At 36.8% G+C, this 72,089-nt stretch overlaps 2 long non-coding RNA genes across 3 annotated transcripts; one reads left to right on the top strand and one right to left on the bottom strand.

Annotated features, from left to right (window-relative positions):
• Window positions 1-21,220: 21,220 nt before the first annotated feature.
• On the top strand, window positions 21,221-45,218 carry LOC136388996 (uncharacterized). The gene is made up of 5 exons (XR_010748231.1): window positions 21,221-21,378; window positions 25,634-25,715; window positions 40,542-40,650; window positions 40,781-40,880; window positions 44,599-45,218. It is a non-coding gene; the product is annotated as an uncharacterized lncRNA (long non-coding RNA).
• On the bottom strand, window positions 31,578-56,860 carry LOC136388997 (uncharacterized). Of its 2 annotated transcripts, none has more exons than XR_010748232.1 (3): window positions 56,737-56,860; window positions 41,306-41,408; window positions 31,578-31,779 (listed from the first exon to the last, which is right to left on the bottom strand). It is a non-coding gene; the product is annotated as an uncharacterized lncRNA (long non-coding RNA). The 2 variants fall into 2 exon arrangements; XR_010748233.1 differs by lacking the exon at window positions 56,737-56,860 and adding an exon at window positions 56,597-56,679.
• Between the last annotated feature and the right edge of the window lie 15,229 nt (window positions 56,861-72,089).

The following is a 72,089-nucleotide window of genomic DNA, read 5'->3' as shown; positions in this document are numbered from 1 at the left end:
CAGGGTAAAACTCACTGTGCTAGGAGAAGGATGTCAGGGTGAGTAAGAAAAAATTTTCTGTTCTCAAAAAGCTATTAGTTTACCATGCACCAATGAAGGTAATATTTTTCATGCACAGATAAAGAAAATAGGTGTAAAATCCAAAGTGGAATTAAAATAATTACTAAAGAGCCTGACCTGGCAGTCGCACAGTGAATAGAGCATTGGACTGAGAAGCAGAGGATCCAGGCTCAAAATCCTAAGGTTGCTGGCTTGAGCACAGGCTCACCAACTTGAGCGTGCGGTTGCTGGCTTGAGCATGGGATCATAGACACGACCACATGGTTGCTAGCTTGAGCCCAAAGGTCACTGGCTTGAACCCCAACATCGCTGGTTTGAGCCCAAAGTCACTGGCTTGAGCAAAGGGTCACTTGCTTCTGCTTTAGCCCCCCTCCCCCCCCCCCCCCGTCAAGGCAATCTATGAGAAAGCAATCAATGAACAACTAAGGTGCCACAATAAAGAATTGATGCTTCTCATCTCTCTCCCTTCCTGTCTGTCTGTCACTATCTGTCCCTCTCTCTGTCAAAAAGAAAAAGAAAAAGAAATAATTTCTAAAGATAAGTACAAAGGATTAAAAAGCCTCAAGGGTGGGTGGGATATGTTAATTCAGCTTTGTCATCCCTATGAATACAATAGACATAATTTAACCATGACCTAGCAAGGTGCTTAAAGTGCAATCTTATTAAATGAATATATTTGTTTTCTATATGCATAGAGTGCCATTCACAAAACACTTTTCTTAGTAGGTATTATCATCACTATAATAACACTTCCTATACATGGAATGTACCAGTGTATATCAGGCATTTTATTTTTTATCAGGCGATCTAATATTCATGAATAAGTGAAGTACTGTAAGTGGAACACCAACCAAGAAACTGGCAGATCCCAAAGCCCTCGTTCTTTTCATCACAACATGCTACCCTTTTAAACAGCAGCCGCAACCTTGACTGAACAATGGAATTTCCTAGGGAGACAGAAAAAGTACTTAGGTCTCGGTACTACATCCTCAAATGCTGATTGAAGTGATCTGGGCTATAGCCTGGGCATCAGAATTATTCAAAGCCCCTCAGGTGATTTCAATGTTCAGTCAAGGTTGAGAATCATTGTTGTAAACATATTCTTTTAAGATAAAATATAGGCACTCTTGTTGGCTAGAAAAAACTTTAGCAATTTAAACAAGAAATGCTTTACCACATATATACAGTGTGTCCGTAAAGTCATAGTGCACTTTTGACCGGTCACAGGAAAGCAACAAAAGACGATAGAAATGTGAAATTTGCACCAAATAAAAGGAAAACCCCCCAGTTTCTGTAGGATGATGTGGCAGCATGTGAGCATGTGCAGATGATGGCGTAACACTGTGTATACAGCGGAGCAGCCCACGGCCATGCCAGTCGAGATGTGGATGGTATAGAGGAAAGTTCAGTGTGTTCTGTGGTTTGCTAAATTTGAATCTGTGACCAAAGTGCAACATGAATATCAGCGTATTTATAATGAAGCGTCACCACATAGGAATAACATTACTTGGTGGGATAAGCAGTTGAAGGAAACCGGCAGTTTGGTGGAGAAACCCCGTTTTGGTAGGCCATCAGTCAGTGATGAGCCTGTAGAGGCTACACAGGGGGCCAGTTCACTGTCCCTCAGACCATTGGAGGGCCGGACTATAAAAAAAACTATGAACAAATCCCTATGCACACTGCACATATCTTATTTTAAAGTAAAAAAACAAAACGGGAACAAATGTAACATTTAAAATAAAGAACAAGTAAATTTAAATCAACAAACTGACCAGTATTTCAATGGGAACTATGCTCCTCTCACTGACCACCAATGAAAGAGGTGCCCCTTCCGGAAGTGCAGTGGGGGCCGGATAAATGGCCTCAGGGGGCCACATGTGGCCCACGGGCCGTAGTTTGGGGACCCCTGATATACGGGATAGCTACCTAAGGAGCCCTAAAGAATCTGTGCGTGAGCCCACATCGAACAGCACTGAATAGGTATGAAACTGGGAGAGCTTTCCTTTTATTTAGTGCAGATTTCACATTTCTATCTTCTTTTGTTGCTTTCCTGTGACCAGTCAAAAGTGCACCATGACTTTACAGACACACAGTATATAAAGAAAACTGTTATGTTGTATATATATTTAAGAAAATTATTTAATGTTAAAAAGGCAGCAGTTACTAACTATAATTACTTTAGGTGGCTTCCTCTATGAAAATGTGTGCTGTAATTAAGCACAAGGAGGGCTTTCTGTTTGTTTTAAGGACTTTCCAAATGTCTTAAGCAATGTATTTGTCAGATCGAAAAAGTTTCAGCTAAATTTTAGGGTCCCTCTATTCATACCGGAGTCTGATCTAGAAGTTCCTTTCAGACCTCTCCACAGTTACTCCCTTTTATCCACTGCAGCACGTTTGGATCAAATGTGTAGTAACTTCATACTAGTAAATTTATTGTCCAATCCACAAAAAAGCCACATGAAAGGAGAGAAATATGAGATCTGTAATGTGGTCACTGCTAACTCAGCCAAAACTAACTCTTTGATATCTTTATGTTCTTAACATCTGCATTTTGCTCCTTCTTCAGGATAGTAGGAGAGGTAATAGAGGAGACGGATAAAAAAAAAAAGGAGGAAAAACAGCTCTCCAAAAACAGTATAATAAATTATTATAATGTATCTTCATTAATCATGCTCAGCTATGGTTTCAATTATTTATTTTTCAGTGAAGGTTTCAGGGTGAGTGAGTGAGACTTTCTTTCAAGCTGCTTTATGATTCTTTAAAAATCCAGAATGGAAAAAATTCTCAGGCCTTAGTCCTGAGATCCTAATTGAAGCCTCATTCCTACAGAAACCAAGAGGACACAGCATAGAAGGATGGCCTCTTGGAACCCATAAATCCCTCTTAATTGGTACAAAGGACCGAGTCATCATCTCCCATCAACATAGTAACTTGGCTCTGTTTTTTTCTCACATTTTAAAAAGTGGTATTTTTTCTAAGCAATAAAACAGCTTAACGAAACTCTTCCATAGAATTATATTTCAGCAGTAGAAATATTACCTTCCTAGACTGTCTACACAGTAAAGTGAAGCTGCTTATTCCAGGATCAGGGCAAATTATCTCTTTGGTTTTCACGGTTCCGTACCAGACTTCAACTTCTAGTCACAACATGACTTGAATAGTTTGAACACGAGCCCTCTCACTCCTGCCAGCTGAGGGTGGCCTTCTCTGGAAGCCCACAAGAGATGGAATGTCTGAGATCCTGAACGTTTCTCTCTGGAGTTTTAAGACCGTCCACACTTCCTCAAAGATAGTGCCAAATTCACCAAACTTTTCATAAGTCTGACCCAAATTGTAGACTGTGCACAGGGCCAATCACCAAGCCAAACTCATCTGGTTCAAATGTATAATTTCATTTGAAAAAACTGGTTGCACCTGGCAGAGGGAACGGCAGAGCTGGCCACCAGTACACAGCCTGTGGGACCAGCGGCTGGGGACAGGCGCAGGCCTAGCAGAAAGTGAGTGGGCCTGGACCTCCAGCATGGCTTCGGGGAGAGTAATCAAGAAGTAGCTGGTGCAGCTAATAAGTATTTTCACTGCATTGTCTATCTCCTTCAAGTGTGAGAAAGCTGAACAAATAACCAACAATGTTAGCATCCCAAATACTTCAGCACTTTTGTAAACCGGAGCTCCGTTTCAAGTGGCTGAGATCGAAAAGGAAAAATATATGGCCATGAGTCTGAAGACATGGCCCTGGAAATGAGGTATGATGTAAGTGTCCCTGCTTAATCTCTGGGTGGGGGTGGGGGTAACATGCAAAAAGGACACAGTGGTTTAGGACAGATGACAGGTTCAAACATTGAAAGCAGTGAGACCATAGGATTCTATCTCATCACACCACATCTGGTGACCACATGTTCCCCCTCAGACATTGGGATACAGGAGCAAGAACTTTACCTCTACTTAATGAATATCTTCAGTGTCTCTAAAATTCACATTCCTCATGACAATGTCCACAGGAGAATGAAAAGAACTATTCCTTGAAACATGCTATCACTAAGGTTAACCCCTCTTCTTCCTTCTCTTTTTCCTCCTCCTCATCCTCTTAGCCATTGGCTGAATGCGGGGAAGTGTTGAGTCAGGGAGCTAAGAAGTACGGGACAAGGTTTTAAAATTAAATAACATCAATCATCAAGGCAAAAAATCAGGAATCAATGGAAAATATCAACATAAGAAATGGTCAGAATTAATAAGCAACAATACCCTTAAAACTTGGTATAGGCCAAAATCATATGTAAGTCAAATTAAAAAATCAATAAAATGTCATAGTAAATGTGACAAAAAATAAGAAAGACAATAACCCTGATGAATGATGTGAAGGGCAATAAAAGCTTTTATTCAAAAAAATATTGTTGAGACTGTAGTTCCTACCTTTGAGGCAATATAAATTAGTTGTATTGTTGAGATAAATAAAAGGAACAACTTCACCAATAGTAGAAACCCCCCCCCTAACAATACAAGCAATAAAAGAAATGCTGAGACCCTGGCTGTTTGGTTCAGTGGTAGAGCATTGGCCTGGCGTGTGGATATTCCAGGTTTGATTTCTGATCAGGGCACACAGGAGAAGTGCCCATCTGTTTCTCCACCCTTCCCCCTCTTGCTTCTCTCTCTCTCTCTCTCTCTCTCTTCTGCAGCCATGGCTCGATGGAAGCAAGTTGGCCCTGGGCACTGAAGATGTCTCCATGGACCTCCACCTCAGGTGCTAAGAAGAGCTTGTTTGCTGAGCAATGGAGCAATGCCGCAGATAGGCAGAGTATCTGTCTCTAGTGGGTTTGCAGGTGGATCCCGATTGGGGTGCATGTGGGAGTTTGTCTCTGCCTCTCCTCCTCTCACTGAATTAAAAAAAAATGTTGAGCACACACACTATGATAGATAGATATTAAATACAAGTGGAAGAAAGAGGTTTATTATTGACAGAATAGACAGGGAAAATTCTATGGAGGTTGTAGGTTTAGATTTCACCATAAATGTTAATTGGATTGCCTAAGATAGAAAGGGGAAGGGTTGTTTGACCTCAGGATAATGATCTGAGCAGTGAAAGAGCAGTGGAAATTCACATGGAGCTTTTGAAGAATGTCAAGCAGACCATTGTGACTAAACAGTAAAAGATATATGTAGAGGCACTAAGAATAGTGTTGGAAAGAAATATAGGGAAACAGGTTGGGAGGGACCTACGCACCATGCCAAGGGATTTGGACACATGTAATAGGTGAGAAAAATCCCTTGGAAAATTTAGAGTAACTTAAATAGAGCATTGTTTTAGGAAAACTAACTTGACATTAAAGTATAAACTAGAATAAAGAAAGAAAAACAGGGAGCAGCCGTGAGGACATTACTCAGTGAATATTTTTTGAGTGCTGCCTCCAGGCAAGAAATAGTAAAAGATATTACAGATACATAGATGAATAAAACATGGTCATTTCCCAGAAAGACCCTGCAATCTGATGGAGGCAATATACCAGTGAATTTTTAAATTACAGCTATGAAAAGAAAGTTGTAGAACCATAGTAGGGAAGGCACTTCATCTGAGTTTGAAAGGTCAACAGGTATTTCCTAGAAGTCAGAACGAGAAAGGCCAGGCGAGAGCATGAATGACCATGCGGAGATAGACAAGAACATGGTGGGATTGTGAGTAGTTTTTAGTTTGGGGTACATGATGTATTGAAGAGGCAGGGGTAATAAGGCTGGGGAAGCAAATAAAATGTAAATGTGGCAAGTAGTTCAAACTGTACTGCAAGCAATAAAGACCCAGAAAAGAATTTTTCAAAGAGTAACATAACATAATAAGCAACTTAGAAAGATAACTCAACCAAGCAGCGTGAACTGGTCTCCTCAGATGTGCATACATTGATGGAGGCTGGTTAGCAGATTATTAAAATAATTCAGGTAAGAAATAGTAATAAAACTAAGGCAGTTGCATGGGGATGAAAATAAAGAGTGGATTCAATCCGTATCTAGGAGATAGAAACAACAGAATTCAGTGACTGATGAGGTGTGGCTAAAAAGAGGAAAAAGAACAGGAGATAATGACTTCAAGATTCCTGGCGTGAGTGACTGGGTGGATGGTGGAGGGAAGACGGCCGTGAGAAATGGGGTGGGGAACTGAAAAGTGAATTCAATTTGGGCCATGTTATGTTTCAGGTATCTGTGAGTCAACCAAGTGAAGAAGACTATTAGGCAGTTGTAATGCAGTCTGGAGTCCAGGAGAGAGGCTTGGACAGGCTCTGTGAGTCACCGGCATGTAGATGATCACGGCAACTGGGAAATAAATGAGTTCATCCATGGAAAGAATAAAGAATGAGAAGAAAAACCTGATGAGCACTTAATCCTAGGGAGGACAGCACTTAAAGACCTAAAGTCAGAAAGCAACCAGAAGAACAGTCTAAAAAAAAAAAATTTTTTTTAAAAAGGAGTAAGAAGAACAAGAAAAAGGGATAATGAAGACAATTGAGAAATTCTTCAGGATGGGCTGGTGTTAGGGGAGAATCAAGTGTCAATAGCTGGCAAAATTACAAATACAACTGATGGCCAAGTGTATGCAAAAAAAGTGTGGGAGAGCGGACGATTTCTGAAGACCGTGCAAAGGCAGTTGTAGTGTTGTGGTAGAGACAGTGCCTATTCTTTCAAAAATGGGCAAGCAGACTGGAAATGAAACAGCGGCAATAAATATTCTTTGGTCTATTCTCGTAAGGATGCTATTTGGGGAGGAATAGGAAGCAATCAGTGAAGGAGAATAAGGAGGGAGAATTATTTTTAAAAAGAATTGATTTATAAATGGGTGGAAAAGCCAGTAGAGAGGCAGTGGGAGTAAGGATATGCAGCAGGATTAGTACTAGATAGTGAGAAAGAACTCTTGTTTTGAGATTGTCGAGAATTCTGTGTAGTAGAACTTCTTAGGGCTAAAAAGAAATGTAGAGGATTCTTACCTAATAAGCTGTCTTTCTGTAAAAGCGAAGAACCAAGCTACTTCCTGAGAGTAAGGACGGTGTGAGTCAGATAGAAGGTTGGTGAATGTAGATGGAATGGCCGATGTTGGAAATGGAGGGACAGTTAGATCTAAGATTTGTGAGTACTAGAGTTCCTAAATGATCTTAGAAAACATAAATTTGTAATTGAGCAAAATTCCATATATTTCTCCCAAGCACTTGGCAGGTTCAGTGTAGCAGTGAAGAAGGCAGATATAATGATTGATTCAGGTGTGATGACTACCAGAGGAGGGAGAATAAAGAGACAAAGGAAGTCAGAATTCTGGCAAAAAATGGAGATGAGAATACTGTAGTATCTGAATAGTCTCAGCTAAGGAATTCTTAGGCAAGAGACAGAACTATGAGAAACAGATATTGAGCTAGGTGAAGGTACAAAACCTCTGCTCATTTCTAACCTTTAACTCAAAGAAATGCTTTTTCTCTCATTTCCTCATCTTCAACCCAACAGTTCTGCTCTTAACAGTGTATCTAACAATATTGCCATACAAATGCAAAGTACATTTACTGTGGCATTGTCTGTATTAACAAAAGACTGGAAACGACATGAATTTCCATCAATATAGATTTGGTAAATACATTAGGAAGGCGTGAGATAACAGAATACTACCCAACAATTAAATAGAGTGAGGCAGGTCTGTCTACATAGATTAATGCACAGCAACTCTAAGATGTGTTAAGTGAAAATGCAAGAGGCAAAAAAGTGTGTATTACATGCCACTGTTTGTATAGATTTAAAGCAATATATGTGCATGCACATGTGTATATACCCACAATTGTGCATAATATACCTGGAAGGATAGAAAAAGTAGGGTATGGCAATTACTTCTGGAGATGGTATTATGTGGATGCGGTAGAGATGGGGAAAAAAGGACCTACTCTCACCTTACCTTATATAGTTTATTTTTTTCAACCTTTTATTACATATACATATAATTAACATGGACAAAAAAATTTTTTTTAAATTAATCTGCCATCATTATACTGTCTCCATTAGCGGTGAGGGCTAGTAAAGCAACATACTTAAGCACATTTGTGCTTGCATTTATCTGAGTCCTTCTGGACTAGTAGATGTTTAGTTACAATAGATAGAATCAGATTGCTCAGTATATGCAACATTTTTTTTTTATAATAATTTTATTTTTTTAATGGGGTGACATCAATAAATCAGGATACATATATTCAAAGATAACAAGTCCAGGTTATCTTGTCGTTCAATTATGTTGCATACCCACCACCCAAAGTCAGATTGTCCTCTGTCACCTTCTATCTTGTTTTCTTTGTGCCCCTCCCCACCCCCTTTCCCTCTCCCATTCCCCCCTCCCCCCCGTAACCACCACACTCTTATCAATGTCTCTTAGTTTCACTATTATGTCCCACCTACGTATGGAATAATACAGTTCCTGATTTTTTCTGATTTACTTATTTCGCTTCGTATCATGTTATCAAGATCCCACCATTTTGCTGTAAATGTTCCGATGTCATCATTTCTTATGGCTGAGTAGTATTCCATAGTGTATATGTGCCACATCTTCTTTATCCAGTCATCTATTGATGGGCTTTTTGGTTGTTTCCATGTCCTGGCCACTGTGAACAATGCTGCAATAAACATGGGGCTGCATGTGTCTTTACGTATTAATGTTTCTGAGTTTTTGGGATATATACCCAGTAGAGGGATTGCTGGGTCATAAGGTAGTTCTATTTTCAGTTTTTTGAGGAACCACCATACTTTCTTCCATAATGGTTGTACTACTTTACATTCCCACCAACAGTGTATGAGGGTTCCTTTTTCTCCACAGCCTCTCCAACATTTGCTATTACCTGTCTTGCTAATAACAGCTAATCGAACAGGTGTGAGGTGGTATCTCATTGCCGTTTTGATTTGCATTTCTCTAATAGCTAAAGAAGATGAGCATCTTTTCATATATCTGTTGGCCATTTGTATTTCTTCCTGGGAGAAGTGTCTATTCATATCTTCTTCCCATTTTTTTATTGGATTGTTTGTTTGTTTGTTGTTGAGTTTTATGAGTTCTTTGTATATTTTGGATATTAGGCCCTTATCTGAGCTGTTGTTTGAAAATATCATTTCCCATTTAGTTGGCTTTCTGTTTATTTTGTTATCAGTTTCTCTTGCTGAGCAAAAACTTCTTAGTCTGATGTAGTCCCATTCATTAATTTTTGCCTTCACTTCTCTTGCCTGTGGAGTCAAATTCATAAAATGCTCTTTAAAACCCAGGTCCATGAGTTGAGTACCTATGTCTTCTTCTATGTACTTAATTGTTTCAGGTCTTATGTTTAGATCTTTGATCCATTTTGAGTTAATTTTTGTTCAGGGGGAGAGACTGTAGTCCAGTTTCATTCTTTTGCATGTGGCTTTCCAGTTTTCCCAGCACCATTTATTGAAGAGGCTTTCTTTTCTCCATTGTGTGTTGTTGGCCCCTTTATCAAAAATTATTTGACTATATATATGTGGTTTTATTTCTGGACTTTCTATTCTGTTCCATTGGTCTGACTGTCTATTTTTCTGCCAATACCATGCTGTTTTGATTGTCGTGGCCCTATAATATAGTTTGAAGTCAGGTATTGTAATGCCCCCAGCTTCATTCTTTTTCTTTAGGATTGCTTTGGCTATTCGGGGTTTTTTATAGTTCCATATAAATCTGATGATTTTTTGCTCTATTTCTTTAAAAAATGTCATTGGAAGTTTGATGGGAATTGCATTAAATTTGTATATTGCTTTGGGTAATATAGCCATCTTGATTATATTTATTCTTCCTAGCCAAGAACAAGGTATATTCTTCCATCTCATTATATCTTTTTCGATTTCCCTTAACAATGGTTTATAGTTTTCATTATATAAGTCCTTTACATTCTTTGTTATGTTTATTTCTAAGTATTTTATTTTTTTTGTTGCAATTGTGAAGGGGATTATTCTTTTGAGTTCCTTCTCAGTTGTTTCATTGTTGGCATATAGAAAGGCTATTGACTTCTGTATGTTAATTTTGTATCCTGCGACCTTACTGTATTGGCTTATTGTTTCTAGTAGTCTTTTTGTGGATTCTTTGGGGTTTTCGATGTATAGGATCATATCATCTGCAAAAAGTGATACCTTTACTTCTTCTTTTCCGATATAGATGCCTTTTATTTCTTTGTCTTGTCTGATTGCTCTGGCTAGAACTTCTAGTACCACATTAAATAAGAGTGGAGAGAGTGGACAACCCTGTCTTGTTCCTGATTTAAGGGGGAAAGCCTTCAGTTTAGTGCCATTTAATATGATGTTAGCTGATGGTTTATCATATATGGCCTTTATCATGTTGAGATATTTTCCTTCTATACCCATTTTGTTGAGAGTCTTAAACATAAAATTGTGTTGTATTTTATCGAAAGCCTTTTCTGCGTCTATTGATAAGATCATGTGGTTTTTGTTCTTTGTTTTGTTGATATGGTGTATTACGTTAACCGTTTTACGTATGTTGAACCATCCTTGAGATTCTGGGATGAATCCCACTTGATCATGATGTATTATTTTTTTAATATGTTGTTGTATTCGATTTGCTAGTATTTTGTTTAGTATTTTAGCATCTGTATTCATTAGAGATATTGGTCTGTAGTTTTCTTTTTTTGTGCCATCCTTGCCTGGTTTTGGTATGAGGATTATGTTGGCCTCATAAAATGTGTTTGGAAGTATTGCTTCTTCTTCAATTTTTTGGAAGACTTTGAGTAGAATAGGAACCAAGTCTTCTTTGAATGTTTGATAAAATTCTCTTGTATAGCCATCAGGGCCTGGACTTTTATTTTTGGGGAGGTTTTTAATGGTTTTTTCTATTTCTTCTTTACTGATAGGTAAAGAAGAAATAGGCTTCTGCTTAGGCTTTCTGCTTCTTCTTGACTCAGTCTAGGAAGGTTGTATTGTTCTAGGAATTTATCCATTTCTTCTAGGTTGTTGAATTTAGTGGCATAAAGTTTTTCATAGTATTCTACAATAATTCTTTGTATATCTACGGTGTCCGTGGTGATTTCTCCTCTTTCATTTTGGATTTTGTTTATATGAGTTCTTTCTCTTTTTTCCTTGGTAAGTCTTGCCAAGGGTTTGTCAATTTTGTTGATCTTTTCAAAGAACCAGCTCATTGTTCTATTAATTTTTTCTATTGTTTTTCTGTTCTCTAATTCATTTATTTCTGCTCTGATTTTTATTATCTCCTTTCTTCGGCTGGTTTTGGGTTGTCTTTGTTCTTCTTTTTCTAGTTCCTTAAGGTGGGAAGTTAAGTGGTTCACTTGGGCTCTCTCTTGTTTGTTCATATATGCCTGAAGTGATATGAACTTCCCTCTTATTACTGCCTTTGCTGCATCCCATAGATTCTGATATGTCGTATTGTCATTTTCATTAGTCTGTATATATCTTTTGATCTCTGCACTTATTTCTTCTTTGACCCATTCATTTTTTAAAAGTATGTTGTTTAGTTTCCACATTTTTGTGGGATTTTTTCCCTCTTTTTTGCAGTTGAATTCTAGTTTCAAGGCTTTATGATCAGAAAATATGCTTGGTACAACTTCAATTTTTCTGAATTTGCTGATGTTGTTTTTGTGTCCCAACATATGGTCAATTTTTGAGAATGATCCATGTACACTGGAGAAAAATGTATACTCAGTCACTTTGGGATGAAATGTCCTGTAGATGTCTATCATATCCAGGTGCTCTAGTGTTTTGTTTAAGGCCACTATGTCTTTGTTGATTCTCTGTTTGGATGACCGATCTAGAGCCGTCAGCGGTGTATTGAGGTCTCCAAGTATGATTGTATTTTTGTCAGTTTTTGTTTTAAGATCAATAAGTAGCTGTCTTATATATTTTGGTGCTCCTGGTTTGGTGCATATATATTAAGAATTGTTATGTCTTCTTGATTCAGTGTCCCCTTAGCCATTATGAAATGGCCATTTTTGTCTTTGAGTACTTTTCCTGTCTTGTAGTCAGCATTATCCGATATGAGTATTGCTACACCTGCTTTTTTTTGGATGTTATTTGCTTGGAGTATTGTTTTCCAGCCTTTCACTTTGAATTTGTTTTTATCCTTGTTACTTAGATGAGTTTCCTGTAGGCAGCATACAGTTGGATTTTCTTTTTTAATCCATTCTGCTACTCTGTGCCTTTTTATTGGTGAGTTTAACCCGTTTACATTTAGTGTAATTATTGATACTTGTGAGTTCCCTATTGCCATTTTATATCTTGCTTTCTATTAGTTTTGTGTCTTGTTTGATCCTTCTCTTTTGTTTTTCTATCTTTTGTTTTTATTTGGTTGTATTCCATACATCTTTCCTCTGTTGCTATCTTTTTTATCTCATGTGCTTCTGTGGTGGTTTTTTCAATGGTGGTTACCTTTGAGTAATGAAAAGGGTCCCTACCCTGTTCATTGTAGCGAACTATTTTGTGAGTACTTTTGCACTCCATCGTCCTTTGCTACTGTTAATCTCCATCTTCTCCCCCTCTTTCTTTTTGTTGTTGTCACAGTTTAAATTTGGTTTTATTGTGTTCTTCTTGGAGCTTTTACTTATGGCTCTGTTTTTTTTTTTTCTTTGTATCTGATTGGAGAACCCCCTTTAGTATTTCCTGGAGTGGGGGCTTTCTGATGATAAATTCCCTCATCTTTTCTGTATCTGTGAATGTTTTTATTTCTCCTTCATATTTGAAGGATAGCTTTGATGGGTATAGTATTCATGGCTGAAAGTTCCTCTCTTTCAGGACTTTAAATATTGGGGTCCATTCTCTTCTAGCTTGTAGAGTTTCTGCTGAGAAATCTGATGATAATCTAATGGGCCTTCCTTTATATGTTGTATTCTTCTTTCCCTGGCTGCCTTGAGAATTTTTTCTTTGCTGTTGGTTTGTGTCAATTTCATTAGCAACATTTTTTATGCCCTGAACCAGTAAGACCTTCCGCTGAGGTTTTCAGAAAAGGGGGCTATTTCTGATAACAATGGCATGTAGAAGACATTCAAGTTGAATTGTCCTACTGTAAAATGCTAAGCTGAAAGAACATACTGTAGGAGCACGCATTCACCATTTTCAGAGCTTAAGGAATAAAATGATTTTATAAATGTTCAGGTATAAATCTACTGAAAGTTCAATATAATATTTTACGTAATAAACATTTCCTGCTTATTAGGATTTTTTTTTTTTTTTTTTTTTTTTAGGCACAAAGTACAGCATAGGGCCGTGATGGCGAACCTTTTTATAAAAACCGCCCACTTTTGCAGTGCCAGTCAACCTGGTCCCTCCTGCCCACTAGTGGGCATTCAGCTTTCATAGTGGGCGGTAGTGGAACAATGAAACGATGTTGCGATTGGCCCACCATGAAAGCTGGAACACCCACTAGTGGGCGGGAGGGACCAGGTTGACCAGCATTGCAAAAGTAGGTGGTTTTTATAAAAAGGTTCGCCATCACGGGCATAGGGAATATAGTCAATGGCATTCTAATAACTATGTATGGTGCCAGATGGGCATGATCTGTTGGGATAGTCAGTGAGTTATCTAATGTCTAATCACTGGGGTATATATACCTCAAACTAATATAATATTGTATGTCAACTGTAATTTAAAAATAAAAAAAATATTTAAATTAAAATTAAAAGAAAAAACTTTTTATTTAAACATCTTTAGGGCTATACTTACCTAGGAGAGCCTTTACCACATAAGTTGTGAAAATTGTTAGTACTTTTCAAGCAAAGAAGAGACAGTTTTCAACTGTAATATATACAGACGGCACCTACATTTCAGCTTTATTTCTAAAATGATATATGTAAGATGCTGTAACCCATGCCATGCTAAATGTTCGTACAGAATCCAGAGTCATATTATTTGGTGAGATAGCCCAAAAGTTCCATGCAAAGCTGTATGGTATAGGCCGTAAGATGGAGAAAACCCAAATATACTTGGAGAAATCCTGAAAAAAGTATAATGTACCACACAAGCAGCTTTTGTAATGCCCAAGTCTGGTATGTATTCATCATTCAAAACTAACAGCGACTACTGCCAAAGCCCACATTGTTTTCAGTACTGATTTATACTGTGGTTGGTTTGGGGGTGAAGGGAGGAGAAAGAGACAGAGCGAAAACTAGAAAGCAAGAGAGAGACTAAACTTTTATACCAAATACTGGTCTCAAGTGTTCACTTCTCTGCCTTCATGACATCAGATTATTTTGAACCAATTCAGCAGGATCTACAGCGAGTCTGACCATTGGACACACATGTGCTTGGTCAGTCAGCTTAGAAGGTGAGCCACAGGTTCAAGGAGAAATGCAAACACTACTTCTCCTGTTTATAATAAGTGCTCTTGTGCCTCTAAATCCTGAGACTACTACTCACTGGAATGTCATTGGTCCCTTTATACTTGGAGAGTTATACATTCCTTCCAAATTTGGTTTAAATGTTCTTTCTCCCTATTTCTTCACATTGTTCTTAGTGCTACTACAACTCTGTGTTCACACACATCTATTAAAGCACTTCTGACAGATTTCTATCATGATTAATATGGGTCGAGGCCTATAATGATGGCTATCTGCTTCCCCATTGGTCTATAAGGCCCATGGGGGCAGAGGCCTTGTCTTTTCATCTTTGACCCCCCAACAGACAGCAGTGACTTGGTGGGGGGCACATCTCCCACAGCTTCAGTTTCCTCCCATTAATGCAGAAAAAATAATTTCAGTCTTGAATGGTTGCTTTAAAGATTAAAAATAATAGCAGCACAGTGTCAAGGAAAGAAGGAAACCAAGAGGAACTCAAGACCAAGAACACACTGAGCAGCCATATTCTCCTCTGGGTGGTCATATGTTATGACAGGCCTGGCTTATGCTTCAGGAGCAGACTGAGCAGGTCCGCAGAGAGAAGAATGAACCAGACCGCCAGTGACATGGACTGAGTCATGCATGGGTCTCCCTACAGCTTCCCAATTCCAAGTCCAGTCCACCTGCATTCTTCACCACTAAAGCAAATGATCTTAAAGCACAACATGATTGAGAAAGAAGAGTTATTATTATTTGCTAACTGACAGATAGCTTCCAAAGAAGAGAGCAGAAACACAAGTAGCAAACTGGGAGGAGCTTATATCCCTGATGTTTATACGGTACCTTTTGAACATCTGGGGTGATTTGTTATCAGACATGCAAGGAGGTTTCCTTGGCACATATCCAAACATAAAACATGCTGTTTCTGTCCACAGTTTAGATTATACATTATGACTTTTTGTATTTGGTATATAAATACACACTGACTTGCCAACCAGAATACAGGCTCCAAGAGAGATAAAAATTTATCTTCTTTCCTTATAGTCCCCATAGAATCAAGCCCACTACTGAACACATAATTGATTCTTAGTAACTTTATCCATATTTTTAAATGAATAAATCCAACTTTAATTAAGCCCTAATGCATGCATGAAATTCTTATATGAGGTAACAAGGGGAGTAGAGAGGCCAAGGGATCAAAGATGGGCATTCATGTCTCTTCTCAATCTATATACTCCCTCTGAATGATTTAATACACACCCAAAGTTTCAACCACTACATCCGTACTGATGGTGTTCATACCTTCATCTCTAACTCAGGGCTTTACTTTGTTCTCCAAACTCTATTCCTGTCCAGGTAGTTGCTGGACCTAATGACCCTATCTCAACATCTCAAACACTGATTTTCAAGTGTCTTTAAATATTGTTTTCTCCTCCAAACTTGCCCCTCTCCCTGCATTCTTGATCTCAGAGTATGAGCACCACCACTTGCCATCCAGCCTACCGCACTAGAAAACTGTGAGTCATTCCTAAATCTGTCTTTCTCCCTTCACTTAGGAGAGCAGTGTGATATATAAAAGGACACAGGATTAAAAGTCTGACAGGCCTGGCCCTGGCTGGTTGGCTCAGTGGTAGAGCATCGTCCCAGTGTGTGGAAGTCCCGGGTTCAATTCCCAGCCAGGGAACACAGGAGAAGCACTCATCTGCTTCTCTACCCTTTCCCCTCTACTTTCTCTCTGTCTCTCTCTTCCCTCCCACAGCCAAGGCTCCATTGGCAAAGTTGGCCCGGGCACTGAGGATGGCTCCATGACCTCCACCTCAGGCACTAGAATTGCTCTGGCTGCAACGAAGCAATGCCCTAGATGGGCAGAGCATTGCTCCCTAGTGGGCATGCTGGGTGGATCCCAGTGGAGCGCATGCGGGAGTCTGTCTCTCTGCCTCCCTGCATCTCACTTCAGAAAAATACAAAAAAAGTCTGACAGGCCTGATTTTGAGTTTACCACTTATTAGTTGTGTGGCCTTGAAAACAATAATGCCCTGTAATCTGTTATCTTTATTTGTAAAGTAGGACTGTTAATGCCTATCTTAGAAGAATGTTTAACAACTAGATATAACATATACAGTTGCAGACTCCAACCCTGTTTTTCTCCCCCTTAACTGTGTTGTATGCCTTTATTGTGTCATAGAGCATATGGTAGTTGGTTTATTTAAAAGTCCTAACAAAACTCTAAGCAAATTGAGAAGGGGACTCTAATACCTCCAATACTTTGAATTGAAGGAATAGCAGCATAGTTTTCCCTAAAAGCTTTGAAACTACATGTAAAAAAAAAAAAAAAAAAAAGAAAGAAAAGCATGACAAAAGACATAGGAAACAGTGACAGAGTAAATAAAAATATATCTTGTTAGACTTCATCTATATAGTTTGTATATATTTGGTGTATGTAAAGTACCTATTTTTCAAAAGCATTTGCAAAAAGGTAAGGAACATTGTAAGAATGGAATAATATGCCATACTTTTCAGAGTGGGAGAAGACTAAAAAATATCTTGCTAGACAATCTAAATTAGACAGAAATCCCTTAGACAATCAAAACGACGTTGACCATGGAATGTTTGGACTGGCTAGCAGGGGGACACGATGGTACAGGAAGGCACGGCCAAGAATTGCCTTTCTGTGACTCACCATGCCTACAAAAATGGTGGCTTCTGAGAAATACAATTTAGAAAAAAATACCTATAATAAAATGTGTGGTGTCACATTAAAGATATTATTCACTTAGATGAGGAAGCCTTCAATTATTTTCACTTAGAAAGCAGAACTTTGAAATCAGTAAGAATCAACCTGAAGATCTCAGGGCGTTTATGGGAGCGCATTTGCTTATTTATTGGTTTATTCATTTCTCATTCACCAAATATTTATTAAGGGCCAACTACAAGCCAAGGCTGTGATAGGTATGGTGGGAAACAAAGCAGGCACAGTTCCTATAATGAGAGATATTACAATTTTAAAAGGAAAGACAGGTAAACAATCAAGAACAATAAATGCCATATATTCTCTATTGGACATTACTCTAGAATGCTATAAAAACAGATAGGAAGAATACTTAACCAATCTGGGATTAGAAGGGAACACTTTCTTCAAGATATAGGAATAGAAGAATTATAGGCAGGAGGGCATAGAATATGCAAAAACTTGCAGGTGGGAAATTTCTCAAGTGGGAGAAAACTTGAACTTCAAAATGAAACATCTAAAGATTAGATTATGATATATTATGATTCGTTTATCCAGTCACTTACTAAGGTCCATCATTTTTTGGGTTGTTTCCAGTTTTGGGTCACTGTAAGTTTTCATTTCTTGAGTAAATACTTAAGATTTGCAAGATCATATAATAAGTATTCTCAACTTTATAAGAAATTAGCAAACTGTTCCCAAAAGTTGTCATGCCATCTTTTAGCTCACCATGAAGTAGGAGAGTTCTTATTTCTTTCTCAGTGTTCTTGTCAATATTTTATATTACTACTTTTTAAAATTTTAGTCATTCTATAGGTCTGAAGTATATTTCATTATAATTTAAATTTGTATTTCCTTGATGACTTGTGATGTTAACATCTTTTTATATGGTTACTAGCCATTTGTATTTTATCCTTTGTAAAATTTCTTTATTTAATTTGCCACTTTGAAAAGTTGTGTTAATTATTTTATTATTGAATTCTAAGAGTTCTTTATTACTGATTCAAGAGCTTTGCTAGTTATATGTGTTATAAATAATTTCTTTTAGTAGTATGTAGCCTGCCATTTCATTAAGTTTCTTCTTTGAAAAACATATATTTAAATTTTTGAGGAATCCCAATTTATCAATATATTCTGTTATGGTACTGCTTTTTTCCTTTTTCCTAGGTTTGTTTCTAGAAGATATATGGTCATAATCTTTATATTTAGGTATATACTCCATCTTGAATTAAGTTTGTAAATGGTGTGAGGTAAGAGTTGCAGTTCATTGTTTTGGATATGAAGATTACATTCCAATTGTTTCAATACCATTTATTGAAAATACTATCATTTCCATATTGAATTACCCTGTAGAAAATCAATTCCATTTCTATTGATTTTTTTTTTACTTGACTATGCATTACATATTTTTCTTTTTTTATTGTATACTACATATTTTGGACAATACAATTGTAGAGAATTAAGACTGCTCTCTTTTGCTTTTTTTTTTAACAAAAAATTACTGGCTAATCTCACAGAATTTGTGTGGGCTTGACTTTATACTTTATTAGTTATGAACTATGGAAAACCCCAAGGTATTTTGCCAAGGTATTATGGTTTCTTAGGGCAATTTTATAGTAGGTCTAACTCTATAGCATGATCTTGACTCTTCAGACACGGCCTTTCTGTTGGCTCAGTTGGATGCCAGCGGTGTTAAACAGACCGTAGAGAAACCTCTCTACACTGGCAAGACTGGCAGTGTCTGTAAGTACTGCTTAATCTCCAATATCTTTGTTCAGCTCTTAACCCAATCGCAGCTGCTAGCCATTAGCCTCTGGCAATTTTCCTTGAGTGTATGCAGCTCACCCTCAGCCACGGACATAGGTTGTCCATCACAAAGATATCTGGGACAGCTCCCTTCTCTGTGATGTCCTATCCATCACACTGCAGCGACTTTAGTAGTCCAGAACTTCTGCCTCTGCAGCCTCAGCTCAGTGGGACTATCCACCCTGCTTAGACTCTACCTCTGTGTGCTCTAGTTGGAAAACTGTTCTGAGACAGAGAACTGGTGATCTTCGGCTCACTTCATGAGTTTCCCTCCTCAAAGGTCACAGGCTTAAACTGGCTACTGTCCATTGCTTGAAAAACTGTTGCCTGATATATTTTGTTCAGTTTAAGAAATGCTTATGGCAAAAAGCCTGGCGTGGTACCATTTACTCCATGACAGCTGGAAGCTGAAAATCTTTCTGCTTAGGTATTTAAGCAGAGAAGTAAAATATCCTATTTGTACTTTAGAGGTTTTTTTCTGGTTATAATAGCAAGTGAATTGGAAGGAAATGAGATTAGAGGCCTAAACATAACATTTGGCAGTAATCCTAGAAAAAACTTACTTTTTTTCTTTAGGTGAGAGGAGGGGAGATAGTGAGGCAGACTCCCACATGCACCCCAAATGGGATCCACCCAGCAACCCTGTCTGGGACCGAGGACTCGAATCAGCGAAGCTATCCTAAACACCGGAGGCTGTTGTGCTCGGACCAACTGAGCAATCCTTGGAGCCCAGGGCGATACTCGAACCAATCGATCTACTGATTGTAGGAGGAGAAGATGAAGAGAAGGGGAAGGGGAAGGTGACGGGGGTGGGGGTGGGGGAGAAGCAGATGGTTGCTTCTCCTTTGTGCCCTGAATGGAAATCAAATGCAGGACGTCGTCTATATGCTGGACCACTGAGCCACTGGCTAGGGTCAAATTGCACACTTAATAAATACATATTTCATACTCATCACATTCCAGTCATAGTTCTCATTTTAGTATGAACTCATGTATAGTATTTTCCCATGTATAAGATGCACCAGTTTTTTTAAAAAATTAGGGGTCTGATACAGTTGTTATAGGTTTTTTATGTGCATTTCCCACTTTTTCATGTGGATGAAGAGTTGTATGAATTTTATGATGAATAAAACTTGAGTTCAATAACTTTATATAATACATTTTTTTCAAATTTCGGGCCTTCAAATTTATATGTGTTTTATATATGGGAACATCTTTTAAATGAGGAAATATGGTAATCATCAAAAGGGGAAATATGGTAGTCATCAAAATCCTATGGTATAAGTGCTATTGGTATCTCCATTTTACAGGTTGGAAAACTGAGGTACACAGAGGCTAAGTAACTTGACCAAGGTCAGAAATGGAGCTAGAGTTGAACTCAGGCTGCCTGAGCCCAGAGCCCATGATCGTTAGCACCGTGCAATGCTGTGGAATAGGAGCCCAGACTAAAGTAATGAGAATGAGCCACCTTCATGTGCATGGATAGGATGCGCTGCCCTTCCTGGACACTATTATCAGCAAATGTTCTGTGTTCCCAGAGTGAGCAGACAAAAACCAGGCATCTTGGGGGATACAGAAAGGAATTCAAAGCAGAAAAGATTTGCTGCCTACAGTTCAGCTAAAGAATGTCAAAAGATGGCATGAAATCATGCAATAAGTAATCGCAAACAAATATACTACAGACTAATTCCTGAAGGGCTATGCTGATGCTAAGGGAAGAGACAATGGCAAGGATGAGAAAGACCATCTGTAAGTTATAAGGCTAGAGTCTATTGTTAGGAAGCTTACTTGTGACAGGAAAATGTCAGCCACCTCCCTGAGAGCAAAGGACAGCATGTCTCTGTTGAGAACGTGTCTTATAACCTTAAAAAGGCAATTGTCTCTGAGCCTAAAATGATAACATTGGAAAGGATACATGACTGAATTAATTTTTATTTAAAAAAAAGTCCATGAAATTTTCTGTAAAAATAAGCTTTGGTGCAATTGCTGGGGGGAAGAGCAATATTAGAGGGAATAATGAACCTAGAATATGAAAAAAATGATGAAAATTTGCCATTCTTGGAGCAAAGAGTAAAACAAAATCTCTGTCATTATGAAAAGCCCCATTTGCGAGGTCAGGGAAAGTAGCAGCTGAGGCTACACTCAGAATCTCCAGGAAGGTTAGGAGCTCAGAACATCTGGGTCGAGGTCACCATGTCATGTGTACCAAGTTAAGGGTGTCTTCTGAATTTTAGTGATAAACAGCCATTAATATTAAAACATGCCATAAAAATCATGCTTTTAAAGAGCACTGTTTCAATCATCTGTGGAAAACTGTGTTCTGCTGATAACCTAAATACATGACTGAAGCTATTTGCCGCTCATGCCGACATGAAGAAGAATGACGCCAGAGCCGCCTCCAGCAGTGAGTGAGTTTGCTGGGAACCTGCTGCTCGTTGTTGGTGCTTTCACATGACTGCTACAGGCATGTTCTCTGCAGGAGTCCCGCAGGTGCCTTTCCTGGGGGAGGTGGGTTTACCTGACGGAGGTCTAGGGAGGTAATGGCACAGGCCAGTATGAAAACAGGACAGAGTTCACCGTGTGATAAATGGTTGACTCAACTCAAGGTACACATGCAAGTCAGAAAGCTTTACTTAACACACAGTCTGATAGAAATACCACCAATTTTGGTGGGTAATTACTCCAGATTCAAATTCTGTTTAATCAACCTTGTCCAAGTTATGTGAGTTCTCTTAACCTTGCATTCTTCATCCATTAAAAAAAAAAAAACACAAAAAAAACTTAAATCACTGTAATGGGCTGAATGGTAGGCCAAACACGTCCAAGTCCTAACCCAGGACCTGTGAATGCGACCTCATTTGGAAAAGTTAAAGATCTTGAGACATGATCAATTAGGTTTGACACACGTTCACAAGAGACTCAGCGCGGAGAGGCACACAGGAAGAAGAGCAGGCCATATGAAGGCAAAGGCAGAGACGAATTATTCAGCTGCAAGACAAGAAATGCCTAAGTCGCTGGAAGGTGGAAAGGCAAGAAAAAGTCTCCCTTAGAGCCACTGGTGAGAGCATGGCCTGCAGGTATCTTGATTTCCAACGTCTGCCCTCCAGAACTAGGAAAAAATAAGTTGTTTTAAGCCACCTAGTTCATGGTATTTTTTTTTTTTTTACAGTAGGAAAGAAATATAAAAACTTCAAAGGATTCTTGTAGGAAAAAATGATAGGGCAGTACGTAACCCAAGTAAATATTTAATCAGGTTAGGTACTTTTGTGATAGTACATGATACTTCAAACACAAAGCAATGTCTCTGAAGTTACAAAATTTGCCACAAAGACCATATTTCTGATAGTTTATCTTGAAATGTTGGAGGTATACAGTGTCACAAGATACTTCATGGCACCAAAGGTCAAGGGTCTCACTCTGACATGAAAGTATATAAGGCTGGGCGTTCAGGTTACTTCTAAGAATATTCAAAGTACGCTAAGGAATCTTAAAGCATATGGATATCAAAAAATTTTAATTTTCTTGACAATGGCTGGGAAATTCATTTGTAAGAAAAAGGCTACTTTTATTGAAGACAGTATTAAAAAGTATATTTCTGAGAAGCTGAACCCCCAGGGGCTGAACAGGAATATATGTGATTCACTTAAGACAAGATAAAACACTTATTGGTGACTCCAGGAAAATGAAGAAATTAAAAGGTAGAGAGGGCTTTAAGCTCCAAAATCTAACCCCTTCTACCTAAACCATCTTTAAGATAGCTACAGATATGACAAAATATGACTTCAGATAAAGAATTCCTTCCTTTCCTCTCTCCCTCTCTCCCTACTTTCTTTCCTTCTTTTATCTGTTGCTTTTTGTTTAAAAAAAATGCAGAGAAACTGGTCTTCAAATTTTGAGTAACATAAAACTGAGAGAGTGTTAGAGTGAGAATGCAAAGGCAAAATGATACAGGTGTTAGTTAGTCTCTACTCAGATCTAGTCCTCAACTCAGAGTCAAGTTAAGGTACAAGGGAAGATCTGGGCAAAGAATTGTCAAAGATTAGGCGATAGTCTTGGTGCTCCTTTTCTTTCTGCAAAACACACTCACCAGATACACAGTTCAACAACTTAAAACATTTCATCCATGAATTTCAAGAATTCTGGAATGAAAATACTTTTCTCAGATGGAAAACTAACTTCTATGATGAAAACATTTTTTCAGATTCAAAAATGTAAGCACCAAATGTATTTTTTTTTATTATTCATTAGAGAGAGAGAGAGAGAGAGAGAGAGAGAGAGAGAAGAGGGGAGGAGCAGGAAGCATCAACTCCCCATATGTGCCTTGACCAGGCAAGCCCAGGGTTTTGAACTGGCAACCTCAGCGTTTCCAGGTTGACGCTTTATCCACTACGCCACCACAGGTCAGGCAACACCAAATGTATTTTTAAAGGGCAACATATATATCTTGAAGAATGGTTATTTTTTACTCAGATTACCCCAATCTGAGGTAACAGGTTACAATCAGTTGCAATAAAACTAATTGATCCACTTTATGTATGTCTAATAAAGGATGGAATTATCAGCAAAGTTACACACTATATGTGTATGGCCAGAGGCCGCCGCCATCGTGGCCATGCACATGCAGGTTCATATTGGATTCGGGCAGACATTAAAGAAATAGTGGAGCCCAAAAATGGTGGGCCACTCCTTTATTAAAGTCTCGCACTGGCCAAGAAGCAAATACACAGGGAAAACACTTTCTTTTCATTCAGAGCTCCCAAAGCCCTGATGCATTCTCCGGTTCCATAACCAGGAGAATCTTCTCTGGTTTCTCCTAGAATCAAAGGCCCCCACAAACCTCAGTAGGGCTCCCAAAGTCCCTCAGCTCTGGTTCCCCATCTGCACATCTTCTCTTTCCCTGCCAACACGGCTTCTCTAGCACTCTGCAAAAACTACCTGGGCCCACAAAGACCCCTCCTCCAGCAAACATTAGCAAAACAATAACTCCTCCTAAACCGGAATGCAATCCGCAATTTGCAATCAACTTCCCTGCTCCGAGGGCAAGCACACATGTGGCTGCCCAGCGCTATTTTGTAACAATAAAAGTGAGCAAACTCAAAAAATACAAATTTTACAAACTCATTTGCCCAACAATATGTAATATGCCACCTTTTAAAATGTTTTTTTGATTAATCTAGGGGGATTGGTCATGTTAAATACATATATTTTTAGGAAAAAATTATGTGCTAAAGTATCTGAATCTATTGTAAATAAAATACGAATTCAGATAATGTAGAGTTAAACAGAGACTTGAATAATTAGGAAAAGCTTAGGCAGAGTGTAAGGTCGGTGGATGGAGGGATGGTCACATAGGAACTCAGACCCACCCACTTTGGCTAGGACCGCCCACAATCAAGCCCGCCAAAGGAAGCTTCCCAGGAACCATTTGGAAAGAAGCGATTGTCTGCCAGCCAGTGAAATTTTACCACGTCATAGTAGCTCCACTTCCCTAGAGGGACCCTTTAAATATCTCCCACGCGGTTTAATCTTTGCAACTTCTCTGGCCTCCATCTTTCCTCGGGGCCAGGGAACCTTGCCGGGTGGGGTGTGCGCTCTGTACCCAATAAAGCCGTCTGCTATTGGAAGATTTGAATCAAACATAAAAGAAGAATCAAAGGCCATCAGCACTTAAACACCATAAAAGCAAGCCAACTAAACTCCCAGGATTCTAAAGGTGAAGGCAGGAGAGAAGAAAGGAGCATTAACATTCTGTCACCTCCCTGAGGACCAAATCGGGATGAGAATTTAAATGTCAGAATACAGTAATTAGGCCTGACCTGTGGTGGCGCAGTGGATAAAGTGTCGACCTGGAAATGCTGAGGTTGCCAGTTCGAAACCCTGGGCTTGCCCGGTCAAGGCACATATGGGAGTTGATGCTTCCAGCTCCTCCCCCCTTCTCTCTCTCTGTCTCTCCTTCTCTCCTCTCTCTCTCAGTGTCTCTCCCTCTCCTCTTTAAAATGAATAAATTAAAAAAATTTAAAAAAAAAGAATACAGTAATTATAGTCAGCATCACTGATATGGGGGAAATGATAAATGGGTAAATGAAAGCCCTGGAAGTCCAGGGTGATGGAAAAGAATAGGCGGTGTATACTCTGATGCACTTAGGCTCACAAAGAAAGGGCTAACCTGCAGTGGCATACTGAGAAACTGGAAAACATTTTAAAATTAAAATGTAGCTTCCTTAGGTTGAAATTTTTGCTCAAGTGGGTAGATTGGGTAGTTTGGACCCTTTGGAGACTTTTAAGCATTCCAAAATGCCTCCAATGGGTTTAGAATGCCAAGAATGTGCACAAATTGGGTATTTAAAATCCTAGACTTGAATTTGCTAATCCAATTAAGCCTGGCTTTGCCAGACACAGAGGCTGGTCTCCACTTCAAATCAGGCAGCTGAAACAGAAAGACTCAAAGAATCTGTGGGAAGAAAAACCAACAGGCCATGATACCTGTTTCTAAAATGACAGTAAATACTTAAAGTTATTAGTATTTCTTTGAAATGATTATTGCTACAATCTCCAAAATCACCACCCCCAAAATTACATAAAATGGAAAAAATGGGTATGAAATTGTTAGTGTTGCAAATGTACTTTATTTTGAAAGCTGTTTTATGTTAAACAAAGTCATGTCTTGACTCAGAAGTTCCCATTCTTCTCAGAAGCACCTATCTTATCTATTCCACTTAATTAAATAACCCTTTTTTTTTTTCAGGTCCATTTCTAGTGTTTCTTGTGTTTCTGATGAAGTCTTGAACTCTCTGACATGAATAAATGTGGACACCCTTACAAGTTTGGTAAGCTTCTTGAAAAAAGAGATCAGATCATACACTTCTTGTGTATTCTCCTGGTGCCTTGTACTATCACAATAGACCAGGACTAAAATATGTTGATTTCACTTCCATTAATTCAATTCCTATTATCACTTTTATATTAGCAAATGGTACTTTGCACTTTAGAGAATATCACCCCCCAAAAAAGAAAAATTATTTAAGCAAGACAAATAATCATAGTATACAGCATGATCAACATGCATGACTATAAAAATATAAACATTGACCCATTCAAAAAGTATATGAGAAAGAAGGTGGAGAGAAAATGAGAACACACACGTGGTTGGTAGGAAAGAACATGACGGAGCTGTATTCTTCAGTAGGAAATAAACAGATAATATCTAAAACCGAGAAAACAATCCAGAAATGTCAGTGTAAACACATTATTTAAGAATACATAAAAATAAATTAGAAAGTTTAAAATGGTTAGCACTGGAGAGTAGGAGTCAGTTAGGAAAGAAAGAGAAAAGGAACATCATTTTTTAAAATAAACATTCAGCCATATTTGTCTTTTGAGCTATGTATATGAATTACTTTGCACAATAAAAGTTATGTTACAAAACAGTAAAATCAAAGCAAAAGGCAAAAGAAAAGCAGGACAAAATTCAGAAATGAGTATATAAAATTTTGAAATCTCCAAATATGAGCATGCTATGATTTGAATTCGATAGTTCGTAGTTAAATAATCAGCAGGTCAAGTGGGTCCTTTTAAAAGGAAGGGGATTTTTACTGATTTTATAAAGAATTTCCATATTTCTGGTTTTTCCAGAGAAGGGTACCATGATAATCAAAGTTTTAATTTAACACATAAATCAGATGATACGATGTTCAAATCTTCCAGTCCAATGGTTTTCTGTCTTACACAGAGACAACATTCTTTAGAACAACACTCATGAAGATCTACACTCCAACCTCCCTGACCTCAGTTCGTAACCCTGTCCTGGCTCATTTCACTCTAGCTCTGGGGTCCTCCTAGTTTCTTGACCATACCAAGTACATTCTGCATAAGGGTCTTTATAGTTTCTATTCCCTCTGCTTAGAGTTATCTTCTCTCAGATATCTCTAAACACTTTTTCCAGATCTCTGATCAAATGTCACTCTATGACAGAATCCCCTGACCACTGAATGTAAAGTAATATACCCTCCTACACAAGTACATGACTCTCTTTAGTAGTGCTTGATTTTTTTCATAGTCTTTTCATCACCAATTGGACTGATAAGAATTTCTGGAGGTTTGGAATAAGAGAGAGAAAGAGAGGGAGAGAGAGATGAACTCCAGAAAAAGCAAAGGAAAGCAGTTGAAGAGGTAAGCATATACATGAAATATTTAAGAGACCAAGTAGACTCATCTGACTGATGCTGAGATTACATTTGAGAGGTGAAGATGAGACAAATTGGAAGACAGTTTGTGTTCATATTATGAAAAATTGTTATTTCCTAAATAATAGGATATTTTTTGAAGTTTTCAATCAGGATTTTCTATGATAACATTTTAGAAATAAGAGCTCATAGTAATAAACAGGACAGCTTAGGGAAGGAAGAGGTTAGAAGACCAGAAACTGGTTATGAGGCAATTGCTAAGGTAGAAGTTTTGTCAAATATAACAGAAAGGACAAAAAGAATCAGAAGGGCTTCGTGATTCACTACAAAAGAAGAAAAAGAAAAGGGATTAATCGAGGAACCCTGAGGTTTAAATTTTAGTTACATTAAGAGAATAATGATGCAAACACTGGATGAAGTAAATCAAAACATGACGTTATTTTTGATAATAAAGTTGAAAGTATGGTTCTGGTGCAACTCTATTTTGTGATGACATTGAGGCTTTTTAGAGGAAATTAATAGCTGACAAATACATATACAGAAAAACATCAAGGCTATATATACAGATAAGGAAATTCATCTGCTTAGACCTGATAATTGTAGTGAAAGAGTAAGACATCTGAGAAAGGCTGTAAAGAAAACTGTCAGATTGCTCCTTGGAAAGTCACCTTGGGGAGTTGGAGAGAGAGAAGAGTCAACAAGGCAGAGAAGAAATTGTTGGAAAAGTTAATGGGAAAATAGGCCATTATAATGTTATGGAAACTAGAAAAAAAGGATATTTCTTTAATAAATTTCTATTGCTGCACAAAAGTTAAAGAAAATGATTGGAAGTATCTTTGGAGAAATCAAAGTTTTAGATCTTGAAAAAAAGGGGGAAAAAAAGCCAATCTGAATTGTAGCATAACCTTAACATAGTCTAAGACGTCAATCCCCAAGTTTCCACTATAACAATAAAAATTGGGGATTTTGATGTCTACTTGATAGAGTTGTTACAAGAATTAAGTAATTTACTATATTAAAATATAGGTGGCAAATATGTGTTGAGATCAGATTCTGGACAAATGAATAGAAACAATCATTAGAGAAATGTTCTGGTTATTTACTGTTGCGTAAAAATTCTTCAAAACTCAGTAACATAAAACAACCACAATTGTTTCATGGTATTATCTCTCATGAGTCTAGCTCAGCTAGTCAGTATCTTGTATGGTTGTAGTTAGATTATGGCTGGGACTAGAATTATCTCACATGTCTGGCAGTTAATGCTGGCCTTTGGCTGAGACCTCGGTTGGTTGTTGGCCAGAGCACCTACGCATGCACTTTCCATGTGGCCTGGGTTTCCTCAGAGCATGGTGGTTGGGTTCCATGAGAAAGCATCCCAAGAGAAAAACAGATAGAAGCCATATCACCTTATATCAGGGGTCCCCAAACTATGGCCCGCGGGCCGCATGCGGCCCCCTGAGGCCATTTATCCAGCCCCCACTGCACTTCCAGAAGGGGCACCTCTTTCATTGGTGGTCAGTGAGAGGAGCATAGTTCCCATTGAAATACTGGTCAGTTTGTTGATTTAAATTTACTTGTTCTTTATTTTAAATATTGTATTTGTTCTCATTTTGTCTTTTTACTTTAAAATAAGATATGTGCAGTGTGCATAGGGATTTGTTCATAGTTTTTTTTTATAGTCTGGCCCTCCAGTGGTCTGAGGGACAGTGAACTGGCCCCCTGTTTAAAAAGTTTGGGGACCCCTGCCTTATATGATCTGGCCTTGAGTATTTTTTAGTGTAATTTCTATTTTATATTTATTAAATAGTATAATCATCAAGGCTAGCTCTTATTCATGAGAAGAGAAATTATATTCCACCTCTTGATGAGGAGGGTAGAAAAGAATTTGCAGACATGTTTAAAACTACCATAGTAAGTAGTTAGAGCTCTCTTCCTGGTAATGTCCTCCCATGACCTTTCTTGATATGTGCAGAGAGGGAGAGAGAGAGAGAGAAAGAGAGAGATCCCATGTCTCCTCCCTCTTTTTATAAATCCACTGATCCTATTCTGGGGGCCTCATCCTTATTACTTATTATAACTTTAATTACCTCCCTAAAGCTCCACTTCCAAATATTATCTCATGGGGGGTTAAGTTTCCAAGATATGAATTTTAGGGAGACACAAATATTCAGTCCTTAGAAGTTCTGCTTCTCTGGAGGATGCAATCTAACATAAGGGAAATTTTTTTTCTACTATGACAACCAATAAAGATTTGGCAACAGTCATAGTGGTAGTATTTTCAGAATAGACTCCTCATTGGGTGCTAAGCTTTGCTGCAGAAAAGAATGTTAGCATAATCTTGGAATACTTTCTACCACCCCCAAATACCTGAGGAATTATCAAAGGGAGAAAAATGGTGACTTTACAGTGCAGTAATCTGGAACACAATAACAAAACTGGTGCTCCAGATTAACCTCACTGGCAGAGGAATGGATAGACATTGTACACAGCCCCAATGTCATGCATTGAGAAGAGCACAGCATCACTTCTATAGTATTCCTGACAGGAAAGCACGACCTGACACTGGTCCAAAGGGAACATCAGATGGGCCCATCTTGAGGAGCACTCTTCAGAATAGAAGGCCTTAATATTTTAAAACTCAAGGTCATAAAAACCAGATCTTGCAATTATTCCAGGTTGAAGAGCCTAAAGAGATATGACAACTAAATGTAACTCTTGATCTGAATTGGTTGTTAGATCAGAAAGCAAAAGGAGACACAACTGGTTCAGCTGAAACATAAGTAGGGTCTGTGGATTGATTAGTGGTGCTGTATGACTAGTGATTTATTCAGATGTCTACATTTAGTTAAGTAGGAGAAAGTTCTTATGTTTTGAAAAATACTCATTGAAGAGTTAAGGGTAAAGAGAAAGAACAAATATGGTTAAATGTTAACATTTAGAGAAGTTGGGTGAGAGAATGTGGAATTTTTGTTGTATGTATAGCTATTGTAATGCTTTTCCAAGTTTGAAATTATTTGAAAATAAAGCATATAAAAAGAATTTCTTAGAAATGTATATCTCCTACCAAAGTTTCTTGATTTGTCACCAAATTAATCTATATCCCCATTTATTCCCATTTTCTCTTCTCCTTATTCCACCATTAAATCACCCATGCTTTTACCCACAATTTCCATATATCTCTTTCAAGAAAGTCCTGAGATTCATTAAACCAGAAACAGAAAAAAAGATGCAGTCTAATTTTTAGTAAATTGCATAGCCTCCCTTGTCCCCTTCTTAACCTTGAGAGTAGTGCCTGAATCTAAGCAGAGACTGTAATACATCTGCATTCAATTTCTTATTTTCAGTAATTACACAGGCCAGATTCATTATACACATTTAAATCAGGGAGCTCCCAAATAGTAAGGGCTGAAGTCTGACCAAGTATATCTATAATCACACTAAACAAAAGAATCCTTCCAGTACGAGATCATGCCCCTGACTCAAGGAACTAGGCTTCAAAAAGAAACTAAAATATGGAAAAATAACACATTCTTCTCAGATGCCCCTTAAGTCTAAAACTGGTGATGTCCAGTGGCATTTGCTGTGACCACAAAAAATGTTCCTGCCTTCCAGAAATGCACATTCATTTGATCCTTATGAAACTGCAACTCTCCAATCCAAATCAGAACCCAGACCGTGGGCTTAGGAGACTGTTTTGATAACAACCAAAAAATTCAGAATGTTTTACAGACACCAGACTGGGAAGGATCCAGCAAAGAAAATAATTTTACTCAACAGAAGATCCCCCAGGGGGACCTGTATGATGATTTAGTCAACACTAATCAAGTGAGGTTCTTTGCCCAGAAGCCAAGTGTCATGTAGGTAAAAAAAAAAAAAAAAAAAAAAAAAGTTAAAACAGATTAGAAGCTAGACAAATTCACAATTATATTTTGTCACTGGATCTTAATCTACCTAAGGCTGCACCAAATATTTTTAATTCCTAATACTAAAAAAAAAAAGAAAAGAAAAGAAAAGAAAAAAAAAGTAAGAAAGTAGAAGAAGAAAGAGACATTGGCATAGAATATAAAGCATTCTTTCTCTAAGCAAATGGTGCACATTTTCTTCATATTTTCTCTAACATTTTTACAATTGGGAAAATACCCCAGCAGGCTACAAGTATTTAGGTATAGTATAACCTCTTCAAGTGCTTTCCTATTCCCATGCCTGATGCTTCAAAGACATGGTGAGTTGGTGGTGACTATCTGATGACCCTTTTACAAAAGTAAGTAGCAAACATCCCTGGTGGGATAGCTGTAAATGGTGTGTGTATTTCTACCTTTCTTACAGCATATTACCACAAGAAAAAACAAAAGGCAAAAAAATAAAAATAAAAAGAAGAACAAAAAGGATTATATCTACCTTTAAGCATAATAGTTGACAAAGCATAAGACCATGTGGCATCTGACTTTAGCTCGAACTTCAGGTCTTCTAGATACATGACGTTTTGTTCGTAAGGCACTGGCTCTGTTCTCTGTATGGGCCCTAGGGATCAGAGTGAAAGCATTCCAGTCTCAGAGGCAGTATCTCCTTTTAACCAGTTAGAATGTCAGGTGGCAGAAGACATATGCCAAGGCTGGTTCACCCAGAAGCGTTCCTAAAAGTGGTAGGAACTCACTTCTTTTTGTGCATAGAGTAATTCAGTCATTGTAGCTGAAACTGTTGGGTAAACCTAAAAATGGGGTACGACAGGGAACAAGATAAGAATAAGGGAAGATTGAATATGCATGTAAGTCATCACTGATGATTCAAACAATGACTAATGAAAGTTTCTAGTTTTTACTTGGCTTATGCCAGTAAATACAACCCTTGCTTATCCCTCTTGGTGACAGTGGGAGCAACTGCTACTCCTGCTGAAAGGAACCTGGGTCACCAAGAAAAGTAGTATCATAGCAACCATGATGCTGGCACAGGTTGATATAGAGTATAATATCCAGCAGAAACTACAATGTCAGGCAGAAAAATAGAAACTCATTGCTAGCTCTCCTCAGCTTTGCAGAAAGACTAGGCACTTGCAGAAAAGTGAACTTTATTTGGAGCTCATTTTTTATGACCAGAGGAAAGATCATGAAAGTTTACTTTGAGAATCTCTATCAGCTGGCTTAACCTAGACTACTTCTTCAGAAAAATGCAAAAAGTAAAACGACAATGAAATGTCACTTCACACCTGTCAAAACAGCTATCCTCAATAAAGCAACAAAGAACAAGTGTTGATGAGGGTGTGGAGAAAAAGAACCGTCTTGCACTGTTGGTAGGAATGCATATTGGTACCACTTGTGTAGGAAAAAATATGGAGTTACCTCAAAAATTTTTAAATGGAACTGCCTGATGACCCAGAGATTCCACTTCTGCGGATATATCCAGAGAAACCTGAAACACTAATTCCAAATAATATACACACCCCGACGTTCAGTACAGCATTATTTACAATAGTCAAGATTTGGAAGCAGCCCAAGTGCCCATCAGTACATGAGTGTATAAAAAAAGCTGTAGAGCTGACGGAAGACAATTGGACTTTGGGTGATGGGTATGCAATATAATCAAATGTCAAAATAACCTGGAGATGTTTTCTCTGAACGTATGTACCCTGATTTATCAATGTCACCCCATTAAAATTAATAATAATAATAAATCAATCTAAAAAACCCTGTAATACATTTACAAAATGGAATGCAACTCAGCCATAAAAAAAAAATAAGACAAAGAAAAAGGAAATCTTACTCTTTGTGACAACATGAATGGACTTAGAGAGTATTATGCTAAGTGAAATAAGCCAGTCAGAGAAAGAAAAATACCATATGATTTCACTGATATGTGGAATCTAACAAACAAAATAACATAACAAACAAAATAGAAACAGACTCATAGATAAAGAGAAGACACTGACAGCTGTCAGAGGGGAGTGGGGTTGGGGAGCTGAGTGAGAAAAGTGAAGGGATTAAGCCCCCCAAAAGAAAAACTCATAGAGACAGATAACAGTATGGTGACTGCCTGAGGGTGAGGAGGTAAAAGGAGGTAAAGGGGAATAATTGGTGATGGAAGGAGACTTAATTTTGGCGTGGTGAACACACAATACAATTACAAAGAAGAGAGTTTATTTTGAGAATCTCAGCCAGCCAACCTAATTAGCTTCACCTTCCCACCACCACACCAGCGAGCTGTGATGGGCACCCTAACAATAGCCATAAACTCTATACAATTATCCAAATCCTTTGGTGGAGCCTGGATCAACATGAATTTTTAAAATAAACTTCTAGGCATAAATGAGCAACTATTTTCCCCTATTGCATTCCTTTATTCATCGTCATAAAAAAATCAGTATCCTTATAGCATTGAGTTGTCAGTTCCTAACTACACAGGGCTCTCAGCTGTGTGCAGAATTATGAAGTCAGTTTCTGACCTTTAGGAGTTTCAAATCTAAAAACATTTTTTTAAAGTGTCAACCAGAATCTATATTGAGAACACTAACCACAGGAATAAACAGGAGGCTACCCACAATCTCTATGAAGCTGTCCTCATGGAGGATCAGAATTTATACTACCTCTTACAACATAGGCGGGATTTAAATAGTGGGGTAGAAGAGGTAAGGATGAGAAGTAGGGGAGATAGTCTAGGTAGGGGGAATGAAAACATACCAGTGAGAAAGTGAAAACATTGTTTGGGCAACAGTGAAAAGGGCTGATTGATCAGAGCAGGGGTTCTTGTAGGTAAGTAAGAAAAAGAAATCAAAAGAAGGGTGGAGGAGGACACTGAATACAAGTTTAAGAGTTTGAACTTTATCCTTTGCTGGTGAGTGTCACCAAAAGAGACGTTTCATCAACAATTGAGGAAAACCACATGCCCCGATGAATTTACCAAGGCTAGTGGAATACTGATGACCCGGGCCACCTTTTTTATGGGCTATAAATAGCACTAGCTCTCCTAATAGTCATTGAATCCTGTTCTGTTTTTACAACTGGGTGTTGATAGAATGGCCATTTGTGGCAAGGTCTCTTGGGCATGCCTTGGAGCCCTCAAGTTGGTAATCTCTGAGCAGACATTCCAGACACTTAGAAGAAAACCAAAGTAGTCGTAAATAGCATCAGTTCCATTTGCATGGCCCCTCTTCTCCAAAATGCTCTAAGTGCTAGGAGCGGCTGGCTCTTACAACAGGGCCATGCCAAAACGCACTAAACAAACTGCTTGTCTAAAAGGGGTAAAATCCTTGAGCACACGCATCTGTAACCTCTCTATCACCTCATTATGGCTTGCACAGGTTAATGTCATAGATCTAGAAAGTGGCCAGAAGCAGAGTATTTCCAACGCCTAAGTGGAAGCAGAAAGGCTGTCTGTGGCAAGTGCTGCTCTCGAGGTTTCCATAGCACTTCCCTCGCTGGGGAATGCATACCATTCACCCTTGGCTGGCATCTCTGGCCCAAAGAAATAAACCACTATTTTTGACTTCTGCCTTTCTACATACCCCCGATAGACTTAGTTTCGGTCAGTTTTTTTTTTCCTGAAAAATCAGTAGTTTATAATACTCTTCAGTATTTTTACTATGCTTGAAAAACTGAGTTCAGACACATTAAGCAGATGTTTGAGAACTGAAGTCTTTCCTGACTACTCACTATTTTCTCTAATTCCACTTTCCCTCTGCTCTACACAGGACTCTCTCCTGTCCTTAATCATACTATATTCATTCTCACCCAAATGTGCTTACTAATGGTAGATGTCTTAACTAAAACATCCATCTGGATGACCTTTAAAACCTCCACAAAGCCGTCCATGTCTTTATTAATTTATTCCTGATTTATGACTTATAACAGCATTTATAATTCATAAATATTATTCCAGGACTTAATTCTGTACTGTCTTATAATATTACTTAATTTCTTTTTGTTAAATTACATTATAAACTTGACCAAAAGCAAAAAGTTATTTTTGGTATATTCTTTCATGTTGCCTAAATGCCTATCAAAATATAAAATAAAATTAGGTATTAATTAAAGACCAATTAAATCAAATTACCATCAACATCCTTTGGTCATTGGTCTATGAAATTAATTGTCAGAAAGGCAACATATTGTAGTGTTAATAGTACAGGCTTTAGACTCCTAAAGAGCAGATTTCAAATCCCAGCTCTCAACTTATTAGCTGGGGACACTGAAATTGTCCTCTGTTTGCTGTAGTCTCCTTAGATATAAAATGGGGATACCTCACAAGACTATTATAACAATTGAATTAGAGAGCCTTGTATTTTATTGCACGTAGTAAGTATTCAATAAGTTGTAGTTCTTTACTGAGTACTCATGCAAATCTAATTATTGTGATTATAAAGTAAAGAAGAGACAGAGCTGTCATTTTGGTAGGCCAATTGGCTGTTCTGGCATGAAAAAGGAGTCTCAGTAAGAATGACAGCTAACATCAGAAACCACAGAGGACAGAAAGCAGTGGGATATTAAATGTGCAGAAAAAAGGTCAACCAAGAATTTTACATCAAGTGAAATGATCATTCAAAAAAGAAAGCAAAATAAAGGCACTCCTAGATAAAATAAAAACAGATAATTTGATGTTAGCAGACTCATTCTACAAGAAATACTGAAGGAAGTTCTTCAGGCTAAAAGAAGGCAACCCCAGATGATAATTTAATGTTATATAGAAAAACAAAGAGTGCCAGTAAAGGTAATGTTGTAATTATAAAAGAAAGTATAAATGCATAGTTTCCCCTTTGTAACTAATTTAAAAAGAAACTTTACACACTAATATGCATATTGTTGAGTCTATAACATAAAGTGTAATTTTTTTGTTTTGGGGTTTTTTTTTTGTATTTTTCTGAAGCTGGAAACGGGGAGGCAGTCAGACAGACTCCCATATGTGCCCAACCGGGATCCACCCGGCACGCCTACCAGGGGGTGATGCTCTGCCCATCTGGGGTGTCGCTCTGTTGTGACCAGAGCCACTCTAGTGCCTGAGGCAGAGGCCATGGAGCCATCCTCAGCACCCGGGCCATCTTTGCTCCAATGGAGCCTTGGCTGCGGGAGGGGAAGAGAGAGACAGAGAGGAAGAAGAGGGGAAGGGGTGGAGAAGCAGATGGGTGCTTCTCCTGTGTGCCTTGGCTGGGAATCAAACCCAGGACTTTCGCACGCCAGGCCGACGCTCTACCACTGAACCAACTGGCCAGGGCCAGTGTAATTTTTAACAATAACAACAGAAAGGAGTAGATGGGAACAAAGCTGTATTAGAGTAAGTAAATGACACCAAATGGTAATGTGAATTCATAGGAACAAATGAAGAAAAACACAAATGGTAAATAAAAAAGTTAACATAACAAACTCTATAAATATATACTCTCTTTTCCTTTTTTAGCTTCTCTAATGGACATACTTAGACAAAGTAATAATCATAGGAAAAGATTATAGGGTTTGTAACATATATAGATATAATATGTATAACAATAATGGCACAAAAAAGGAAAAAGGGAATAATAGATCAAGAGACAAGCAATGTTTCTACACCCCATTGGAATTAAGTTAGTATAACTTTGAAGTAGATTTGATAAGTTAAGATGTGTATGGCAAACATTAAAAGAATTATTTTTTTAAAAACTCTAAAATATAGTAAAAATAATTAAAGGAATTAAAACAGAGCCAAAGCAAACATTTATTTAAAAAAGGAAAACAGTAAAGGAAGAGTAGAGAAACAAAATATAAATCAGACATTTTAAAAAAAGTGTCAAACATAAACACAACTAAATCAATAGCATTAAGCGTGAACTGATAAAATACTTCAATCAAAATGCATAGATAATCAGATTGATAAACAAACAAGACCCAAATATATGCTGTCTATACTTTAGATTAAAAGATATAGTACGTTGAAAGTAAAAAGGTGAGAAAAAATATATCATGCTAATAGGAACCACAGAAAACTGGTATTATATACTAATATCATAAAAAGACTTTAAAATAAAAAATGTTGTTTGACCGGGTGGTGATGCAGTTAATAGAGTGTCGGACTGGGATGCGGAAGACCCAGGTTTGAGACCCCAAGGTCACCAGCTTGAGCACGGGCTCATCTGGTTTGAGCAAAAGCTCACCCAAGTTGCTGGCTCGAGCAAGGGGTTACTTGGTCTGCTGAAGGCCCACATTCAAGGCACATATGAGAAAGCAATCAATGAACAACTAAGGTGTTGCAATGCGTAACGAAAAACTAATGATTGATGCTTCTCATCTCTCCGTTCCTGCCTGTCTGTCCCTGTTTATCCCTCTCTCTGACTCTCTCTGTCTTTAAAAAAAAAAAAATGCTGCTCTAGAGAAGGGAATATTTTGTAATAATAAAGGAAGTCAATTATTTCAGGATTAGATAATAATTATAAACATATAATCCAATATGCATCATATCTGCACAATGGATTCCTAAAATACATGAAGCAAAAATAAACAAAATTGAAGGAAAGAGCAGAAAATTCAACAATAGTTGGGTATTTCAATATTCAATGATCAATAAGAGATAGAACAACTAGATAGATAACCAACAAGAAAATAGAAGATTTGAACAACTAAAATTAATAGGTATCCGTAGAATATTCTACCAAACAGCAGTAGAATAAACATTCTTGAGTACATGTGGAACATTATCAAGGGTATAACATATACTACCCCACAAAATATGCCTCAATACATTTTAAAAGAATTAAAATGGTTGAAATCATAAAACATATTTTCTCTAACCATAGAAGGGTAAAATTAGAAATGAGAAGCAGAAAGAAATTCAGAAGTTTACAAATATGTGCAAATTAAACAACATACTCCTAAATAACAAATAGGTAAAAGAAGAAATTGCAATAGAAATTTAAAAGTACTTTGCAATAAATGAAAATGATAAGATATACCAAAATTCAGGAGATGTAGCTAAACAATGCTTGCAGGGAAATTTTTATTGGTAAATGTATATATTTAAAAGAAGATATAAATTGTCATATAGCATATATTCTCAACCAAGACACTGGTAAAATGAGAGCAAACTAAACTTAAAACAAAAGGAAGAAAGGAAATAATAAAGATTAGAGTAAATAAATGAAATACACAACAGAAAAACAGTAGAGAAAATCAACAAAATCAAAAGTTGAATTTTTTGGAAAGAGAAAATAAAATTGAAAAATCTTTAGCTAAACTGACCAAGAAGAAAAAAGAATAAAATGATAAAATCAGGTATCAAAGAGAAGACATTACCACTAACTCTGCAGAAAAAAAGAAAAAGATTATCAAAAAGAACTACTATTAACAATTATTATATATGCCAACCAATTAGATGACTTAGGTAAAGTGGGAAAATTCCTAGAAATACATAAACTACTAAAATTCACTCTAGAAGAAAAAGAAAATTCTAAATACATCTAGAACAATTAACGGGACTGAATTAACATTTTAAAAATCTAACACAGAGAAATGCCCAGGCCCAGATGGCTTCGCTGGTGAATTCTACCAAACATTTAAAGAATAATTAATAACAATTTTCCAGACCTGGCCCATAAAAACCTTCACACAAGATTCTCTTTGATCTTTTTCTTTTCTTACTGTGTGGGATGAAGACATCCTCCTGGGTAGTCTTGGGAGACCTATTTTGAATTTTGCAGAGTCACAGGATGGAAGAAACAGCCGAAAGGAAACCAGGGAACCATTACCCCTCAATCATCATTTAGAGGTAAACTGTCCAAGATGAGGAAAAACCACACTTTGGTGATAAACCATTGAGATTTGGAGATTTATTTGTATGTAACAGCATGATCTACCTTAGTAATATTGACAATTTCTATTCCAGTTAGTGTAAGATAAGGGTTTTTGTTTTTTTAACACCTGGTTCATGTCTCTATTGCCTACTCTCTGAAGGGAGTGTCTTAATTGCTCTGTAGGGTCTGATGAAGATATTATTTTATTCACCTATCCCTGGTCAGCTTCAGTATCAAGGTCAATGGGATAAGAAAGAAATCTGAGTTAATGACTACACATTCGAAGTGTTCTTTCGTGCAAGGATTCATGGTGTTGTTTGTTACTGTCTAATTGCATTAGAAAACTTTGTTCCAGATTATTTTATTAATTCACAATTATTCATTGAATTGATAGGGATGTATGACTATTTCTATCTGCTACATTGGACAGATAATTTGGCCTGAAAGAGACAGCATTCACAGGGAAACCCGAGATGAGTCTAATAGATCAAGCTGTATTAAATACATGCAAACCCAGGAAGTGAGGGGGAAAGTTACACATTTTAAGTCTCCTAACATTTCTGGAATGTCCTAGCTTTTGGCTCAGTATTCTCCTTTCACTCCATCTCCTCTTCCCTTCAACGTTCTCTTCACAGAAAGTGTAATTTAAGAACATGTTGGAAACTAGCATATTAAAATAGCTCCAACAATGTTTTTTCCCTTTAATGATAGCACTTTGGGGGAAAGAATTAAAGTTATCCTGAAGACTTCCCTCCTGGGAGCACTCTGCGTTCCGGACTAGTTAACTAAGCCTTTGGTCATGGACTGAGAGCCTCCCATCTCTGGGCCAGCTTTTCAACTCTTGGGGCTGTTTTTCTTGCCTCAACCAACATTTACCGAGAAACTGATTCAAGCTGCATGTTAGGTGCTACCCTAAGAATTTTCTATACTAGGAACAGACGTGTGTGCAGAATTCTACAAGAGTACAAAAGGAGAATAAATTCTGTGAAGATGAAGCATTTGAATAAGGGTAGATAAGACTCTACAATGAAGGAGATATCTGAGCTTGTCCTTAAAGACCTTTATGGGATCTTGCTAAGCAGAGGCGGGATGGCGGGGGCGGGGAGGAGGCTTCTGGGTAGAGGCTGTAGTCTCTACAAAGGCCCCAGAGATAGAAACAGAACAAAAGGTGTTTGAGGCATAGTGAGAAGTCAGCATGATTACAGTACATGACTGAAGTAGAGGAACAGAAAGAGACACGCTAGAGATAGCATTTAAAAAGTAGAAACAAACCAGCCAAAAACATCTTGGATATAACTTGTATCAGGGGAAAAACACAATTTATGATCCCTCACTGCTTTCTGAGGAGGGTGGAATCAGCAATAAAAGGGTCTTTATTGTTCTGTTGGATGAGGTGGTGTGGCTATGCATGTTGGATATATCTGCTCCAATACAATATATATAAGAAAGGGAATGGGTAGAGAGAGTTATAAGTACAAAAGAGAGGAACTGGAAAGATTTAGGGCCTTTATGCTGGAAGGGTTAGATAAAAAGCTCATGAATGCTCATACAGCTGAAAAATACTGGAAGAAAATGGAAATTGTGACGAAGGATTTATTGAGCTGTTTGTGACCTCTGCCTCACCAAGGAAATTATAGGTCTCTTCTACATTGCTTGTTAATACTGGGGGGGGGGCAGGATTATTTACTGAAGAAATCAAAGAAGTGCTGGGTTTACCTATTTTTCAGGGTTGGTGCGTCATGAAAACAGAAACTGTCTATATGGAAATCACATACATATGTATGCTAAATGATGTTGACCTGTAGGCAACCAGGACCATAAATTTCAAGCAGACAGGTAACATCACACTGGATTTTTAAGACTAGTACCTCTAGATTAAAGCATGCTAAACAAGTGATGGTGTAGCAGAGATTATAAACTGCTCATTATAATCAATGTTCTCGATTTTTTTTCCCCGTCCCTACAGCTAAACTTACATTTTCTAGGCTTTTTTTGCATCTAGATGTCACCATATGATTGAATCCAACCCAACAGAATGTGGCAGAAATGATGGACAGCTCCACAAGGTATAGTCTATTAAAAATATCCTTTCTAGCTGGATGGAATAGAGATGGCCCATGGGCCATGTTGAAAGATTCGTGTAGAAAACAAAAAAGCCTCCATTTATACTAGTGTAGTAATGTGAGCAAGAAGAATACTTGTGTTGTGTTTGAAACACTATAAATATTGGACAAATTTTTAATAGCTACTGGGTTACCCTAACTAATACAGATGTGAAAAAATAGGAAGCTTTAAAAACTATCCAAGGAGGCAAGATGGAAACATGCACTGAGGCAGCAACAGTGGAAACAGAAAGGAAGAGTCTAGCAGTTCATAACCTAACCATTCCTCACAATATGCATTAGTCAGCTATTGCTGCAGTAATGCCAAGTAACAGAGAACCTCCAAATGCAATGGATTATATCAACAGATATTTATATTTCTTACTCACAAGTTGGTTGATCAGTTGTCTGATGGGCTCAGGTAGGTTTGTCTTCAGGTTGCCAGGTGGCTCATGTCTGTCCTAGATGCTTCCATCAGGGGACTTCAGTGAACTGGGGCAGAAGCACAAAAGAATAAAAAGAAACACATGACTTCGCTTAAGGTCTAATTCAGAAGTAGCACTCAATCACTTCTGCACACATTTCATAGCAAAAGCAAGTCACATGACCAAGCCCAACATCAATGACACATGTAAGTATAATCTTGCCATAGAGGAGGGCAGGATTAATGGCAAGGGGAAGGAAGGCAGGGCGAATTGTGAACAAAAGATACAAAGTACCCCAAAGTGTATCTCAAAATTGCTCTACTTTGTGGAGCTTTTCACAATTAGTTCAACCTTTAGTGCTCCTTTTATATTTATTGTCAGTTATCACATTGCTCAGTTCATTTTAGATAAAGGAATTTGCTTCATTCTATTGACTGAAATGATGAAGAAGACTGCCATATAATTAAACATAGAAATGATTAGCTGAAGCCTTGAGGTGAACACTTCTAACATATTATCAAAACACTGCTACTTGTTTTGTGTGGCTACGTTCGTCAAGGGAGGTGGTGATGGGCCAGCTGAGCTCAACAAATATGTGATGAACAAACATGTGAAGTACGTAAATGATAAAACCAGGGTGGGTTCAGCTGGTACTACTCTTGGAAAAGGGAAGCTAATATTAGATTAGGTGCATGAAGGAAGTTATCAGCAGATGTTCTGTAACTATCATATAAAGAAAATCTGATTCTAAAAAGTGAGTGTGTAACTATGAATGTTGTGATTTAAAGACAACAAGTTTAGAGTGTATACCTGCCAAGGTAGAAAGACAGTGGCGCTCTTTGCTGGGAGCATGAAGGGGAAAACTTGATGTCATTTGATAAGTTGGGCCATAACAGAGAAGGAACAACGAAGCCTCACCACCTATACTCAGCCTCATATAACTGTAAATGGCACTGTTTGAGAAAGAAAGACAATAAAAGCAGATGCAAATATTACTGCCAAGAATAACAGAACCCAAGAGAGGTCCCAATCTGGAACCCACACAGCGAGGCCACGTGATCAGGATCTCCCATAAATCTAAAACAAGAAGCATATGTCTAGATTCTTAGCAAAAGTAATCATAATAGTTTCTTTTAGATAGTAAAGCTTCTGTGAGTCTTCATCCTACAGAATAGGTTTAATCCATGTTGTAACATATTAATACAATAAAATTAATTAATTCAAAAACATCTTCTTAGCCCTACAAGCAGCTATCTCAATACTTCATTACCACCTAATTTTAAAAATTTCCAGTTACATTGCCCAACTATAATATTGATCTTATTCTCAATATTAGTATTAAATTCCTTTTTGTTGTTTCCTTTAATATGAAATCTACCTGTTTAAAGGATCCAAAAAAGTATTTGATAATAGTAAAATAAGATTAACATAATTATTTAAAATTAATTTAATATTAATCATTAACAAATATTATAAAAAGGTAAATAAAATTAGGAAAAGTAGTTATAATGCAGGTATACTTTGCAAACTATGTATTCTTTGTATATTATGTGTATTTTGTATATGTATACTAGCTTTTACATCTAAAATCTTCCTATAAATAAAGAAAAAAGAGAATATCAGTAGAAACATGGGTAAAGATGCTAATAGGCAACTGATGAAAGAAATAAAAGGAAAATATAAGTGTAACCCCATTAGTAATAAAAGAAAATGGTTTTAAAAGTTAAATAACATTTTTTACTTTATAAATTGAAAAACAATTTTAAAATAACATTAAATTCAGCAAGAGTTTTGGAAATCAGGAACACATGCTGAGGTGGTGAATGTGCATCCTCTGGTTAGCCAATTTTACTTTTAGTAAGTCAGTTTCAGGAAGTCATTTTGGATGGAAATGAAGATTTAGCTATAAGCATGTTCCTCGTAGTGCTAATTTATTTTTAAACAGGAAAAAAATGTACAACATGTGTCCAACAATAAATAGTTAATTAGATGGGTACATTTTATTCATGGAAAGAGATTCACACAACATTTTTGAATGAAATGATTTCAAAACAAAATGATAATATAATCCTATTTAAAAATGACTTTTTCTTAAAAAGTAGATGAGAAATTTAAATGTTAAAAGTTATAATTTATAGAAGATGGAAATATAGATGGTTCAAATTTTCTTTTTTATTTTGGCTTATCTATGTTTCAAATATTCTATAATGTATTTATATTTTTGTACCACTAGAAATATGTGAAATGTCATTTTTAAATAAAAACTTTCAAAAAGATGACTTCACAAATTACTTTGAAAAGTGAAATAAGGGTAAAACCTCTTAAAAATCATTATCTTAAAAGAAAACCTCTATTTAAAAGCATAAAGTTCTGAGATGATAAATAAGATTATATAACTTGAGAATCAAAATTTCTGTTTGTCTATCTTATTAAAAACTGGATATTGATGAGGTGCAGTAGTTTCCTTGCTAAGGAAAAGAAAAAACACACTGGTTATTATGTCAGAAAAAATAGCTTAGAAAGCAGGGTATTCCCAGAAACATGTTTATATTTAAAATTACATAATTCTTGCCTGAATGTGTCTATTAAGTTTGGTCCCTGTTGTCCATCTCTGGAAAAAATGGCAAAGTCTGCCAAAATCAGGTTAGCATTGTTTTGTTCAAACATGGATTAAATAATGCTTGCATATGCTGATTATGCCGTATATCTGCATCATGCTTTACAAATTATAAAGCGCTTTTATAGACATTTCATATCCCCAAAGCACTTTTAATTTTAAGCCTGAAAGTATAAGAAAAAAATAACAAATTTCAACCAGTGCTTATCTTCAATATCACAAGCATCTATAAGTGATTATTGACTATTTTCTGTAAATAAGATAAACTTTCAAAGAAATTATTTCTCTTCCTTCCCCCCATCCTCCTCCTCCTCCTCCTCTTCCTTCCCTTCTTCTTCTTCTTCTTCTTCTTCTTCTTCCTCCTCCTCCTCCTCCTCCTCCTCCTCCTCCTCCTCCCCCTCCTCCTCCTCCTCCTCCTCCTCCTCCTCCTCCTCCTCCTCCTCCTCCTCTTCTTCTTCTTCTTCTTCTTCTTCTTCTTCTTCTTCTTCTTCTTCTTCTTCTTCTTCTTCTTCCTTAGCAAGAGAGATACAGACACAGAGAGGGAAAGACAGGCAGGAAGGGAGAGAGATGAGAAGCATTAATTCTTTGTTGGGGCACCTTAGTTGTTCATTAATTGCTTTCTCATAAGTGCCTTGACCAGGGGGTTGCCGTAAAGCCAGTGACTCTTTGCTCAAGCCAATGACCTTGGACTTCAAGCCAGCGACCTTTGGGCTGAAGCAAGCGACAATGGGGTCATGTCTATGATTCCACATTCAAGCCAGTGACCCCACGCTCAAGCTGGTGACCTCGGAGTTTCTAACCTGGGTCCTCTGTGTCCCAGTCTGATGCTCTATCCACTGCACCACTGCCTGGTCTGGCTAAACTGATTCTTCTGTGTGAAATAAAACTCAACCTTTAGTCTTCTGGGCAAGGCTTCCTCACTGTATCTTATTATAATTATTTTCTACAGGGATTGGCAAAAGTTGTTTGTATGGAAAAAGAATAACTTTTTTCCATAAAAGTTTTTTGTATGGCAAAAGTTGTTTGTATAGAAAATAATACAGTAATTAGAAAATAATACATGAATAAACTGTTTTGTGACTCACAACTGTAAAACCCACTATTGCCCTACCTCTGAATTTCTTCTCCTGGAGTATGAGCTCAGTAAATCTTATTCATGTTTGTTTCTTAACACTTAGCAGAGTACCTGGCCCATACAGTAAGCACAAAATCAATGGTTTCCTGAATGATGAAGGAATAACACTTGTTTTGAAAAGTTAAATCAATGTTTTTATGTAGTATGTCAATTATATCTCAATAAAGCTGGAAAAAATCAGTGTTTTAGCAAATGGTATTAAATTGATTGAGTAATTAATTGTTACTTCTTTTCTACTAATTTGAAACATGTTCCAAATACTAGCTAATATGTGACAACAGAGGTCAGCAGAAAAGCTTCTAATAACATAAATGCAGAGATGTTTTAATAAGATCTTTCTTTCTGTTTCATAAGATTTGTTTTTTCCAGGCCTAAAAGCATGGAAAATTGTTTCAACTCTGTGACCTTCTGATCCTTCAGAGATGGGCTGTGTTTTCTCTCCGGTATTGAATTTCAGCTCTGAACACCCTTTCTAAGCTACTCATTACAAGATGTCTCCATAGGTTCATTTGCCAAAATAGTCAGTCAAAGTTGTTCTCATCAACTCTATGAGCTCCTTTTTCTTAATCATCTCTTGCCTAAAGAAGGATTATTGCCCAAATAAGCTGCCATATTCACATGAGAATCCCATTTTTTGAGAATTATGTGGAATTATGGATAAATCTTAAACATTACAAATTTGGAGGCATAATTATCAGCTAAGGGAGACTGTAGGCACTTCTCTCATGTACAGATTTTACTTCAGTTTAAACTAAAGATGTTGATTCTTTTTCAAGTAAAACTTCTTTAGCCATTAGCAATCATTTGGGTTTCAGTTTGTTGAATGACTTTCATATCCTTCTGAGGAACAATTTTTATTTTTTTAAAGATTTTATTTATTCATTTTAAGGGGGTTGGGTAGAGAGAAAGAGAGAGAAGCTGAGGAGGAGCAGAAATCATCAGCTCTCATATGTGTCTTGACCAGGCAAGCCCAGGCTTTTGAACTGGCGACTTCAGCGTTCCAGATCGACACTTTATCCACTGTGCCACCACAGGTGAGAAGGAACAATTTTTAATAAAGAAATGACTGGACTCTAATTATTCAACCTATGGAAAATATGAAAGGAAATGCCCACATAATCAAATTTGTAGGTGTGTCCAGGACAGGTTAAATTTCTTTAATGTCAGATAGTCATGTTTTAATCATTTGTAATTGAGTCTTTACTAATCTCCATCTCACATAACGAGAGGAACAAATTCTTCTCATCCTTTGGTAGGAAACTCAGGTACAATCCACAATATTCAAGATATTTCTCTATAGAAATAAAGTTTTCAATTTGAAAAAAATCCATGGTGGCCAGCCTGTCCTGATCAAAATCAAGCGAGAACTTCTGACACTCTCCAGTGACTCTACCGACACCAAGGGGAATGAACACAGAACTTCAGTTATCTGCAGAAAGGTTTATTGGATCTCTAATTGACCTTATCTATTCCTAGGGGACAGAGGATTCACTTCCCCTGCCAATAGCATGGAAAGCCAGTTCTTCCTCTTTACAAGATGGGATCCTTGTATCTGAAGTAAATATGAATTCAGATTGTAATCTAATTGCACAAAATAAATAAAATCTGTTAGAATGGTTTTGATACAGAAAATGTATTCCTGTTCTGACTTCATATGCATACTCCAGAAATAAGACTTCTTTTAAAAAAGCAAATGAACTACTTGCTACAATAGTTCAATCTTAAATGGAATGTGTTATGTTGAAAACTGCTGCTTTCCTGCTTGGTGCAGTTTAGCATAAAAAAGGGGATGTCAAGTATGATCTTTTCCATGAAGTACTTTACTGTGGACCATGGCTGTCATCCAAATTATTTAAGGAAAAAAAAAAAAAAAAAGAACCTTAACGAGCTAACACTGAGGGAAGGATGTTTCCATGGCAATTGAACTATCAGAAAACCCAAAGCACAGAGATTCTTTCTCCTGCTCGTTTACGTAGTTCCATTTTTAACTCCTTGCTGCTGGCAGTCAGAATCACAGGAGCTTAAGCTATCCAAGGAAATGTTTACTTTCCAAACACCAAGAAATAAATCATGATCCAGTTATTATTTCTTGAAAAGATGACCATTACCCCCTGAGAGAGGGAAGGAAAAAGAAGAGATGAGAGAGATGTTTATGGAGAGCTTGGGTGGAGGGCAATAAAAATTAGAGAAGACACACATGACTCCTCAGTTGTGTTTAACAAACATGTCCTGACTGTCAACTATTTAGGGAACACCAAGATGAGAAGAGAGCTGGTCTTGACCTCAAGAAATTCAGAGCCTTACCACAGGAGGCCATCAAGTAAAGAGAAAATTCCTATACACTCTTGTAAAACCTACCATAGTGATGTAATCAGGGTACTGGGGAGCATTGAAGAGGGGCACTGATCCCTCCTGGGATGGGGCTGGGAGTTGCCAGAGAGTAAAGCCTAGGCAGGTTTTAAAGGATGGGTCAGAGCTGGATAAGTCACTAAGAACAGAAAGGGCACTGTAGGGATCAGGATAGATATGAGCAAAGGGGATGCGGAGTGGTTGGGATGGGGAAGAACTCCAAGCAGTTGGTTTCCACTAAAGCAGTCAGTCATTCCTGTATCGGGTCTGAAAAAGCAGCCAGAGATGAGACTGAACAGAAAATGAAAGAGAAGGGGATCTGTGACTTTGGATTTTATCTACATGAGGGCCTACACAGGGTTTTCTTACCTTTCTTGGTAATGGTAATAACAACATAAGAAATGACAGTGATAATTATAGCTGCCTTTTATTAAGTACTTCTTATTTAATAGGTACAGAATTAGCATTTTTATAATAGTATCTAATTTAATATTTATCTAACCTCTGAGGTAGATTTTAATATTCTCCTTTGTAACATAAATATTTGATTTACCAACTTTTGAACTCCCATTGGAAGAACTAACTGCTTGCTTTCCCAAACACCTTGGGTAGGGGTGGTCATATGACAGACACGATTCTGATCAATGAGGTGGACATAGAGATCTGGGTTCCAAGAGAAGATTCAGCTTTTCTAATCACAAAAGACAAGAGAAAAAGAGCAGTGAGTATCACCACTTCCATCTTTCTCCTGCCTTAAATACAATGAAATGTCTGGAGTCACGGCCACAAACTCCTTACCCTGAAGTGAAAGAACAGAGCAAGTGCTTAGAGAATGGCGGGAAAGCTGGATGTAATTGCCACGTGCCTGCTCCCAAATCAGCTGCTGCTTACCATTGGACTTCTTGATGGGTGGGAATCAGCCCAGTGACAGTCGGGAATTTTGTCACATACAGCTACAGGTGTTCCCATTTGATATACCTATCTTATAGAAAAGGAAAATAAGGTCCCAAGTCATTGGTAACCTGCCCAAGGTCATGCTTTTAGCAAATGGTCGATTCAGAAGTCTAAATTAAGGTTGACTTTTAAGCTTGGGCTCTTAAACATTTCAATATATAAGCACTTTTTCCTCACTTTTTTTGCTAGAAAGAGGGCAAGGTAGAAGGTAAGTTCAATCCTAGGTGAGAGAAAAATAGTTTTTATGGCAAAGAAAGGGAAATTTCAGGAATACAAAAACTGAGCATTCACTTTAATAACCCAATCTTGTTTTGACCTCAATAAAAGGAAAAATAAGACAAAACTGAATAGAGGAATATCTCCCCTACTCTGGAATGTCCTCTCTAAAAAATCTGAAGACTTTTCCACCAAGTTTCTCTCCATTGTTCTCTCAATGAGAAATGTATGATTGCTAGTTTAAGGTACTGTGCCTCTCTGGGAAATAAGAATTTAATGAGCATGTTGGTAATGTCTTATACTCAGGATATAAAACACCACCTTGATGCTGAAGTTATTTATTCATTCAAACATTTATTCTTATTTTAAACATGAATTCTTATTTTATTTTTACAGTGATAAAGGAAGGAGAACTAAGGAGTTTGGTGAAGGAGCAGAAGAACTTTGTATCATATTACATTATTTTATATACCTATAGTATATACATCGTTATTAACATTACAACTCCTTTGGTAAATTGACTATAGATGCTGGGCCAACTACTCCATGCCATGCACTGAGTTCTAAGGCATGATATACATGCAAAAAAATTTGATATAAATGAAGTAGAGGATGGTGGTTAAGAATTCAGGCATTAGTGTCAGACTGTCTGGATTGAAATCTCAACAACTTACAAATGATGTAACTTGGGGAAAGTGACTTAATCTCTCTGGGTTTCAGCTGCCACCTCTTTCAGATAGAAGGTAAGAACAGTACCTACCCCAAAGTGTTGTTGGGGTGGGGTAAAGATGATAACCCATCTAAAGAGCTTAGAAATTCCTGGAATATAAAAGACACTCAAGAAACATTAGCTAATATCATTTTATTTGTCTTTGGAACATCCAGCTATTCTTTATCACATCTTCCAAATCCTCTCCCGCTTCATGGGTCTGGTAGTCACGTGATTTATCCTTCTTGCCAATCTCTATCAAGAAAACTTGCTTTTATAATGAATTCACAGCTCAATGTATTAAATATATAATGCCATAATGCCTCCTCTAGGGGCATATTAAGTATAAAATGTTTTACCTAGGGATATTTGTACTTTAAACTTCATCGCTAATTGTAGAATGAGTTGTATACCTATATATACCAATAAATAGCTAAACTATAATATATATATTATATATATTGCTATATATATAACTATATATATATATATTGCTTGGCAGGAAGTTCTTTGTAGCACTTTTAAAATCACAATAGGTAGACAGTTTTCTAATTAGGGGTAAGCAAAGTTCCAGTTTGAATCATCATTTGAGTCTACGGCCATACCATCCTAAATGTACCTGATCTCGTCTGAATCATCATTTGAGAATCAGTAGAGTATTTCATATTCAGTATAAGAGATTACTATACTATGACATCATCTCTGTGATTCCAACATGGCTACCAACAGTTTAATTTTGGAAGATATGCCTTGTCCTACTTGTTCATAGATTTTTTCCTTTACTTAATAGTATTTCCAGAGTAACAGAAAGAGTCAAAAGGTTAGCAGCTATGACACCTGCCTTGCGTTTGTAAATTCCAATAACAGCAAAAGACAGTGTCTCACTCTTCAACATACTTGGCAATGCCTGAGCAAATACCAGGAATGTTTTCACACACGTATTCCCTGGGTTTCCAGCACCCGGCTCTACCTCACTACAAGGAAAACCCTATTCTACAGGAGAAAGGTACCCACCACATCTTGAAGGAATATGTAAACATTTTTTTGAACCACCAAGTTAAATTTAACCTACGTAACATACACAGATGACACACTTACTTTTCACATGGGCTGCCAACTGTTATTTCAATTTAAGTCTTTTCAGAAATATTATTGGAAGGAATCCAAATATATTTTATTAGAAAAGTATACAAAAATTAAATTTAAAAAGTCAGTCTTCCAAAGAGAAAAATTATCATATAAATAGTAAAGACCATACCTCTTTTGAAAAAAGAATTAATGTAATTATAGCTTAATAAAACCTCACAACTTTTCTCACTAGCATTAGGTCTAACAAACACAACTCCCTTTTGAGAATAAAGTTCTGTTGTAGCTTGGCTAGCTAGCTTCAATTTCAATACTGGCTTAAATATTCACTTAAGAGCAATATACAATATTACAGAGAATTCACTTAATGAGAAGAAAAAAATAATTCTCAACATCAATAAAAGAATGACCTTATACAAAAAGGAAGGTGAGCAAAGTTATTGTTCTAAGAAAAGTAAGATTTGCTTTTCAAAATCCTCTTGAGAGTCTTATAACCATAAATTTTATTATGATGATTTTTTAAGTTCACCTAAATAGTCCTGCATGAATAAAACCTACAGAACAAAACCACAGTCCTCTGTGCGGCATATAGAAACCTTCACAGTGTACTCACTACTTGCCTCTCAAGTCACTCTTTCCCCATTCTCCTCTGCCTTCTTGCACGTAAAACTTCTGACATGCTGATCAACTTGCAGTTCCCCAAACAGGCCATATCTCAGGGTTTCTTATTCAGGATTTTTTCTCTGCCCAGAAGTCTTATCCTCACATTGACTATCTGGTGAATTTGTATTCACCTCATATTTCAATTAAAATATTATCTCCTCAGTGTAAAGACTCTCCAGGGGATTAGGCTACTCTTACTCCTTAAGGTCTGGTTCTGATACTATCCTGTAATTGTTTCTCTATATGTTTTGCAACTAGACTATAAGTGACCTGAGGACAGAGGCCATGTCCTTTCCTCTTTATAGTCTCTAATACCTGATACCATAGCTCATACCTACTGAGCACATGGCTGATATTTGTTAAATGAATGAAACTTTAGAGTTCTTATCAACCAGTTTTGTTTATATATTAGATGTGTTTATCATATACATTTGTCAAGAATCATGAACTGTCTGAAATTTTACCCTTCTTATAAGGTGATAAGTTCACCCATCAGTCTCACAGATGCTGGTGGAAGAAAATAAAACCCCAAGACAGAGAACAAGGACAGATTATTAATCACAAAATTGGCAGTAGCCAGAAGGCCAGCATTTTTGCAACAGTTTCCCTTCCTTCAATTCCCACAAAGGCAACACAAATAGGCCCAGGTGTATGTCCATGGACTGCAATAGAGAATGGAACCCTGACCATTCGGGAACCCAAGTCTTTCATATTGGAAAGTACACATACCCGCCTGCCCTTTGCACCAGAGTATGACACATCTTTCCAAGGCTATTCACTACACAAACACCTTTGGGAGAGATAGTCTAGAATAGTGGTCCCCAACCCCCGGGCTGTGGACTGGTACCGGTCCGTGGGCCATTTGGTACCGGTCCGCAGAGAAAGAATAAATAACTTACATTATTTCCGTTTTATTTATATTTAAGTCTGAACGATGTTTTATTTTTTTTAAATGACCAGATTCCCTCTGTTACATCCGTCTAAGACTCACTCTTGACACTTGTCTCGGTCATGTGATACATTTATCCGTCCCACCCTAAAGGCTGGTCCGTGAAAATATTTTCTGATATTAAACCGGTCCATCGCCCAAAAAAGGTTGGGGACCACTGGTCTAGAACAAAAGAAGTTAGTTCTTCTACTTGCAAGATGTGCAGAAGCATAAGAAATCCAAGGAGAATTGTCTCCCAGCAACGTTCATGAGATAGATAGATGTACTTCTAGAAACAGGATTCATCTAATGTCACTTAAATATTCAGAGGACCTCCTACCACATTCCAAGAATGTTGAAACTTAAAAATAAATTCCTTGATTTACATAACTTTTTATATCTCTTAAAATCTTGGGCGAGTCTAGATTCTATTATAACTGTGGGAGAAATAATTACAGCTCACTTAATTTCTATGATCTTCCCATATTTCCCTGTACGATTGCAATTAGATGGGGAATCTTCTTTTACACTTTACCACTTCAAAGAGAGAACAAACAAGGGAGGGCACGAATTCTTCATTCCCTCACTTTATCTGATGTAGGAAGTATGGAGACACTGAGAAGCTAGTGTCTGTTAGCTTGGGACTCTGAGTGACTACGTGGATCAGAGTTCCTTTGCCAATCAGTGCTAGACACATACTTGAATGAGAAATAAAACTGTATTGTGTTAAACCACTGAGACTTCAATGTTCATCTGTTTTCACAGCATAGCAGTGTATCTCAAATAATACAGTAGCTCTTTATCTTATCTTATAATGGTGCACGTATTTGAAGAACAAAGATTTTATTTTGAATTCTAATAAGCTCTCCACTGCTAAAATTAAATAAGCTTCCACTGAGCTATGAAAATTCTGATGAAATAAATTAATTTGTGGGGGGAAGGGAGTAAAGAGGGACAAATAAACAGTGACAGAAGGTGATTTGGCTTTGAGTGATGAGCATTCAACACAATCAACAGTTCAGGTGTTGTGGAGATATTCACCTGAAACTTATGTACTCTTGTTGATCAATGTCACCCCATTATATTTGATTTTTAAATAAAAAAATAAATTAATTTTTTTAAAAAATATAACTACTTCTTTCACAGACATCTGCCTTCAATAAGAAGCTATAAGCATGAGTTCACAGGAGCTGAGCAGGGCTGTCAAGGACAGGACATTGTGGACGCCTCTCATTCATAGGGCTGCCAGGAGTCAGCGCTGACTCAGTGGCACATAAAAACAACCTGAATAGGTTTTAACTGTGTAAAAGATGTGGAAATGCCTTAAAAAAAGGTTTCTGTATACTACAAGCATTCTAATGTGAAATAATGAGCAGTTTTCTTTTCCATGTGATTCATAAACTTCACAGATAAAGGTCTCTGTTCTCAATGTATTCATCAATATTCCACTCAATTTTCATTCATTCACTCAGCCCCTTCAATTAAGAAATTATACTGTGTGTTTACAGAAAAAGGACCTATTAATTTTACCAGGAATGGATGTTGGAACTTGTAAAATGCATTTTCTGCATTTATTTAGATGATCATATGATTTTTAATTTAATTTTAAAGATTTTATTTATTGATTTTAGAAAGAGGAGGAAGAGAGAGAAAGAGGTAGAGGTAGTAGGAGCAGGAAGCAGCAACTTGTAGTAGTTGCTTCTCATATGTGCTTTGACCAAGCAAGCCTGGGTTTTGAACTGGTGACCTCAGCATTCCAGGTCAACACTTTATTCACTGTACCAGCAAAGGTCAGGTTGATTTAAAATTTTTTAATGTTCTAATGAGCTGTTTAAAATGTTAATATCATAAATTATATTTCCTGATTTTCTGAAATCTTGCATTTTGAAATCAACCTCTCTTGATTATAATGTATTAACTTTTCAATATATTGTTGGGTTCCATTTGTTAAAACTTAAAAAACATTGCATTTATGTTAATGAGAGATATTGGTCTGAAGTTTTCTCAAGATACTTTTGATGTTGATCCACTGATTTCTGGCTTGCATTGTTTCCCATGTGAAATCTGCTGTTATTTTCATCTGTGTTCCTTAGTATATAATGTGTCTCTTTTCCTTTGGCTGTTTTTAAGATTTTCTTTTTATCTCTGGCTGTAAGCAATTCGATGATAATATCCTGTTTTTTTTCTACTTGGATTTTTTTTTAGTTTGTTTCTGTGGCTTTACAGTTTGTATCAAATATGGAAAGATTTCCTCCATGATTTCTTTAAATATTTTTTCTGTCATCCTTCTCACTCATCTTCTAGGACTCAAATTGTACATACTCAGCAAAAGGGAAAATGGACTTGGGGTACACAGAAATCTGTCATGAATATTCTATATCAACAACAGATTCTGCTCCAACGTTTGCACTGGCTTTTTCTTTTTTTTATTTATTTTTTATTATTATTCATTTTAGAGAGGAGAGGGAGAGACAGAGGGAGAGAGAGAGAGGAGAGACAGAGAGAGAGAAGGGGGGAGAAGCTGGAAGCATCAACTTCCATATGTGCCTTGACCAGGCAAGCCCAGGGTTTCGAACCGGCGACCTCAGCATTTCCAGGTCGACGCTTTATCCACTGCACCACCACAGGTCTGCACTGGCTTTTTCTAATTCTGTAGTTCACAATAGGCACTTGAAATCATATTTGTTTTTCAAATATTAAGAAGTATAAAAAAATTCCCAAATTTCCTCATTCAGAGAGACCTTATTTCAGAACCAAAGCTATTTCAGTGTAAATGAGTGCCCAATAACTATTGTCTAACTGGTTGGCTCTCTAATTTCAGATGTCTGCTTTCTTAAGCAAATAGTACTTTCCTTCTTGGGTACTGTACCTTCTTGGGTACTTCCCTGAAATAACTATCCCATTCCCATGTGAAGTCACAATACAGTAAGATACATGTAATAATAGAATTATAGCTAGCAAATAGAATAAATACAGAGGAGGAAGCAATCAGCTCAGTCACAGATGAAAGGAAAATACAGAAGGCTATCAATAGAAAGAAAATCTTGAGTAGGAGTCTGAAGGATGCTAACCAGGTAGAAAAGAAGAGAAAGAATATATTAGACAAAATCATAGAAGCACCAGAGAGTTTACCGTAATAAGATTATTGAGAGCCTTCCAGTACTGTGGAAGAACATAATGGGAGAAGTAGGAAGAAGATTAAGGTTGGAAAGGAGGATGTCTTGTGTACCATGATGGGGAGTTTGAATGTAAATAGAGGACTGACATGGTCATATTTACATTTCAAAAAAATTTACTCTGGTAACTATGTAGCATAAAGAAATAGTAAAGGTTAGGAAATTAGTGGAGAGAATTGTAATCCAGAAAAAAATTTAACAAAATCTTAGATTAAGGGAGCAAAAGAAATAAGATAAGACAGATTTAGGAGATAATTGGTTTATTTTTATTACCTACTGGCTGCTAGGCACTGATCTAAATACCTAACATATATGAACACATTTCTTTCTTCCTATCACCCTTAGAAAGTACATATAAAGCTACATATAAAAATTCTGAGATCACATACATGTGTAACCAGCATTCAGATGCAGGTATTTTGACCTATTTTTTTTAAAGCCCACGTTTTTATTTCCTGTTAAGGCTTGTTAAGTATGGAATACAAAAGGAAGGTTATTTCATTATTTCATACTGTATTTTGATTTTATATTTTTTATTTAGAAATTAAATTTAATGGGGTGACATTGATCAATAAGAGCACATAGGTTTCAGGTGAACATCTCTACAGCATTTGAACTGTTCATTGTGTTGTGTGCTGATCACCCAAAGTCAAATCATTTTTCATCACTATTTGTCCCTCTTTACTTCCTTCCTCCCCACCCCCTCCCTGGCCCATGTTTTGACCTTAGGGAGCACAACAAACAGAATTTGGGAACTGGGTATAGGAATAGTGGAATTCTATTAGTACCTAGTAAGTATTAAGTAAAAGGTAATGAATAAAGACATGACTATGTCTTCATCAAACAGGGTCATTCCTTGCATTGATTTCTATAGGAAATGTCAAGTTCTGTAAAAATTTTGGTTTGTATTATTAAAAAATTTTTTTTTAACAAACCACAGAGCTAGAATGAACAGTAAGTTAAGTTTGCATACTCTGGAGTATAATGCTCTCATTCCTCAGAACATGAGTTTGACTTCCAACCCAGAACACACATATACTCACGAGCATGCCTTGATGAAAGGAATAAAAAAAAAAATGGCTTTCTCCCTTGCTCTCTACTTCTTCTCGTTAGCTCTGACCAATATGTGGCTTCTCTAATTATTAAATAGACCTAACAGTTGGGCTGATTATCCAGGAAAGTGTGGGCTCTTCACAGACAGGGCTGAAGTTGGCTGACAACATCACCTACTGGTCCTTTAGCACAAGGGGTAGTATTCATTTCTAGCCTCTAGCAGCACATTCACAAGTTGGCCCCATAATTAACTAAATAGGCCCCTTCATTTAGGAGTGCCCCCGTCCTGAAGTCTCATTCCTGTCAGAGAGTCATCTCTTCAAGCCTATTTACTGGGAAGAGAAGGACTATTTATAAAAGTAAACTTACCTTTGACGTGAATCAGCACATTAACATGCATTTGAAATTAGGATCAATGGACCACATTCTAGACTCTCAGCCTCCACTGGCTCTGAAAAGATAGCCACGCCCATACAGTTTCATTTGCATTCTGTCAGGCACTTCATTACCTGCCACAGGCTGGGGGAGCCAGCTGCTGAGGGGGGATTCCTGCTGGCTCCCGAATTCTCCAATGAAGCAATACGCTGAGTCAGCTCTAAGGTTACACAGACACATATCTCAGGAGAAAAACCCAAGTATATAATGAGAGTTTAATAATACCAGAATACCTCCTCTCCTTATGCGTGATGTGTTATATTAGTGTGTGTGTGGGTGGGGGGGAGTGAGGAGATAGGTTAACTCCTAACAGAGGCTTGTGGATTAATTAAGTCTAGTTAATTAAATATTTGTTGATTGTGCTGTACAGTGGTAATACCAAGAAAACTAACATATGGTGTCTGCCTTTAAGATACTTACTATCAACCCAGCAATTCTAGGTATATATCCAAAGAAAACAAAATCACTATCTCAAAAAGGTATCTGCACACCATGTTCTTGATGGCATTAACAAAATAGCCAAGACATGGAAATAACCCAAGTGTCTGTCAGCAGATGAATGGATAAAGAAAAGGAAATGAATTTTATACACACACATACACATAAATATTATCTAGCCATAAAAAGAAGAAAATCTTCAAGGATGAACCTTGAAGGCATTGTACACATGAAACAAGTCAAAGACAAATACTGTTTTATCTCAGTTATAGGGGAATCTTTACAAAAACCACACTCAGAAACAGAGTACACATTGGTGGTTACCAGAGGTGGGGGAAGTGGGCGAAGGTAGCTCAAAAGCTACAAACTACCAGTTATAAGATAAATACACTCGGAGGATGCAATGTACACCATGGTGACTATAGTTAATAATACTGCATTGTATATTTGAAAGTTGCTAAGAGAGTAGGTAGAGGCAGGATCTACTTATCCACTGCAACAGGACTTTACACAGGGAATATTGGCATATTTGAATAGGTTGGTACATTTGCTGTAGGGAGTAGATAGGAATTCATATCTAATTACTTATAGTTTCTTCAGTTAAATAAGATATAAAGTCATCCATTAGGAGTGAAAAGGGAGGTGTTTTGTTGAGGTTTGAAGTACTGTTTGGGTATTAAGAGTTTGTAAAATCTTTTGACCACTTTCTATTTCTAGGTGCTCTGGAAATACCTTTTATTTCTTATTAAAAATCAAAATATCGTCTAGCCCAGAGAATGCTCATAGATAACAATGGAAGATTGCAAAACATCATTTATTCTTTATTATTGAGTTTGAATTTATCTACATGTATACTTATGCCGTTATATTATAAGACTATAAATATTGAGATTTTATAAGATTATAAAATTATAAATATTGACTGTGTGAGAGGTATTAGAGATTATCTACTCACAGCCCTTTGTTACAGATAAAGTTGAGACTCAGAGAATTTCAGCAGTTTGCATAATATGAAACCTAGCTACATAGGGCTCAAAAGGACAGTTCCCATGTGTCTTCATTGTCATTCCAATGATATTCCAGGACTCTCATGTTTCAGTAACTTTATGAAATAATTTTCTAGTTGGCATTGAGCTATGTATTATTTTTGTAGGCCAAATGACTGCTAATAAGTACAGTGTCTACTTTTACATCTGTTATAAATCCCAGACCTGTCTTCACGAGGTGTTCCCTTAGCTCTTCAAGTCTTGGCTCGTTCTCATTGTTCAGGTGTTACTTTCTCAGAAAGGTCTTTCCCAAGCAACTCCACATAGTCACCTCTGTGACTGCCACTTTCACATCACCTTATTTATTTCCTTCATAAAAATATTCATAAGAAACCATGACACGTGTTTTCTTTTATATTGTTTTTGTCCCCCATGACACACTATGCCTTCACAAATATAAGCTCCATCAGCGTAAACGGACATGTCTGTCTCGATTATAACTATAAGCTCAGCATCTTCAACTGAGCATGAGTGGCATTTAGTAAATATTTGAAAGAATAGACAAATGCATGAACAACTCAGAGTTTTAAAACACCTGGAGAAATATATTTACCTTCGGCTTTAGCAAAATTTCAAATCCCTACAACATATTTTAATACTGATTTTGAAAGCATATGGTACTATTTTGTATGTTAACATTTTACTTAGAAGTAATTTTACACTTACAGAAAAATTACAAAACTATTACTAAGAATTCTTACATGTTCTTTACCCATTTCCCTCAAATGTAAAAATTTTATCATATTTGTTTTATCATTTTCCCCTCATCTCCCTCCCAGCAGAAATATTGCCTCTTTACCCCTAAATATATCAATGTGTACATCACAAAATTAAGCACTTTTCAGACATAATTAGGTCAGTTATCAAAATTAAGAAACTTACATTGATACAATAATATTATCTAATCTATAGACATTCAAATATTACCAATTGTCTCACTGATGTCTTCTACAGAAAATTTTTTTTCCTGGTTTGGGTTCCAATCCAAGATCACACACTGGATTTAGTAGTAGTCAGGTCTGCTTTATTCCAGAACATTTCTCAGTCTTCAATGACTTTGATATTTTGTAGAATATTCCTCAATTTACGTTCCTCAGATATTTCTTCAAGATTAGATTCACTTTTCTTTTTTTGGCAGGAATAACACAGAAGAGATGTTGTGTCTTCTAGGTACATCATATCAGGAAGCACCTGATATTTGTCCCATTACTGACAATGTTAACTTGATTATGGAAGTATCTGGTTTGTCCCTCATAAAGTTGCTAAGTTTTCTTTTTTCTTTTTGTAATTAACAAATGTTTTATGGAGAAATACTTTGACATTATGTAAAAATTAAATTTTTCACTAGGATATTTTGGACCACTGTTTTTATTGATGATTCTTGATTAAAACATTTATGGCCCTGGCAAGTGGCTCAACTGTAGAGCGGCCCGGTGTGTGGAAGTTCCGGATTTAATTTCTGGTCACACAGGAGATGTGACCATCTGCTTCTCCACTCCTCCTCTCGCCCCCCCCCTTTTCCTTCTGCAGCCATGGGCTTGAATAGTTTGAGCATAGTTGGCCCTTGATACTGAGAATGACTCCATGGCTTCATCTCAGGTGCTAAAATAGCTCAGTTGCTGAGCAGCAGAGCAGCAGCCAAGACTAGTATCGCCTGATAGGGGGCTTGCCAGGTGGATCCAGGTCCAAGCATATGCGAGAGTCTGTCTATCTGCCTTTCTGTCTCTCACTTAATTAAAGGAAAGAAAGAAAGAAAGAGAGAGAGAGAGAAAGAGGGAGGGAGGGAGGAGGGAGGGAGGGAAGAAGGAAGGAAGGAAGGAAGGAAGGAAGGAAGGAAGGAAGGAAGGAAGGAAGGAAGGAAGGAAGGAAGGAAGGAAGGAAGGAAGGAAAGAGAAAGATTGATTTACTACTATGGTGATGATTCAAATTTTTTTCAATTCCATTATTCTTCTAAATGTACCATTTGATATTTTACTGTTGGCAACTGTTCCTTTACTCCCCTTTCATTTATATATTCATTTATGTATTTATATAAGTAAAAACTCATGGGTTTTAATCTATCACTTCTTTTGATGCTCAATTGTCCAAGATTTGGCTAGTGGGAACCCTTCATATGAATTCCTGGTCCTTTTTGCTGTTTCCATCCCTATTTTGGCGCTTCCTTGCTTACTGGCACACACACAAAAAGGATGTTCTAATCTCAGCTTGAACTTTTGCTACACTAGCTCTGGAATTAGTCATTTTTCTGAGGAGTCCTGGTTCTTTTTAGTTAAGAATGATATTTGGAAAACATTATCCAGGTGCTAGAGATGCTTCTTTTTGTTAGAGTGCATTAGTCAAGGTCATCTCAGCAAACAGAGATGGGAAATATATAAATACATATGTATCTATACCTATTTCAATATCTATTATTATATTTTTAAAGCCACGAATTCATACTGACACCTCCAATTCTTGCGTAACATCAAAGGCTTCGTACTCATCTTCATTCTCCCTTAACATATCTATAACTTGCTTCTCTAACAAATAGGAAACTGGCTTTCACAATCTACAATATATTTTCTTATTTCCTCAGTATTAGGATATACAACAAATACACTTCTCACAAAAATTAGGGAATATTTTGTTGATTCATATTTATTTTGAAATAACACCTTAATTTTTGTGAGCTGTATATTTCAGAATTGCTAAGCTACACCTCTGTGGAAAACAAACCTACTAACTATAGTCAATATTTGTTTATATTTTTGGGGGGGGTATGTAACCTGAAGGTATATAATCAAAATACAGTGCTCAGAAGTTCCTTAAATTAGTTCACCTCCCTCATACTCAGTGTAGTTGTTATTCATTTGGAATACATATAGGCTCATTTGCTTCTGTTGGTTTCATTTTTGTTTTCTCCCGACCTTGCTGATTTTATTCTTTCATTAATTTTAGAAAATAAAACATCATCTCGGTATAAAATTCAGAATGAAAATAAATTGGTCTAATTAGAGAACTGTCTCACCCCCAACCCACACATCGTACCCCATTCCTGTATCTCCTTTATTCCTGCACCACTCCCAAGCACCTCTGGCAGTAACTCTCTCAATTTGGGGTTTATGTTTATGCTTCCTGTCTTTTGTTTTGCACAAATAAGCAATATTTTTATATTTCTATTACTTTTTATTTTTCTTAAAGAAAAGTTAATAAATGCCAGACACTCTTTTCTGTTCTGATTTTTTGAAAGTCATGTATACCCAAATCATTCTATGTCAGTTTAAAGATCTCCCTCATTCTTTTTTATAGCCACATAGAACTCCATTGGATGGAAGTACCGTAATCTGTTCAAACTCTCCCCCGAGCAGGGGCATTAAGTTGTTTCCAATATTTTGTCATTACGGAGAATGCTGACATGAATAACCTTGTGCATATACATTTTAGAATTGTTTGTATACCTTCAGGATAAATTACTAGAAAGTGTTGGGGGGGGATTGAAAGGTAAATGCAAAAGTACTTTTTGTTAAATGCTGCCAAATTTCCTTCTCCAAAGCTTGTACCAATATTCATGTTTGAGGTTGTCCCACTAGCAATGTGTAGGAGATTGCACACAACCTCCTTATCAAATGTGTTGTCATACTTTTTAATTTTGCCATCTAAAAGATGAAAATAGTCTATCTGTGCAATATCAATTTATATTTCACCTTTTATAAATGAGGTTGAATGACTTTTCAACCTCATTTGGGTGATTTTTACATATTTTTTTTTCTTTTTGCAAATGGTTCATATCTTTTATTTTTCTATCAGGCCTTTGGTGTTTCTTTGCTCTCAGCTTTTTTTTTTTAATTTTTTTTTATTTTCTAAGCTGGAAACTGGGAGAGACAGACAGACTCCAGTATGCGCCCGACCGGGATCCACCCGGCATGCCCACCAGGGGCGATGCTCTGCCCACCAGGGGGCGATGCTCTGCCTCTCCAGGGCGTCGCTCTGCCACGACCAGAGCCACTCCAGCGCCTGGGGCAGAGGCCAAGGAGCCATCCCCAGCGCCCAGGCCATCCCCACCCCAATGGAGCCTTGGCTGCGGGAGGGGAAGAGAGGGACAGAGAGGAAGGGGGGGTGGAGAAGCAAATGGGCACTTCTCCTATGTGCCCTGGCTGGGAATCGAACCCGGGTCCCCTGCACGCCAGGCCGACACTCTACCACCGAGCCAACCAGCCAGGGCCTCTTTGCTCTCAGCTTTTAAGAATTCTTTATCTATTAGAGATATTAGCCCTTTATCTCTCTATATAGAGCAAATATTATTTCTGTTTTTCAGTTGTCTGTTACCATCTGATTTGTCAGTTTTTAATGGTTCCTTCAACTCCTACAGACTATACTATGAAGAGCTTATTCTTCTTCCTTATATAGTTTTACTTCGTTATCCTTTATTTTTTTATTCACATAATTTTTACATTGTCAATACATGTGATATTTTAGATTATACATACACCTTTGTACCCACATTTGTTTTAGTCTTAGGTCTACAATAGAATGTATTAAATGTTTGGCCCTGGTTGGGTAGGTCAGTTTGTTAAAGTCTAACCTTGTTAGGCCAAGGTTACAAGATTGATCCCTGGTCAGAGCACATACAAGAATCAACCAATGAATGCATAAATGAGTTGAACAACAAATCAGTGTTTCTTTCTCTCCCCCTTCCATCTCTCTCTCTAAAATCCATGAAATGAAAAGAAAATTTAAGACACATTTAAAAATGTTAAATGTTTACTATAAACCACATTGTAGAAATTTTCTCAGTCATCTCTTTATTTAGATAAACCCATCCTCCAGTAGATTATGCATTTCCATTGTCTTAAGAGCTGGATACAAAATTTTTTCCTGGTTTTTTGTTTTGTTTTGTTTTTGCATTGTCCTTCATTGTTCTATTATTTTGTAAGTTGTTTTGAAGAAGTCTGACTCTAGTCCATTTTTTCCTCTTGTATATCATTGGATATCTTTGCTGGGAGGCCTTGAGAACATTTTTTTCTAGATCTTGAAATCAAAGAGTTTACTAGGATATGTCTCAAAGCTGGCCATTCTAGGACCATTATCTCAGGTACCCCCAGAATGCTTTCAATCTCTTCATTTGATTCTGGAATCTGTTCTTGGATTATAGTTTTAAATATCAGTTCTGTCCTATTGTTTTCTTTTTCTGCCTCAAGGACTCCAATTAATGCATGTTTTATCTTCTTTGCCTGTCTTCCATTTCAACCACTTTCTCTCCAGTCCTTTTTACTTCTTTGTGTCACTTTACATTATCTTTTCTGTTTTCCCATGTCAATGCATCATAATATTTTACTTGTGTCTGTTTTCTTTTGAGTATTTGTAATTTGGTTGCCATAGCTGTTATTTTCTTTTTCTTCATTCTTTCTTGAGTTTAGTAAATCTCTTGATTTTTACCATTTCTTGTCTGTATTTGTTTTTAATATTTCCATATCTGCAAATGTTTATTTAAAATTCTAAACTTATGCTGAGGTCGCTGGTTCAAAACCCTGGGCTTGCCTGGTCAAGGCACATATGGGAGTTGATGCTTCCTGCGACTCCCTTCTCTCTCTCTCTCTCTCTCTCTCTCTCTCTTCTCTAAAATGAATAAATAAATAAAGTCTTTAAAAAAATAAAATAAAATTCTAAACTTGATTTGGAGTTTTTTATTACATTTTTCTTCTGCTTCATGAGTGAAATTTTCTAGTGAAAATTGTCATCAAGTGAGATATTTTTATTTGATTTTGTTATTTTATATGAGCCTTGTATAGATTCATTCACTTTTGTCCTTTTCATTTTGTGGCATTGTGGTGGCTTACAAAATTTTTAGTTCAATAGTGCCCTCTTCTGTTAGTGTAGCAGAGACTAGGTTGTTTAATGGATTATGTGGGGGGTTAGGGTTGAGGTAAGAAGAGAGATTGAGTGTCTTCCAGTTTTGTGTTATTTTTGGATTGCCGAACCGTAGTATTTTCTTCTTTCTTTTCTTATACTTCATCACACAATCTTCAAAGGTACCTCTCTTTCCCTTTTTGTCTTCTTCCCAGAAGCACTGTCTTTCAAAGACTGCCACCTGGAGTTGTGTGACTTTTAAATCTCCTCATAGTCAGTGCTCTGTTCAACCAGCACACTTTTCTCATATGTTCAACCTAGAAATAAACTTTTTCTGTGTGGTAGTGGTTTTAACCCATTGCCAGCACTCTTTTGCTCCCTTTTCACTGTACTGATTAGCACAGACTTATAAGAAGGGCATGAGAGACAGCTCACTAGACAATTTAAGCTATAGATATAATTTGAAGTTTGGATGTTTTTGTCTTCTTGTTATGCTTAGAATGTGGTCCTGTTCTTTTGTTGTTCTGTATTATAATTGGAGAAATATGGGGAAATGCAGATTAGAACAGCTGTAAATATATATAGTGACAAGAAATTTGATTTATCCCATTCTAAAATTAATTTTCATTTAATTTTTGAATAGGTGATGTATTCTTACGGTACAAAATAGAAAAAGTACAAAAGAAGTAAAAAGGTTCCTGCTTATTCTTATCTCCTAATCTTTTTCTTTACTAATATTTAGTACTTATATATCTTTCCAGAAACTGTGATGTAATAGATAAAGTTATTTGTCCACCCCTTATATTTATATACATTGTAGCATACCATAATACATACTGTTTCACAGTTGTTTCAATACATCATATATATGTATTTTTTATTTCAGTACATGAAGTATTTCTTTCTCTATTATTTTTACATAGTTTATTATTCTATGAGTGTGTCTTAATGTATTGGTTCAGTACTTATTGATAAAAATTGAATACATTTTTCCAAATTAATCTCCATAGAAGATGTATTAATAAATATTCCCACTAGAAATGTAAAAAGAGGTCCATTTCCTCATAGACTCACTAACACAATGTATTATCTGATATATCTAACATTTAATTCTTAATCCTACAGGTGAAAAATGGCATTATATTGTAGATATATATTTATATATATATATATACACACACACATACATATGTATATGTATATATGAAAAACCTTACTCATTTTATATACAAATATATATTTATATATAAAATTTTTATGATTTAATTCTTATATAAAACATATAATACTTGTATTATATAGACATATAGACTTATATATAAAAATATATGTATATATTATATATATACTTGTATATAAAATACTTGTAACATACATATATAAAATGAGTAAGTAATATATATAATGAGTATATATCATATATATAATGAGTATATATAATATCTATATAATGAGTATATATATAATATATATATAATGAGTAAGTTCTTTCCTATGTCTAAGAATTGTTTACATTTCCTTTTCCATGAATTGTATTTTTATAGACTTTCTCCTGATCTGGTATATTTTCAAATAACTATTTAGCCTGGATCAAGATTCTATAATAAATACAATGTTGGCTCTTGACTACAAGTATGTAAGGAATAGAATAATTCCATGAGATTGAACATCTGACCTAGCAGAAGGAAAGTAATAGGCTGAACTCATCCAAGCAGATTTCCTCCCCTCAAAATTTGAATTAGTCCACGACTGTGTCACTTCCATGTTCATAAGCCCTTAAAATAAAACATCTTATGAATATAGGATATCAGTTTTTTCTGGAGCTGGTACCATGATAAACCAACATGTTCAGCTGGTTGAAGTTCTTGGTAAAAGGAGAAACAGAGAAAGATGGTGGGCAAGGAAGAAACAGAAAAGATTTCAGTGAGAAATAGAAAAGAGGGATGATATGACTCTGAAAATGTAAGAAAGAAGCATAACTTGCCTCAGTGTGATGGAGATTTTCTTTTCACTATGTTTTTGAGATGGCTTCTTGGAACCTTTCACATTTCCTTTTTTTTTTTTCTTTGAACTAATTTGTATGAGTTTTTTTTTCTTTGATTAGAATACCTTTCTTTCGAATATTAGGTTTTTTTTTTGTTGTTGTTGTTTTTTAAAATAAATTTTTATTGATGTTAATGGGATGACATTAATAATTCAGGGTACATATATTCAAAGAAAACATGTCTAGGTTATTTTGTCATTAAATTATGTTGCATACCCCTCACCCAGAGTCAGATTGTCCTCCGTCATCCTCTGTCTAGTTTTCTCTGTGCCCCTCCCCCTCCCCCTAACTCTCTCCCTCCCTCCCTCCTGCATCCTCCCTCCCCCCACCCCTGGTAACCACCACTCTCTTGTCCATGTCTCTTAGTCTCGTTTTTATGTTCCACCAATGTATGGAATCATGTAGTTCTTGTTTTTTTCTGATTTACTTATTCGAATATTAGTTTTATTCTCTATTGCTTCAAGGCATACAAGAACAGCCAATGGATACAAGATACAAGGAATCAGATAGTAGGCTCAATTGATTGACAGACAAAATGAACTGTCTTGGGTAGGTAAGTGTTGTTTTTTTTTTCAATTGGAATTATTCCAGATTAGGCTGGGCAGCTCCTAGGCAAGGATGCCAGAGAGGATGCCAGTACCCAATGAGTCACAGATTTAGGTGCTAATTAAGCTTTCTTTAAAATTCTATAAATATGTTCTTATTACCCATTTAATGTTTGTTTATTGAATGAATTAAAGACTATAAATCAAAAATCTTTTATTACAATAATTTATTATTATTATTATTATTGGAAGAAAGCATTCTTCCAAAGTATCTTTCTAGTTAGTAAAAAAGAAGAAACCAGGAATGAGAATCAGGGAACTGATCTGGCACCTCCAGCTAGGCGTCACTGCTGTAAAGAAGCTGGCCTTGTGCTCACAGCTCAGTCATGTGTTCCCCTGTTGGACATAAATAATCTCACACAATACCAACATCAGATTAGGCCAGTCTCAGACCATGACCATGTGAGACCAAACAAGGTCATTTTATAATTTTATCTAAGCATAAACACAATCAAGGTCACTGGGCCACCCACAGAATACCTAACATCCCTCTTTCCTGGCTAATATGAATGATTAATGTTTCTTTACCAATTAAAGCTTTATTTATTCTCTTGTCTGCCTTATCTACTTATTAAGATATTCAATTATGGGGTTGTCTCCACTTTCTGTTTAGAGCGAATGCCTGTATTTTTAGATCTTCCCTCAAATCACCCAACCAAAGCCCAAGTGCTGTAATAGATTATTCCCAATACCCTATTCTGCTCAGGCTGCCATAACAAAATATCATAGACGGGGTGACTCAAACAGAAGAAAGTTATTTTTTTTATGTTTTATGGTTCTAGAGCAGTGGTAGTCAACCTGGTCCCTACCGCCCACTAGTGGGCATTCCAGCTTTCATGGTGGGCAGTAGCGGAGCAACCAAAGTATAAATAGAAAGATAAATTTAACTATACTAAGTTGTTTTACAAAAATTTATTCTGTCAAACTTAGCAAAAATCCAACATAAAGTTGGTAAGTAATTATTATTATATGCTTTAACTTGCTGTAACTCTGCTTTATAAATTTTATAAAGTAAAGTTACTTCCCTACTTTATAAATCACCATTACGGCGGAACCGGTGGGCGGTCAGAAAATGTTACTACCGACAGAGATACAAAAGTGGGCGGTAGGTATGAAAAGGTTGACTACCCCTGTTCTAGAGGATAAAAGTGTAAGATTAGGGTCAATTTCTGGTTGAGGACCCTCTTCTTGACTTGCATGCAGTTGGCTGTCTTCTCACTATGTCTTAAGATAGTATAGAGCAGAAAGCAGCTCTCTGGTATCTCTTCTTATAAAGGCACTAATTTCATAAAGATCCCACTTTCATGACATTGCCTTACCCTAATTACTTCCCAAAAGGTTCCACCTCCAATTACCATAACAGTGGGAATTAGGACTTCAACATATGAATTTAAGAGTGCAGCACATTCAGTCCATAACAACCTTCTTACTGAGATATCCCATGATTCCATGGTGTGCATTTTTTCTCACTGTGTCAAGTAATAAAACCAAGTAGTTTAATTAAAGATGAGTTTTGGCTGGGAAGTATTTGTATTAGAAAATACTGTTTGCAAAAATTACTGCCATTTAATTTCATTAAGTTTAGAATATTAGGCAGGTAGAAAGGTTGTAAAAGAGAATAGATATTCCTTTGAAGAGAATTAAACCAAGATTTTTGAGAAAATTGCTCCAATTGCACTACTAAGACCAACACCCTGATACTTGCATTTGTCTCCTATTCTCTATTCACATCACACACACTACCAATGAGATGGGATTTGGGAGGATAAATTTGTCATTTAATTAATTAAAACTATTTGATGTAATCACAAATTACATCAATAAATTTCAAACTGTTAGCTGCCTAATTCACACTGACATAAATTCAATCTGCTAATGCGTCTAGAATATTTAGGTTAATACATTCTCTGTGTTACTGCATTTAGTGACTATTATACCCTTTAAACATATCAACAGTTCTTCAAATGTCCTCAGGCAATGGTAATGAAATGCATAATTCTCAAACTTATATAAGCATAATTTAAAGGTTTACTTTAAAGCTTGTCTTTTCTATCATGGGTTTATAACAAATTACTAGCAGAGTAACCTTAGGCAGTCTCAACAAACAATCTTGCTACACAAATTTTTTTCGGCCAAAGCTGCCAGATTTCAGGGGTATGCCCTTTCCCACTGACAGAGAAGTGTATTCATTCTTGGGAGACAAATGTCAATCAAAACTGGTATTCCCCCCTAAGATCCATTCAAAATTGTATGATGACTTTTATGCCCATAACCTGTAACAAGCTACTAAATCCAAGATTCAACAAATTTAAATTTCTTTGTTCTGTGTAACTAAAGACATTGGCTTATGTACATGTGGACCACCCCTATGGTTCAATTTTAGGGGAAATAGAGGCGCTGGTGCTACATACATCTTTCTCTTTTATCCAAAAATTGCTTAAATTGCATAAACATCCTGTGTTTTTTTTATTCATTTTTTAGAGAGGAGAGGGAAAGACAGAGAGAGAGAGAAGGGGGGAGGAGCAGGAAGCATCAACTCCCATATGTGCCTTGACCAGGCAAGCCCAGGGTTTCGAACCGACGACCTCAGCATTTCCAGGTCGACGCTTTATCCACTGCACCACCACAGGTCAGGCCCATCCTGTGTTTTTATAGTATTAAAAAAAGCCTTTTATCAAATACTAGGCTATTAGGCTTAAAACTAACATGATTTCATAGATGTAGAAAGCACTGGTAAACAATGTAGAAAAGGCATAACTCAACTAGAGCTACTCAAACTTAAATATACATAAGAATCATTCTGATTCATTAGGTCTGGGGTGGTGGTATCTGAGATTCTGCATTTTCAGCAAGCTCCCAGATGGTGTCCATCTTCATGCTACTGTTTCATCATTTATTCTTCTTTTTATGATAGTAATGACATAAGTTTTCTATTTCATTGTATAAATGAAAATATCCCTTTGGGATACCCTCCTCTTGTCCCCTTCTCATCTACTCCATCCCTTGTGTAAGCACACTTATGTAGTATAAAGCACAATGTAGGTAACTGAATAATTGTACCTCCTAGAATATATAAGATTTTTTTAAAAAAAACCAATATAGTTTGTATGGCATACCAAGTCAAATGCTTTTTATTTAAAAATTAGAAACAATTTGTCTGATGTTCAAAAACCAGACACATGCTTACTGGGGGGTGGGGGGAGAAATTTACAAACTTACAAAAACTGTAATACACAAATAGTACTAAATTGTATTCAACCCAAATCTCTTATTATTCATATGTAGTACTCCTATAAGTTACTATTGTTATGTTTTTTATTATAAAAAAAATAAAGAACAATTGTTATCATCTATAATTGTTCATCTGTTTCTGTAACATTTGTCATTCTTCTCAAGTAAGAATAATTAATATTTGTACATTGTTCCATACAATTCAAGTCCTGGAGTCAATAATGAGTCCTACTTGGGAAAAAAGGCAATGAATTATCAATAGTTGCAAGTAATTCTAAACCTAAGTACTATTATAAAACCCATGCACAGAATGGAAAAGGTTAAAAGTCAATTATGGTTTGATTAATCTTTTTTCTCCTTGAATTTCCCAAATTAACTGAAGGTGTTGATATTATCCTAAGCCCACTTTCTGAGTATATTTAACTAAATTTTAAAGTTAAAAATTAGAGGAGACTTTACCAAAATGACGTTTGTCTCTTCTCCAATTCTAATGATAATGGTAGGGAGGGTATCTTTTCAATCACTGTACCACAAAAACTGTATTGCCTTTCAGTTCAAATAATCTTGTTATTTGACCACTGGCTGTAAAAGCCTTAGGGTACTTATGTTTTTCCTCTACTTTATATTAATGTTTTCTCAAGGAAATTCAATTTTATATAACATGTTTTTCTAGCTAAAAGAAAGCACGAGTGATTCACAGAACAAATGTTTCTGGTGCAAATTCAATGTTTCTTACAACTACTAGAGGCCTAATGGAAAAACAAAGAAGTTACGGCCATTTCTGCCTTATGGTGCTCATCCGGACTCTGATTGTCATCACCACGACCACTAAGATGAAACAGCCTTGATGCACAGCATGAGTGTTCAGCACCACAGCTTTGCCTGTCATATGTTTCTTGATTAGTCCTTATCATTGGTAGCCATCTCCTACTTTCCTCCCAGTTTCCATATTTCCTTATTACTGAGTTTGTTAACAAGATATTATCATTATTATAAACAAGGAAAGCTGCCATCAATTAATCCAGAACTTTTATAATAAAACCATTTCTTAACATGATTATGTACTCCAGAAAGCTTCTTGAAAAGTTCATACTACTATATACATCAGTGGGTCCAGAGAGCCTTACGGATTGGTTGAGTGATCTCAATGAACTTTGAGTGGGTAGATTAATAAATAAATAAATTGCATCTACCAGGACATAAGGAGGGAAGATTATAGACTATTATTCAAATATCATATATTTTCTCTTTTGAATGACGTTGCTTTCATTCTTTTTATTATCTTTTCATGTATTGTTTTTATTATCCTATGAACATCATTATGCCCTTTTTATTTAAGAGAAAAGTTATACACGTATTTACCAGGGTTCTTCAGAGAAACAGAAACAATAAGACGTATGGGCAATGAAGGAGAAAGGCACCTGAGTAAGAGAGGATAAACTCTCTCTTACTCAGAGGAGGGTCAGCCTTTTTGTTTCATTCAGTCTTTCAACTGATTGGATGAGGTCCCTCCACAGGAGGGGGAACAATCTACTTTACTCAGTCTATTGACTTAAATGTTACTCTCAACCAAAAACAAACTCATAGACATACCCACAATAAGCTTGACCAAATATCTGGGCACCCCATGGCTCAGTCAAGTTGACACAAAATTAAACATCAGAGCTATTATTCAAACTTGCCTATCTCATAGTACCGTTAAAAAAGGGGTTGCCTTTTCTGGATTTTCTGCTTTTTTTTTTTTTTTTTTTTTTTTTGGCTGCTAGTTCTTTTAATTGTGTTATTATTTTTCTTCACATACTTCTTTAAGGCTCTGTATATCCTAATACGCAGGTCCAGCTACTAGTGGAGGTTTAAACAGCACCAATGCTGTTGGTGCTGCAAAATATTAGTTTGCTGTCTGGCAAGTTTTCAGTCTCCTGTCCGGGCTTCAGGAGAAAGTGTCTCTGTTCCCAAGCCTCCTTGGCTGCAAAGACCAGTGCTTTATTAGTGTCAGGGAAGGGAAGCTCACCCCAGCTCTTCAACATCCCTAAATCTTCAGATCTAGGAAGATGAAAAAAAATCCTCTCTAGAATATTTTCACAAGCTAGGACTGTCTCTCCAGGATCCAAGATGTTCTGTCCTTATACCTGGGCTCTCCTACCCTGTTCTCATAAAAATGCTAGTACACATGAAGGCACTAAACCTTTGCCTTCTGAAGAAACAGTTGATAACTTTATTGTTGGTCAGAGAAACTT

The sequence above is a fragment of the Saccopteryx leptura genome, chromosome 1, assembly GCF_036850995.1.
Source record: "Saccopteryx leptura isolate mSacLep1 chromosome 1, mSacLep1_pri_phased_curated, whole genome shotgun sequence".
In the NCBI taxonomy this organism is placed as follows: Eukaryota; Metazoa; Chordata; class Mammalia; order Chiroptera; family Emballonuridae; genus Saccopteryx; species Saccopteryx leptura.
The sequence above is the reverse complement of the archived record's forward strand: the minus strand, read 5'-3'. Positions and strand labels throughout refer to the sequence as shown.